Source organism: Lissotriton vulgaris, unplaced genomic scaffold, assembly GCF_964263255.1.
Source record: "Lissotriton vulgaris unplaced genomic scaffold, aLisVul1.2 SCAFFOLD_5192, whole genome shotgun sequence".
Lineage (NCBI taxonomy): Eukaryota > Metazoa > Chordata > Amphibia > Caudata > Salamandridae > Lissotriton > Lissotriton vulgaris.
Genome location: NW_028250470.1, coordinates 67,158 through 134,915, shown reverse-complemented (window position 1 = coordinate 134,915; position 67,758 = coordinate 67,158). Strand labels below are relative to the sequence as shown.

General features: G+C 46.3%; 1 protein-coding gene across 1 annotated transcript; it reads right to left on the bottom strand.

Annotated features, from left to right (window-relative positions):
• Nucleotides 1–8,017: 8,017 nt before the first annotated feature.
• On the bottom strand, nucleotides 8,018–61,350 carry LOC147663258 (uncharacterized). The gene is made up of 4 exons (XM_086950583.1): nucleotides 61,294–61,350; nucleotides 38,711–38,829; nucleotides 18,175–18,953; nucleotides 8,018–8,293 (listed from the first exon to the last, which is right to left on the bottom strand). Exons 2-3 carry the CDS (start codon nucleotides 38,793–38,795, stop codon nucleotides 18,208–18,210), a joined length of 831 nt encoding a protein of 276 aa, XP_086806709.1. The 5' UTR covers nucleotides 38,796–38,829; nucleotides 61,294–61,350; the 3' UTR covers nucleotides 8,018–8,293; nucleotides 18,175–18,207.
• Nucleotides 61,351–67,758: the final 6,408 nt, after the last annotated feature.

The following is a 67,758-nucleotide window of genomic DNA, read 5'->3' as shown; positions in this document are numbered from 1 at the left end:
CAGACAGCCGCTCGCACCGAAGGTACGGCTCGTACGCCGCAACCGCACAAACGCACCGGATCACCTACCCCGCTCCTCGAGGTCCCCCGCTCTACGTCTCGCACGGAGACATCCCAGAGCCAGGGCCCGACTCAAAGAGGAGCTGCCAGCATCGTTGCATCAATATTCGCGGACGCCGCCTGCGCGCCGGACTCTGCACCACCAGAAAGGTACTGTTCACCCAACGCGCACTACAGTGCGTAAGCCCGGGCCCCGGAGTCCGCAACGCTGTGTGTAACTTACCTCTCTGATGCATATCTAACCAGTGGGGGTCGGACAAAGTGCGCAACGCACCCTAAAGAAGAAGATACGCTCATTTAAAAGAACGCTTGTTGGCTAAACAGTATTGTGGCCTCATTGAAACGGTATTTGGTCTTGTATCTAAGCCTGCTTAAGAGATATATAAAGAAACCTTATTTTTGATACAAATACTAGACTGGTGTCCGTTTGTGGTGGGTCAATTAAGTTACTGTATGTGATCATAAATCCTTAACCAATAACGCCCTGAAGTTTAGCCTTGTCTGCTCGCGCCACACTACCTAGAGGGTGAGCAAGGGTTATTTTTAGGAGTAAGTCCCTTGCCCTGACTAGAGGAGAGGGTCCCTGTTTGTCACAAGTACTCACCTGTGCCAACCAGAGACCCCCAAATCTAACAGGGACACGGGGGTGTCAGCCACCTCACTTGTCATAGTGTGCATTGTGTGAGAGAAGGGTATTTGGTGTCCATGCCCGCCCCCCTGGTGGATCGTGAGGACTCAAGGATCACTGTGTGTCCATGTGGCATACAGGAAAACATCACATACTGTGTGGAGCACGGTTAGATAGTCTCAATTAACCATGATAACATTTGAAAACTCAGCACCCCCAAGTCAGTTGTCTTAGGAAGGCCCATCCAAAGAAACACCTCCAAACTATACACCAAGAAAAGTGTAATGGTGAAAGCAAAAAGAAAAGAAAATCCTTTAACATTGGAGTCCACTTGGGAACATTGGGGTGACGTGGCTCCGGCGTCGAAGTCAAGAGCTGTCTTTGGCCTTGGTCAGTGAAATTGTGGTGCGAGCCCTATGCACATAAGCACCCCGCAATCCCATGCGTACCGTGTCTTACCTACCGGCTGGCAGCTGGCCCAGTGAGGTGTATGCCCAGTGTAGTAACTAGGGCACAGCAGGCACTGTTTCCCAGTCACAGGTCATCAGCCGATCTAGGAGTGATTTTCGGTCCTTGTGGGTCACTGATGTCTGAAGGGGGTAATGCTGCTGAGTTCAAATTCAACGCCTATGGACGTTCATCTCGGAGGGGGGCAAAGGAATTCGAGATGCGGAGGGAGGCCTCCACCACTGCTGGGGCTTGTCTTTGGTGGCTTGATCCTTGGACGCCCATGCCCTTGGCGGTCAGCGTCCATATTGTCTCAGTTTAGGTACTATACAGTCACCTTCAATCTGTTCCCCACGGGGGGAGGGTAGCATGTCTTTTGCATGGAGCCATGTCCACACATCCTCAGGTGAGTGGAAAATGTGAGTTGTGTCAGCATCAATGACGCAAAGCCTGACAGGGTATAGGAGAGTGGATTTAAGGTCCAGCTCCCGGTGGCATTGGTTCATGCAGGAGGGCGACCCTCGGCGGTGCTGCACCTCCATGTTGAAATCAGGGTATGATATGATCAGAAAATGTTCATAGTGTCAGGAGCCCTTGGGGTGGAAACGTTGTAGGAGCAAGTCATGATTACAGTAGCTGAGGAGCTTTGCTATGATAGGGTGTGGGGAAGCCCTGGGGAAATGGGGTGAACCCTGTGTGTGATATGTGCATCCAACAGAGAAGAAGGCATGCACCTTGCCCTCTAAGACTTTCCTCACCAGCCAGTCCTCCATGAACAGCTCCACGCTAGGGTCCTCCAAGCATTCGGAATAGCCGATTCAGCAGATGTTGTTGCATCTTGATCTGCGCTCAACGCCCTCTGCTCTGCAATTCAGGGTGGCAACCTCGGTCTCCAACTATTTTAGGCATTCCTGCATGTTCTGCTTCGAGGAACCTGCAGCTGCCAATGTTGATTCAGTTTTCCCTACCCGTTCCTCCAGCTTGCAGCGGTCAGCCAGCAGCAAATTGACTTCCATGGTGATAGAGTCGATGTGGGTCTCCAAGGAGGTTTTAGTGTCCATGAAAAGATTGGAGGACACTATTGAACTGGGCATCTTCTCAAGGTGCTGCAGGCTGCCAAGGGTTTGGTCCATAGGTATATGTCCCGCTTCTGAGTCGGCGCTTCCCGGCAGTAGTGACCCGGTGTTCTTTGGTTTCACCATCTTCAGAGGTCACTAGACACAGGTTGTGGGAAAGCAGGGTTTGGCCAGCACCCTGACCCCTGAGCAGGCATCCCCAGTTATGTGCCCCCCCCCAGTCGCGCATGTAGATGCTCCTTGAGGCACCATGGCAAAGGAGGCTCGTCGTGGGCGGGACAGTAGTTGCATGGGCAGGGTGGAGGATCCACTAGCGGGTCACCCAAAGTAGGAGAAGGGCTCAGGGTTGGCCCCCCTGCAGGTACGTGTCTCCCAGTTCCATCTGGGTACCAGTGTGCGTCACGCGGTTATGAAGCAGGGGGCAATTGTTCTTCCTTAAGGGAGGAAGGAATTGAGAGTCACCAATAGTCCAGGAGCACCTCAGGGCGAGGAGGTGACACACAGTTAGTCGTGGGGGGGCCCGGCAGCATTCTGTGCTCACTGAGGAACACTTAGGTTATGGATAAACGTTGGAGACCAGTGTGGCAGTGAAGAGTACTTGAGCCGGGATGCAAGGGTCCAGGGCCCCCAAGGACGCTCTGACAGATCTGAACCACCGGGTGCATGCAGCACTAGTTCATTGTGCAGTGCAGACCATGTGTTCAGTGTGAGAGGGGAGGGCGCAGCGATGCCCCGGCTAGGGATGAGCGAGTACCACCTCAACTGTGCAGCCCCCCTACCAACTCAGAACCCAAACACAAGAGGAGCCTCCGGACATCCATGAGCAGGTGCTGCCGCCCACCTGCCAGCGATGCGAGGAGATAGCCAGGCGGGAGCTGGGTCACAAAATCCTGTCTTATAGCCAGCAGCTTGACCAGAGGTCCTTGTCCCTCGGTACCGCCTTCCAGCACAGCAGAGCTCCTGTTTGGCCATGGGGAGGCCCCGTCTCTCTCTGCAGGTCAGAGGGAGGCCTTCCCTGCTTGGTCCCCTGGCTGGCCGATGGGGAGTCGACCCACATGGAAGAGGGTAATGGCCGGCCTGGAGGAAACCAGCGCTGTCAACTTCCATCGATGTGGTGGTAGAGGGCCTACAAGCCACCAAGGGCGTCCTGTGGCAAACCCCCACAGTAAGGCCAGGGAGGGGAGGTGGGTGAGTACAGCTTGGCTCCCCACCTCTTCCCCACGATACCACTTTCAGGCTCCCTTGGAGGGGGGTTTGGAGGTTGCCCCAACACCGCCACTCCAGACTCACCGGTCAGCCGTCCCGAATCTTCTAGGACATCGGATGTCCCTGGTGCAGGGCCCCCGGCAGGACGTTGGGCAGGCCGAGCCAGCGCCGCTCTCCACATAGTCAGGAGTGGCATTCTTGCATATCTTGTATCGGCCCGAGTCATGGGTGGGGGCATTCAGAGCTCCGGTCGTCCTTTAATTCCTGGGTCCAGTCTCCGGTCCAATGCTCCAGGAGGGCCGCCTCGTGTGAGCCCGCACCCCAAGTCCACAGTCTAGACCATGCTATCCCCGTGAAAGGACCCGGCGGGCTTCTCTCGATTCCCAGGGATGGTGTAAATGTTGCCCCTAGTTGAGCACGACACACTAGTGGGTGTGGGGGTCGGAGATAGCAGGGATGCTGGGAATAGAAACAGGATTAATGCTGGGCCCGATGCGGAGCTCCGAATTACGCATCTGTAGTAGACGCCATCTTGGCCCCGCAGCACAGATTCACTTTGAAGTATCTTTTTTAGGTTAGAACACAGTTCGTACTTCTGCGCAATTGCGCACAATGTTATCCTATGGGGAAAAAATGGCAACATGGAGTACTTATATTCTCCATGCATTCACGGTGGACCCTCTTTGGTCTTGGTGAAGTAGAGGGTCAGGACCCAGTGTTCTACCCTCAGCTCACTTGGGGCTGCGCTCGGAAGTCTCTGTGCAGCTGGGAAGAGAGGCTGGTCACTGTGCACAATTTGATAATGCAGGGGCTACTTAGAGGAGCATGAAAAAAGGGGATTTGGGGATAAGTCCAGTAGCTCCCAATGGGGGGCTCGGGCAGGAGGATTGCAACAGCAAGGGTCCCCAACTGGATTCTGTTGATCTGAGCTTGGCCACTCGGAATCAGGGTTTTTGGGGTCATTGGTCACTTGTGCTTTAAAGGGCCACCGATTGTCTTCGGTCTGCTCAACAGATTGTGCGACAGCTGGGCCGTGGAATCACTCATGGGGCTACCTCTGCGATGCTGACATCCCTCGTCGGCTGGGTGGGTTGGAGTCCAGGCTGGACTCGGAACAAGTCTTGGTTGTGACAAGTCGTCGGTCCCCCGGGTATTGACACCGCTGGGCCCTTGGAGGACGCAGGATATTCAGGCTCAGCAGGATGATGCTGTGGGCCTCTTGTAGTCTGTTAGCCTCTTCCTGGGCAGCTTCTGCTCCATGTTTCCTGGGTGCAGCAGGTGCAGTGTATCAGGTCATTGCGGTTGGTGTTTGTAGTTGCAGGGGAGTCAGTCCTCAGCTCCATGGGAGATCTTTGGGGCTTCTTCGATGTGCTGGAGCACCGCCGGGGTTTGTGGAGGTGGACGGCACAGCGCAAAGTTGACTTTTGTGGAATGGTCAGTCTTCTGCTCCTTTGTTCTTCCTTTTCGCGGCTCGGAAAGGGTCCTGGGTCTTGTCTTTGTCAGATTCCAAAGTTGATCTGAGTTCATGGGCTCAGAGGGTCCCCAAAATACTGAATTTAGGGGCGTAAGGGGAGAGAAGCGCAGGAAGCATTGGGCTACTTGTCTCTGAGGTCACTGCGCCTCCTACATGACTTCCTGTGGAAAGTGGGCATGACCCTGACCCAGTGTCTTAAATCCTACCAATGCTAAAGTGGCAGATTCCTATACGTGTGGATCACATCAGGCAGGATACCTAAGGGCTGTGCCTGACCGGTGTGGTGTGGTCACCATGCCTATGTCGAATAATAATTTTCCCACCTGTTTTCGCACCAAAGGGCAGCAAGACAGGGGGGTTGGTATCTCCTAGGACTTAGGGAGAGCTTGGATTGCATTACAAAGGCGGCATACCTTGAAGCTGCTGGCCCTTGGAATGCTTATTGCCAACCATCTTTGTTTGGAGGGGATGTAAACACCCCAACCAGAACAGGCTTTGTTTACTGACCGCTGAGGGTGAGTCCTCACCTCCTAGGGGGTCAGAAGCACATCTGTGGTGGCAGGCTGGTCTGAATCCAGACAGCCAATACACTAGATGATGATGGCTTTTCAGGAAGTACCTTTAAGGTATCCTCTGAGTTCAGATTTTAATAAATCCAAAACTGTCATCAGTGTGGGTTTGTTAATACCAGATATTGATACCAAACATACTATATTTCAGTGACGTCATCCTGTACCTATGAACATTTCATAACGTTTAAAGTGGCTTCCCTGAGCACTGGTAATATCAAGGAAGGGCTCAGATATTACAGGGCACATCTGTTCACTGTAAAGATGTCCCCTCGTGTAGAATAGTGTACCCTGCTGGCGCTGTAACGCCTGCTGTAGGAGTGAAAGGCCTATACTGCATGCAGTGTCTGCTGGCATGGCACACAGGAGGTGTGTCATGTCAAGTTTTCGTTTTACTCTGCCCCAGGGCACGCAGCCTGCAGTGTCAGTCTGAGCTGGTGCTGAAGGGTCCTTTGGCCGCATAAGAAAGTGATGCAGTACTGGGGACCCTCTTTTGTTTCCGATGCCCTAGAAACCAGAGGTACCAGTTACTAGGGTCTCACAGGGGGTGCCAAAGGTTTGCTAATTGTTTGAACACTTGGACAGTTTTATGGAATGAAATCTGGCACTGGGGACCCGATCAGCAAGAACCCAGCACACTTTCAGTCAAAGTTGCACTAATTTCCAGGCAAAACGTAGGGAGTGACCATGTCAAAAGCGAAAACAACAGTTGATGGACAGAATGCAGAACTATGTCATACATTCACCCTAGTACGGAGATCTGGGGCTAAATCCATCGTCTTTTTGCTCGCCATTCTAGTTTGAACCCAGCCATATGCAAATCAGTCTTGACCCTGTGCCCCATGGGAACAGTCCAGCCCGAACTGCCAAGCCAGGTCCTCCCTGGACTGGAATCAAGCATCCAAGGACCGGTTTCAGGGTTTCACCCCTCTTCAGTCAGGATAGCTTGATTCCAGTGGCATGGAGAACACGGGACCCACATCTGGGCATACCTGTCCCACTCAGGGTGACAAATGCAAAAACAACAGTTGATGGACATAATGCAGAACAATGTCATACATTCACCCCAGTACAGAGATCTGGGCCTAAATCCATTGTTATTTTGCTCCCCTGCTGTTCTGCTTAAGGGTCGAAACGTCAACATTGTTTTTTTCTTTTGCTTAGACACTGATGACAGAGATTTATTATCTGCATCTGATATATTGTGTTATGCTTTATCATTTTTGAACATGCCAGACATCTGGCTGCATAGGCTGTAAATTGTAAATTGATACTTGTATTGCGCACTACTCACCCGCAAGGGTCTCAAGGCGCTTGTACGAATACCGCTGTGGAACCCATCCTGGCTTTCCCTGTGAGGCGTCCACTCCTGGGCAGCCCCAAGGTGGAGGCCAGGCATCCTTAGCGTTGTGGGGGGCGTTGTGGAGATTAAGCAAGCTATTGCCCAGAGTTGCAGAGTGGGACTCCATGATTGGAATAGGTACCGAGACGAGAATTATCCGGTCCGTGGAATTTTGAGCCCAAGACCCGCCGAGGCCGGGAATTGAACCCTGGTCCCGGGCTAGACCTCTGCATCAGGGTCTGCCGCTCTAACCATTGAGCCACACTCCTACACCATTGAGCCACACTTCTCCACTGTAAATATAGATTGTGATGTATATAGGCACACTACCTTCGTTCTGCACACCACCTTCACCATCCTTTTAGTGCACTCACTACCCGTCTCTTTGTGCACTTTGTTTAAAACGTTTAAACTCAAAACACTTTGTTGCTTATAATCTGGATACTATCCAACATTGTGATGAAATAAAATCACAATCCATTGACGGTCAATGATTCGAATGGTGGTGTCTAATTTTGATCAAAGTAACAATGTTTTTCTTTTGTTTTGTATAGTATGCAACAGCTTTCTACTGTGACTTTCATTTTTTGAGCCATAATTTACCCAGCTCTAGTGGCCTTTCGGGTTACCCCATTGCTATATAACTCTCACCAGACATGCTAAGCACAGGGGTAAAATGTGAACAAGCATTGGTAATTCCAGTAGGTCTGGCTTTAAAGGAATGTTATTCGGTTATGTGAAGCATTACTTGTGAATATCATGGAAATAGATATATATTTCTGTAGGAGCAAAGAACTGCAGAATAGTATTGGTGCAAGTTTAAAGGTCAGGAGACAGTTGCAGTGTCAAGCCGGATCTAAAAATCCGCAAGTTTAATCACTACCCCCCTTCCATCTGTGCTGCTGCCAGAGAAAAGCAACATATCTTATTTAGTTATTTAAGTCCCTTTAACATCATAACAGTGGCAAGTGTGTATGTCTTAAAGTTCAAGCTTAGGCGGCGGGATACATAAGAAAAATGAACACTGCTGCTTGGATGACAGGCACTTTTTTTGTGTGGAAGGACACAACTTCTGCCCAATGAAAAAAACATGTACTTCTGGTTCACAACATGTGGGCGGAGCCAAAGCCCCTCTCTGGTGATGCTCACTTAATTATCTGGTGACAGCTGCACTTTCAAGACAGAACAGAAAAGGAAAGAGTCGGGAGGACAAATGTTGACCCTTCAATCACCCTTTATTTGCAACTGAGAAAACAATAAACAGGTTATGCATAGATTGAACAACTGCGGAGTATTCATGCAAATACAGTGAGCGACAGAATGAGATGATCTTTCTCCCAGAGGGTCTCAGTCGGTTTGTAAAAACCAGTCATCCAATCAGGAACTGAATGTCTCAGTAACATGTCAGGATAGAGGGGTGTCCAGCGTTGAAATCCCTGAGGCTTGGCTTTCATCCAGACCCTTTAAACATCTGTCTTATTGTTGAGTCATTCTAGTCAAATGAATAAAAGAAACATGTGTAAGCATTAAACTAACTTTAAGCCCCCCAGTCAGTCAGCAGATAAAACAAACCAAAATACAAAAACACGTTTATATATTGTATTGACCTTCCCAGAGTCAAACATTAAACATGTATAAACTATTCAGCTGCTCCCCCTGAGCAGAGATCTCTGAGTATGAAGAAGTCTTACTTGCAGTAGTAACGAAGAAACATAAGATAAAGTCATTTTGTTGTTATGAAAAGAGTCATCCAGTGAAGAGGAAGGAAAGAGGTCTCTTTGCTCAGTCCCTCAGCTCTAACATTTACCAAGAAGAGGCATGAATGAATCTTTGTTTGGTGACATCATCTGGGATTTTGGGCTGACCTGGATAGACCCTTCCAAACAATGCAAGCTCTAACTCTGAACCATGTTTAATCCGTGACGCCAATCCTGTGACGCCTAAATAAATAAAGGGGTGACCCAGAGAATGATGTCACAATGCACCTCAAAACCGTAGCTGACATCATCATACAAAGGGACAGACTGAAGGGATAGTTTCTGACCTGTCTCTCCAGTTCTCTCGTAGGGCAATTTCCATAATAGTCATAAACACTGAGAAGTTACAGAGATGTTTTAAAGCATGGGCAAGTGGTCTCTGGCCCAGGGCCCCAGCCTTTCAGGGGCCCCCTGACAGTCAGCTCCGTTCTCCAGAGTTTTACCCTATTGACCTTGAATATTTCTTAAAACAGATTGTTTTAAAGGTGTTTTCCTTTAAGTTATTTTGTATGTATCTGGCGTGTGAGAGTCTAGTACAGCCATTTTGCAGAGAAATGTTGTGTTTATGTTTCATGCAACATACATAACAAAAGTTTCTTTTAGATCAAAGCAAGGCCTAACATATAAGAAGTGGGAGGGCGTCACAGAGATTATTTGCACTAATAATGGTGAGCTGCTGCTGTGTTACAATATTGAAAACACACATGACTATCCCTGAATATCAGATGTAAACACATTTAGGGCCTTATTTATGAGAAGTGATGCATCACTGTGTGAAAGCAGCGATGCGTCACTTCTTATTGCGACCTCCTTGCAACATGATGGATACATCATATTTACTGTATGTCGCATCCTGTCGCAAGGAGTTACAGATACGTCCAGGCCCGGACTGGCCATAGCGGGCACAGGGCAATCCCCCGGTGCGCATAGCTGCAAAATCGGCCCTGTACCAAAATCAGCCGAAAACCGGCCCGGGTAAAGAGCTCAGTGGCAGGGGGGGCAGGCCGATCACTTTGCCAGGGCCGTTTGTGGTACCCAGTCCGGCCCTGGATACGTCTGTATTCCTGACCCCCATGTGAAAGGGCCTGCATCAGTCTTACGCCTGCTGTGAGGCAGGTGTAAGACATTGACATAATGGCGTTCTAGAAGTGGCGCACTGAGTTCTAATAGATTTCAATGCGCCACTTCTACAAGGCTTTTTGCGGGGGAACACCCACCCTGCATACATTACACCTGGTGCAGGTATGATGTGGTGCAGGGGTTTACAAAGGGACGCATCTGCCTAGATGCGTCACTTTGTAAATAGGGTGCAACATGACACATTTTTTACGCTGCCTGTGCGTCACAAAAAGTGACGATCAGGCGGCATAAAAGTGAAGCAAGGCCTCATAAATAAGGCCCTTAGAATTTGGATGAGTGTTCCTTTGCACTGGTAGGGACCTAATGAAATGAAATAGTGTATTTAATAAAATAAAGCTCGAAGCTACTCAGACTAGAGTGTCCTGGCGTGTGTCAGCGGGAGGAAAACGTGTGCAAAAGACCCAGCAGGTATTAAAAAGCCAGGTTTTTAAGTTCTTCCTGAAAAGAGTAGGTATATGGTTAGTCTCAGAGACTCAGGGAGTCTATTCCACAATTTTGTGCCTAGAAAGCAGAGGGATCTGTCTCCAGTGCCAGCATATTTTAGGCACGATGGCCAGGTTGGCATTGGAAGATCTTAGGGGTCTAGATGTTGTGTAGCGATTAACACGCTTGTTTAAGTAGCCGGCTCCTAAGCACCGGGATGGATATTTTATGGAATGCCCTGTAATTAGGGATCCTCTGCCCTGCATTAGCCCGATGGGCTGTGGCAGAGTTGGGAATGACGAATTGTAATAGGAGGTGGTCAGACCAGGTAATGGGAAGAGGTAGGCCTACTGATATGTCAAAGTTTTGGAAGATTTGGCCCTTCTCAGGGTGGTCGAAGAAATAGATGGAAACATGTTGAAGGCCTGCAGCGTCTCAGACAAGGAAATTGTTTAAGGGTATTTTCCATTGTCCATATATATATTGAAATCTCCCAGAATAGGGCAGTTGTTGTATTTTAAGGCCAAGGAGGTGGTGGCTGTATTAAGCGTAGTAATAACATTTCCAATTGCAAAGGGAGGTCTGTAAATCAGAAAAACAGCTCTGCTATGATGAGGGGATAAGGTACAGCGGAAGCCTAAGGACTCTGCGCCCTTGATGTCTTCCATCGAGATGGGAGAGCAGTCTAGCTTTTGATTGTAAATTATGGCGACGCCGCCCCCCGTCCCACTCGGTTGGTCCCTCCGAAGGATTTTATAACCCGTAGGGATAGGCGAGGTGATAGTAGGGTTGGAGGCTTCAGACAGGCAGGTCTAGGTGAGAAATAAAAGATCAGGCTGTTTGTCTAAAAGTAGGTAATAAATGTGTGGTTCATGCTTTTGCATAGAGCGACAATTTAAAAGGGTGGCCTTTAGGTCCTCTGTATTCTTATTGTTTTTGCACATATTGTTGTGTGGGAGGATCTTGGGTGTGAGATTCCTGGGCTGGAGGAGAGACCAGTTGCACTTATTGCATCAAAAGTCTACCTCCAAGCTCGGATCAGCCGCTGTACACAGACATAATGGTAGCCGCCGAAGGCTAAGCAGTTTTTCCCTATTGTATGATAGGGGAAGAAACTAACCGGAGGGAAACTTGGCAGCATGGCCGGCACTGGACGCCTCCGGGACGCTGACGGGCACAGATAGGCTTACCTTTGGTGCGCCTTCCATGTGCGCCTTCCATGTGCCAGCAGCGCGCCCGCTGCCCACGTCGCCTGCGTGCGTCCGTTTGCATCAGGAATATATAGGTTTATACCTATGATGCAAACTGGATGCAAACTGGATCGCTAATGCAGCTGAGGAAGCGGAAACTGTGTGGGCGGAAGTGAGGAGCCCGATAGTTGCCCCAGCCCACCCCACAATCGGTGTATCAGGACAGGAGGAAAAGCGAAATGCGCATCGGAGCAACTAAGGAGGTGTAGGCAAGCAGAATCAAATAAAGTGCTAGTGTGCGTAGGTCAGAGAAAGTGTTAAAAAGCACAGAGTAATGCAGTCACACATATACAAATTTAAAAGTATTAAAAACCTAATACCAGTGCAGGAAACACTAAATCCTACTGCTGTCAGCTGCACGCGTCCGTTTAAATCGGGAATATATAGGCTAATGCCTATGATGCAAACTGGATCGCAGCTGAGGAAGCAGAAACTGTGTGGAAAACAGGGGCACAAATTGGATCATAAATTCAAAGCTATTCTGAACAGAGGCCCCCAAATTATTTTTGGCCCAGGGACCCCTAAATCCCTAAGATGCTCCTGAATAGTTATGCCTGCTTCCGGGGACCCTGGATCACTTTTTCACAATATTTCTTTCTAAGTTTAGATGTTCACGTTTCTTCAGGAAAGCCTGCATAGTCATTTAAAAACACAAATATTATACAGCCTGTAGGACGAGGCTACAATGGCCCAATTCTTCATCTTGTACTTAAAAAAGGAGCCAGGAGAACTATATCTGTGTATAATTTCATGATGTTTTAATATAACGGCATAAATCTCTTTCACAAACCCTTTTTAATAGAGCATAGAGATGAAGGGAAGGCGGACAGAGTAGAGCCCTAAGCTTTCATTATTTTAGTTATAATGAGAGGCTTCGAGACAGATCTGCAAGGAAGTGTCGTAGCCAGGCACCGCAAGCCCTTTGGCTGCGGCACGCTGTGGCACTTCCGAAGCACAGGGATGCAACATATTTACAAGAATATGTTGCATCTCTGTGTTTCCACTGCGCTGGGGCACAAACTACAGCCATGCGCTTGCGCAGGACCCTTGAACGTAGGTGCAAGGATGCCTGCGTCGTGGGGAGATTGTTTTTGTGCAGGAAGTGGCACTTTCCTGCGCAAAAACAATCACTACAGGCATTTTCCTCTTTCAATGCGTGCTGTAGAATGCAGCACGCATTGAAAGAGGAAATAACGAGGAGAAATGAAAACATTTCTCCTTGTTGTGCCTCGCTACGCCACCTCTAGGTTGGCATAGCATTCAGACGCATCTCCAGATTTACGATTTCTCTTAAATCTGGAGATGTGTCTTGTTCCATGAGTGTTGCGTGGGAACACCCACAGCAACACCCATGGAACACCCTTCAACGCAAAGTGCTGGTGTGAAGTGACCGTATTTACAAGGACTGGAAAAGACACAGAGGGTGAAGCTACATGGCTTTGTAAATATGGAGGAGCCCCCTGCGCCACCAGTACACCACGAAATGTGACATTCTGGTGGCGCAGGGGGCTTGTAAATCTCCTACCGGCGCCTTTAAGAACCCACAGACCCCCATTATCCCATCATGCTGAGCAGGTGGCAGTTTTTCAGTTATTTTTGAAGGCGGTGCGTGATGATTTTTAGGTCCCATGGTTACCTCTGTCGACTCCAGCGGGTCGGAGGGAGTGTTGCTTATGACTAGTATGGAAATTCCTGTATGCGAGAGCTGGAGTTACAGGGGTGTGCCGAAGGATATTGAGTAAAAATATCGAGTTGCACAAATATTGTCTCATTAATAACATGGTTCAGAAATATTGACAGCAAGAATATCGTGGTCAAGAATTTAGACTTAAGGTAAGTAATATCAATGTTAAAAATATCAAAGTGTTTAATATCGTTTGCAAAAGTATAGTTAAAAATATAATTTTTTTAATTTTGTTGTGCATTTAGGAATATATTTTATATGTATGTGATGTATGTTTTTTTGTATAAGAATTGTTTGTATTTTCAAAAAATGTTACATTTTTAATAGTTATTTTTTTAATGTTGCGTTTCTATTTCCGTAGCAGGTTGTGGGTTTAAAGGGGAATAGGATGGGAATTAAGTTGATAGTATTAAATTAATTTGATATTTTTTATTATTAATATTTGTTTGATTGTGATTTTATAGTTTTTAATGTGCAGCGTAATTTATTATTAAATAATAAATAATTGGTTGTTAATTAATTTTAATAAATTAATTGGTGATTATTTATGGTAATTGTGTGATTAATTTAAGATGTGTGTTGTGGTGTTTATAGTTGTAAAGGGTGGGAAGTAATTTATTTTTAATTGATGAATTAATAATTGGTTGTTAATTAATTTTAAATAATTAATTATTGTATTTGTGTAAATCATTTTAGGTGTGTATATTGAGGTTTATATGGATAAAGGGTTCTAAGTAGTACATTTTTTGTTAAATATTAATTTGTTGTTAGTTGATATTAATTACATGAATTAAAATGTTATTATGGTAATTGTGAAATTAATTTTAGGTGTGTGTTGTGGTGTTGACTGGAGTAAATGGTGGGAAGTAATTTGTGTTTAACTAATTAATATATAGTTGTTATTTAATGTTAATTATTTAATATTTATTTTGGGTAATTGTTTATTTTTTTAATGTGTTGTTTTTACTTTTAAAGGGGAAAATAATAGTTTTTGAGTTAATAATACATTTTAATTGTGTTTTATTATTTAATAGTTTAATTTAGGTGTGTGTTATGGATAATATACTCTTAAAGTATGTGTAGTCAATTAATGATTATTAGCTTTGTATTAATATATATTTTATTGATTATTAATTATGTTAATTATAGTAGTACATTTAATTTAAAATGTTGAAGTGTTTTGTTTTTGGGTGTGGGGTTATAGGGTTGGAAATAAAATAAATACATGTATGTATTAATACTTTTTTTGTATTTCAGTATTTTCTAGTTTAAATTTTTTTAAGTATTTATTATTTTGTTTTATATAATATTTGTAGGCTTTTGTTACATGTTATTAACATTATAATATGTTTTCATTTTTTATATTTGATTTTTCATTTTTAAAACATTGTTTATCTATTTTTGATGAATTTTTAAAATTTGTAAAATATGTTTATTTTTTTGTAACTGTTTAAGGGTGCTTAGTAATTTATGTCTCTCTGCTATCCAACACTTTCCCTAATGTTGCACTGTCTGGAGTAGGAATAGTAATTTTTATTCCCTTTGCTTTCCAAAGCTTTCCATACTGTTGCACTCACCAGAGTGGTTGTTTGCCGCTCTGCTATCCAACACTTATCTTACTGTTGCGTTCAGTGGAGTGGGAATAGTAATTTTTACCCCTTCGCTTTCAAGCACTTTCTGTACTGTTGCACTCAATGGAGTGGGGATAGTACATGTTACCCCTCTGCTATTCAACACTTATCCTACTATTGCATTCAGTGGAGTGGGAATAGTAACTTATACCCCTCTACTATCCAAAACTTTCCCTACTGTTGCACTCATTGGAGTGGGAATAGTAATTTTTGCCCCTCCTCTATCTAACACTTTCCCTACTGTTGCTCTCCCTGGAGTGGGAGTAGTAATTTTTACCCCCCCACTATTCAACACTTTCCCTACTGTTGCACTCACTGGAGATGGAATAGTAAATTTAATTTCTCCACTATCCAACACTTACCATACTGTTCCATTCACTTGAGTGGAAATAGTTATTTTTAACCCCTTTGCTATCCACACTTTCACCACTTGTGCACTTATTGTATTGTGAAATTTGAATATAAATATGTTTTAATAGTTTAATGTTTTCATTTAATATAGGTTTTTGTGTTTTTATATTTTAAATCCTTAATATATATTTTTATATTATTTTAAACTTTTAACATACGTTGAAAATAGATGTTTAATAATTGTTTAGAAGTTAATATATATGTATAAATAATTATGTTTGTGTGTTTATTTTTTTCAGGTGTTTTTGTTATATTTCTATAAAATTTGTATTGAATGTATTTTATTTTGTTAAAATTATAGTTAATATTTAATATATTCAATATATATTATTTTATATTTATATAAAAGTCAATATTTTATACATCTATATTTTTTACATCGATATTTTTAGTCAATATCTTTGTACTTACCTGTTTAATTATAGGAGTCGATATTTTTGTTTTCTATATTTTTTACTCTATATTTTTAACATCGATATTTTTTACATCGATGTGTCTGGGAACCACTTATAGGTAAGAAATTATTTCTTCCCTCATAGGGGATTTCCTTTTATAGTCATAAGCACTGAATAAAGTAGCTAGCTCAGTATGTTCTACTGGAGCGTCTGCTGCCAACACCCATAGATCTGCTGATATAATCACTGTGCTTCTGTAGAAGGAGAGGGCATTAGTCTACCCTGTCTTGTATAAAGACAGCTCCTTTTATGATTTATGGACTACTTACTATACTGACCGTATTTGTGTTAGACATTTTCTTACTCATTATGGCAAGTATACTGCATACTAGAGCACAATAGTTAAAATAAACATTTTAGACTTTTCTCCTGTCTCGGTCAGAACTTATTGTGTACTAGTGTGAGTGTGAGAGCGAAAGGGTGTGTCCTGTAACCATGATTTATGATAGGGTTGGGAGTGTTATGTTCTGGGGTGTCTAATCACTTGTTACTCCGTGAGTGAGTGGGAGGATAAGTGAGACACTATAGCTAGTTGGTCCCCGGGCTCATGGGTACTCAGGTGGTAGGATGACTCAATCCCTGCCTACTAAGGTTCTATGAGCCCAAGCATAGTTCTGTGACTCCGCGGAATCCCTGCAACATGGCGCAGCCAAGGTTCGGTCTGGAACTTATTCATGGGACCCCTGACAAGCCCTTGTCCACAATACGCTCACACCATTTCTTGGAGATATCCGGAGTTGGAGTGCTTTGCCACCTCAGTTTGTAGGGATCCACTATTGCAATATTTTTTTTTTCAAGAAGAATTTTAAAAGGTTTTTACCCATTCTACTGCATACCGTTTGAATCCTTTTCTTCTGGCTAATTGCCCAACCAATTGTGATTCCAGCTCATTGCCACATAGCGATTAATCAACATTTGTTGCCACATGGAGTCCCCAATGCGGGGTCTCTGGTTCTCTTTGTAGTCTAGGTGGATCAGACATACCGTTTCAAAGTGTTTGACAACTTGGTTGTGTTTTCCGCTGTGGATGCAAATGATAACTCTTTTCATGGTTATACTCCTGCCGCTGTTCCAGCAGCTTATTGCCCTTGTGCAGTAGTTGAAGTTCCCTTCGGCCTGGGAGCACCAGATTTGGTTTAACGGTGCCCTGCCCTATCCTATTACTACTGTTTGTATGGACCCTTTAAGTATTTATGGGGACACTTGGCCTGTGTTGGGCGGTTTTACTCCTTACCCTAATTATATGTATGCCACTTTGATGACTGTCTGGTTTTGCGAGTCGCAAATTGCAATTTTATCGACTCCCAATTTGCGAGTCGAAAAACCCTGATGTACAACAGTGTCTCAGACACTGTTTGCGATTCCCAAATGGGTTGCAAGGGACCTGCCTCATTAATATTCGGAAGGCAGGTCTTAAATTGCGACCCATTGGGAATATCAGGCACTCACGGGGATAGTGGCCTGCTGGGGTCAGCAGACCACCATGTCTGTGACTACTTTTTAAATACATTAGGTATTTTTTTGTAATGCAACCCATGTTCCATACAGGACAGCGGAATGCATTTCAAAAATAAAAATGAAATGTTTTCTTTTCATTTTTTTACAGTGCTCTGAAAAATTATTGGTCCCCCAAATCACTAAGGGGGAGGGGTTCCTTCGGCACCCCTTCTCGTTTGCGAATGTAATAACATTAATTTGAAATTGGTGTTAATCTGCAGAGAGTTTGTGACCGCATTCTCAGTTTCAAAACATTCATACATACCAGTGCGACTCGCTATTAGGAAGGGACGCCCTTTACGTGCCCCATCCTAATAGCGACTCACAAGCCCTATTTTGCGAGTGTGTAATTGGTTACTTACTCACAAAATAAGGTTGGTACATAGGAAAATGCACCGTACATCTGGCTCCAGCTGTATTTGCGGAGGACAAAGGGGGTCTGATTTATTAGAAGTGACCAAGCTGAGCAGCTGATCGGCAGAGAGAGGGGAGAACGACGCTATTGTGTCTAGCTGAGAGGGTTACTTGCTGTGCTGCGCTGTGCTGCGCTGTGATGCGCTGCGCTGTGCTGCGCTGCGCTGCGCTGCACTGCGTGATTATTTATTAAAAATACCCCTCAGTGTTTTGCTGACTGCAGCATTGTTTATGGGCAGCACTTTCGCTGGATGTTTTAACATACGGGGTTAGATGGTTCCACTCAAGACAAAGGGCTTTATTTGCAGTGGGGTGGTAACGGAAAGCCCCACTCATGGTTTCTTCACCTTGAAGGCTGCTCAGTTTCTGGCAGTGCTGCCTTAGCTGGCTCCCTTGTTGGAAATCATGTCAACATTTTCTAGCTCCTAGGCTCCTCCAAACTTAGGGAGGTGCTTCCACCAATAATTGTTCCTTATACGTCCATCTTGCAAGCCTTAGTGGTCACAAACTGGAGCCCTGTAGGTACCTCAAACAGATGCAGGAAAACCCACCCCAGACTGGGTGTGTTATTTCAGAAAATGCAAAATGAAAGACTGTGGCATTTTGAAAACTCCCAGTAGGAAAGCTGACTGAGTAACTCAAAGACAAAGTTGAAATAGCAGCTTTTGTGGAAAGTGTTAGAGATGAGCGAGGACATGACGTCATACTTACTTAGACAAGGGTGTTGGGCTCTTCTTCTCATCACTAAGTTGCAGTGCCACAGACCTTGACTTCACTTGTGAAGGCCATGAATTTAAAGAAGTAATTGTAACCCAGATTTTGGGCTCTTTTAAGCCAGTCGTCGTCCACCCTGGTTGGTGGTGGGGCCGTGTAGATCTTCCCGTCTGACTTGGAGACACACCAAAGGTTGCCGTTGGGAGTAAAAGCCATGAAGTGGCTTAAAGTGCTCCATCCGCTTCCCCTGCCGATGGCCTGGCTTTCTCCAATCCAGTTGACAGCTGCATTCGCTGGAGGGCTTCTCTTGTAAAAGGTATCCGCAGTCACACCATGCAGTATCCCCTGGGGGTCGAAGAAGAGGGCGGAAAACCAATCCCATCCGTTATAACCAACTTTGGTAGCTTGTGTCGACAACCAACTCTGGTCTTCATTGCTCGGCGGGGGGCCTGTGTAGAGCTCACCCTGAAGAGTGGTGGCATAAAGCGATCCATTGGGGTGAAAAAAAAGGTGCCTGAATCTTGCCCAGTCTGTTTTCCCCACACGCTTTGCAGTATCTTGGAACCAGTTCTTGGATGGGTCCGAAGGCTTGGGACCCCTATATATCTCAGAACCTCTCACGACATACAGAAGACCATCTGGGCTGAAGAGCACATTGCTTGCATCGCACAGCTTTCCCAGATTACGAGCTCTGGACGTGAAATCGTCATCGTAAGCTGCTGGGGGCGGGCCCTCCCTGATGACTCCCTGATTATCCACAGTGAACAAGATCACACCTGAAAAGCAACAGAGAGAGAGTTATTTGCAGCTGATATTTGTTCTCAGCAGGATAGCAAGTTGGCACTGTATACTCTCGACAGTATTGTGTCACAGATGGCAACTGCACGTCACCCGTTGTGGCAGGTTAAACCCATGCCTTACTGTTATGAATTAGACAGAGTTATTATACAGAAGATGGTAATCCTGCTGTGTGATACTAAGAATCCTCATGCATAATGAATGAGGCTAGTTTTCGAAGCAACCCACATGAGATTTATTCGGCACACAACTAGGCACAAGGTCAGCACCACCGCCATTATGTAGAGCAAGGTAGGACAAATGTAGGTAAAAGGTAGTACAGCAACCTAGGCCTATATTGGGGCACATTGGGGCCCATAACATTTCCCCTTGGTTCTCCTGAAATGGATCAACTTACAAATGTAACGTTGGGAAAGGCATATTTTTCTTTCTCAACAGAAAACAGAAAAGTCAACAGGATGCACAGGGATGCGTTGTTCATTATAGCGCAGGACTACGTTCTGTTGTTTAAACACAGCAACTCTCACACATCTTTCAGGTGTTGTTTTGGAGACAGTGCACAGCTGCAGTGGTTCAAATGCTGGAAACATGAGAGCATATTTATAAAAGCGACGTGTCGCCCTTGCGACACGCAGCGGGGTGCAAGAGTGACACAGTTTGATTATGAAGCCACTCAAGGACCCCTTCCATGGCTCTGCATCGCTTGTTAAATCTGGAACAACGCAACAGCGCAAATCGCTGTGATGCGTTACTCTGCCCCAGGGAGGCGTTCCATGGGTGGAGAGTGGCTGTTCACACGCACCTACCCTTGGATTTTGTCACATTCCCAGAGTTACCTGTGAATGCGTCAAAAAGCTCCACATCCCCAGGCAAGGTGCAACACGACATATCTTTATTTCTCCTCGTTACTTCCTCTTTCTATGTTTGCAGCATTCAGCAGCACACATAGAATGAGGAAAACGCCTCTCAGGATTGTTTTTGTGCAGGAACGTGTCCGCAGGGAAGTACCACTTCACAGCTGGCAGGAGCCAAGGAAGGAATGAGGAGTCTTGTACACTCAGCAGGGCAGCCAGCAACAACTAACTGACCACCATACATTCCAAACCCCTAAATACCAGTCAGTGCCAACCAAAGCTCAAACCACAGAATTATCCCAGCGAGCTCAGAGCAAGACCCAACCCATCTTTCTCCTATAAACCCACAACCAAAACTGGGTTAAAACTATTGTAAAGGATACATGAAAAATATAACGTAACAAAAAACAACAACAACAAATATATACAGAGTCACCATAAAATTCTTGATGATTTCCTTCCCACGGAGTTCTGGTACAAACCCACAACGTTCTGGTTCTAACCCGATCACCTCTGGTTTGTTTCTTCCCCACCATTACATCATGCGAAATGTGTGTGCACCCTACATGCCTTTGTACCACCAAATTCTCCTTGTTCCACCAATTACCATCTTCTAACTTACCCACATGCTCCTTCATAAACACCACTTTCTTGGGGTAAAAAAACTTTGAATTACCCTTGGAAATTATAGCAGGCACTCTAACTCTAACACAATACCCTTTTTCCACCTTCACTCCTGGCACACTTTCCTTGGACAAATACTTACTTTGGACATCAGACTGTGTTAACCCCATACCGTTCTTCTTCTCAACGGAGACCCCCAAACTACCCATCCAAGGTTGCACCAGTTTATTGGCAGCCTCTCTACCTTTGAGTAGAGCAAAAGGTTACATTCCAGTACTTACACAGGGAGTTGTACGCAATGCCCAAATCAATTCTTCCAATTCATTTCTCCATTCCAATCCATTCACCATAAACAATTGAATGTTATCTTTGATCACACGGTTGCACCTTTCAACCATGCCATTGATCCTGGGATGGTACAAGGAAGTTGTCACATGCTTCACACCCCAGTTACTCATGAATCTACTGAATTCTTCTAATATGAATTGCACGCCATTGTCCATGACCACTTCCGAGGGGGCACCTTACTGAATGAACAATTCATACACAAATGTCACCATTTCCCCTGTATTGTTCGACTTCACAAATTTCACTTCTGGCCATCGAGAATAATAGCCAACTAAGACTATACCATACCTTGACCATTCTCTCAACATATTCATAGCTCCAAAAATGTCCATGTCCAATTTGCCCCACGGTCTTTCTGACACTGTAATGCCTCTACAGGACTCGGCCTAGTCATTTGAAACTTGTAACTCAGAGGACATGCAACACAACCTCTCACCCAGTGTTCCACCCCCTGTCCTTTTCTGTCATACCTTGAGTTACCACAAAAAAACTGGCCACAGTCAATTCTTCAAACACCACCTTGTACACTTTAAGAGTATCATCCACCTTCTCTTTTGGCCATACCTTCCCTACCAAGAAATTAACTCTTAAAGCGCCTTATCGTGCTCCACAGCATTTGTCCATTCATCCTCCTTTACACGCTGCTTCTCATCTAACATGGTACATGCCACTGCGGGTGTCCTGGGTAAACAAGCTAAACAATCAGCAAAAATGTTTTTCACACCTGCAATATAGTCCGATTTGAAGTGAAATTCCTACAGCAGGTAATGCCATTTGGCAATCTCTGGAGTTGCTTTGCAAGCACCCTGAGTTGTTAAAAGATTTAGTAGGGGTTTATGATCCATGTGTAACGTGATCTCGACTCCTCATAAGTAGTTCACTCCCCACCAACATCCTAGAGCTTCACGTACAATAACAGAATACGTCGGTTCAGTACCACTCAGTGCACGAGACGCTAATGCCACCACTTCATCCTTGCCATTTCATGATTGCATTGATACGGCACACAAACCATACTGACTTGCGTCCTTCACCAGGATGCTGCAATCATGTGTGTCAAATGAATTTAGAGGAATAGCCTCCGCAACGTCATTCTTCATCAGATCAAACTCATTGTCCACTTCATCCGTCCATTCAAACCAAACATTGTGAGAATTTGGCCTGGCATATGCTGTCTACTATTCTAGTGGGCACCTTGCACCATTCCAAACGACCCCCATTGATGGTAGGTTAAAAACAACCTTTATAGAAAGCTATTCTAGTGGTGGCTATGGAGAGCAGCCTTCAGGCTAAGTCTTGAAGCAATGTAAAGCAGCTTGTTTAACCAGTCTATAATCTTGTGAATGACCAAATGAAAGGAGAACCACACCAGGAATATATATAAAATATATGCATTTCTTCTAAACACATCCCACTGGTCTCTTTATGAGACTAGAGGCAAAAGTACATTCAGTAAACTTAATAGTACACAGTAAATTGGCACAATATATGTTGAGCCCTAGGGGCTTACCAAACCATATATTAAGAAAGTGGTATAAGAACCACAACTTGCATAGATAAAAGGCCCAGAGCCTTTAGAACCACTGGGGCCACCAGGAACCATCCAAGGTAGTGACACAGGGGACCCAAGGGGGATACGTGCAGTATTTAAACACATCCGCGAATCACCATTAACTTCTATGGGGAAAGTCGCGGTTGCAATTTTAAAGAAAAATGACACTTAGAAGACGACTTGGAGCAAATCCCTTTAGAACTAGGAGGTTCTAGAGTCCACACATACAGGAGCACCGGAGTTCTCGAGTTACCTCACCCAGTGAAGCCAGGTGCATAGGTGTCTTTTCGTGTCGGGTTTCATCGTCGTTTTCAATGGCGATCTGCTGCTGGCATCCAAGAGGAAAGTGTCCAAAGGAGATGTGAAGATCCTGAAAGCAGAAGGGACAGAGTCTGGGTCACTAGCCAGTGAACAGGGAGACGATAGGCCGATGCCCACCGATGTAAGGTGAAGAAGGTGAAGAAGGTGAAGCTTGACTCTTCAGCCACGAGGACCCGCAGACGTCGACGATGACCAGGAGCTGGATTCGAGCTGTCCCACGAAGGATGTCGAGTGCTGTGGTGTTGGTGCCCAGATTGGACCCAACAAGCCTTTGCAACAGCAACCCACGCAGAAAGCAGAGATAGGCTTTGGTGCAGACCAGCAAGGTCACTCCTTGACCCCAAGGGAGATTCTTCCGTCCTTCTGTCTTTAGTATAGCGTTGAATTTCCTGGATTCGGTTTCAGAGTTTCGTCTAGGTGTAATCTAAAGCCCTGTTGCCGGGATTCCCTTACTTATACTAAGAAAAGGGGTTGGACATACTCTGGTAACCAACTATGGGAGGGTTTGAAAAGAGGCGAGACACCCATTTCCTTTGTCCAGTTTCGCGGCATGGCAGGGGATGGTAGCCCCTGCAACCGGTTTGAACTGTAACCGGTTTGAACTGGGCTATGCACAGGGACACCAAATGTGCCCCCAGTGCCGACATTAAAGCACTCTCAGAGTGCACCCACCCAGCCCCAATACACTAAAGCATGTCTGGGAGGTGGTCACACCTACCTGTGACAGGAAACCTATTGTCCAGGCCTCCAGTGCCGGAGTTTCGGTCATGAAGCAGGAGGCCAGACTCGTATCTGTGGCTGCAGCATCCATTTTGTGATTCTGGGGCTCGTTTAAACGATTACCGGGCAGACCAGTGTGAACATGTCTCTCCCTCTACAAGGGTGGAATTCTACCCCTGCCACCAGGACTGGTGGGGGGGGGAGTAGGATTCCAAACTGTTTGACACCAAACACAATATGTTTCCATGCAGCCATTCCAAAGTTAGCATTTACTGCAAGGGTATAATGCACTTAAGAGTATATAGTCTACTGCATCACAGAACAGCCCCAGAGAATAGGTTCCGAAAGCTGCAGAGGGGTCCTGCTCATGCATGGGCACCCTCTTACACAAAACCAAGCACTCTGCCTTCAGGATTGATAAGGCCTGCAATAGGAGTGACTGATAGGTTTATATGTGTCAGTGATTGAAGGTAGATATAGGTAACATATATCTTAGTAAGGGGTGCATGCACCACCTTACCCAGGCTGCAGTAGTCCTGTGGTGCCATTTTGGAAGGCTTCCCAGGGGTGCCATAATACATGCTTCATAGGTGCGTGTTAGGAAGGCCTGTTTACCTATGTAAGTATGTATGTATGTATGCAGGTATGTATGTATGCATGTATATATGCAAGCATGTATCTTTGCATGTAAGTATGCATGTATCTATATAAGTATGTATGTGTGTATCCATGTATGTAAATATACATAAATGTGTGTATCAATGTGAATACACATGTGTGCATGTATTTATGCATGTATTCACATATGTGTATTATGCATGTGTGTACACTAGCATGCATGTATTTATATAAATATGCATGCATGTCCATATGTAAGTATCCATGCATGTGTATGTGTATGTATGTATGTATGCATATATGTACATAATGCAAGTTGCATGTATGTATACTAGCATGCTTGTATGTTTATAAATATGCATGTATGTATCCATATATGTATGTCCATATGCAGGTAGGTATGTATGTACATTCTATAAAATGTACATTTAGCTGTGAAACTGGGATGGTAACAAGACTATATGTTTTTTTTGTACTGATGATAAATACAAACACCTGTCCAATCTCACATGTGTGCCAGTTTCAAAGGAGTGTCTTCGGAAGGCCTGTTCACCTATGTAAGTGTGTATATGTGTATGTATACATGTGTGCGCACATGTATGTGTATTTATATATGCATGCAGGTATGTATGTATGCATTTATGTATGTAAGTATACATATATGCATGTATGTATGCATGCATGTATATATGTATGAAAGTATATATATATGGGGACATGTATACAAGCCCTGTTCCGTCACCCTTACACAGCGCAATGTGGTGGAAGAACGAAACAACTTAGAAATGATATTTAGGAACCCATGCAAGGCCAGAGTTCGTGGCCCTGAGCGGCTTCATAAGTCTTGGAGCACATATATGATATTGTCGTGCAGCTCAGCAAATCACCGTGCTCTGCGGCGTTGCACTGCCTGACAGGGAAAGGGCAGATTGCACAGTTTTAAAAGAATGTGAACCATTCCTGCCTTTTCCCCTGTGCTGGTGCTATTTGGGCACCCTAGCCCCAACACAGGCACCCTTGCACCATGGTCAGAAACGAATTGCCTTAATTACTTACTGGCTTATGCCCTTAGCCCTCCGCAGCCGATTAAACGCTGCGTGGGTTCGACTAGGTTCCTTGGCGCCCGCCATCTTAGGGGGGAAATTCAGCGAGCGGTCTAGTGCTCGGCCCCTTGCGCATCAAACATTATTAAAGCCTACGATTCACTCGCACCACTGATTGAGAGTGTGTGAGTTCTGTCCTGAGGCGGAAGCCGGGACTGCTTGTGTTGACTGCAATTACGCCGCAATTTTAAACAAACTGCACGTATTAGTTATTATTTGCACTTGAACTGTAATTTTAACTTGTGACTAATCAGAAACGAATTGCCTTCATTACTTACTGGCTTATGCCCTTAGCCCTCCGCAGCCGATTAAACGCTGCATGGGTTCGACTAGGTTCCTTGGCGCCCGCCATCGTAGGGGGGAAATTCAGCGAGCGGTCTAGTGCTCGGCCCCTCGCGCATCAAACACTATAAAATGGCCTCCCCTAACAGGGAGCGCAGCGGACGGGCGCAGCGGGCGCGCCATCAGCGCGCCGAAGGCGCACCTAAGGCAAGCCCGTCTGCGCCCGTCCGTGCCAATACGGGGCATGGGGCACCATACTCTGCGCATTTTTTGAAATATACCGCAGCTGACCTATGCCATCTGCATAAAGCGTTCCAATTACCTGATAAAACCACTAGGCAACGCCTTGATAGCCTTGGTCTCCGACACAACGGGATAGATTCCCGGAAATATGATATATTCAAAGGAACAACAAGGTAATTACTCTCCATAATCATTTGAATTTTCGTGTGTCCTATTTAAATACACGCTCCTTAATTAAACACCAATTGGAGATTTTTACTCTACTCTCCTCTGACTTACCAGATATACTGTTTCTCACCGAAACATGGATAACCCCGGATTCTGCTCCTGATATACTGGCCGCTATCCCCATAGACTACTACATTCTCCACACCGACTGCCCAGCAGGAAAAGCTGGAGGAGGAGTGGCCGCTATTATTCGTCGCCAACACCAATTTACATCGATTGACTCCCTCAACCTAGCCGTTGCAGATAACTTAGTGATTAAACTTGACTCAGATCCCACATCCTTGATCTGCGTAGTCGTATACAGGCCCCCTCAGATCATGCCACTTTTCCCTATCACCCTGAGTGAACAGATAGCTAACTTAGCAATCAAATACGCCAATATTCTGCTTATCGGCGATTTCAACTACTGGTATGGTGACCAAGCCGGCGGTCCCCATTCCCTTGAATTCACCAATCTCTTATCTAATTTTAACCGTAGACAACACATTTCCACGCCTACTCACAATAAAGGCCATATACTGGACCAGGTTTGGACGACAACCCCGATTATCTCCGCCTTAAAGGTAGCCCCGTGTTTATGGTCTGATCATTTTCTAGTAACATTCCATCTCACTCTGGCTATCAGGGCCAAATCCCCCCTGGTCGAGGGTGGGTCGGTTAGATGCTGGAAATCCATTGATCTATCTGAATTCAAAAACTTTCTGGCCGGCTCAACACCTAACCCGGACCAGAACGTGGATTTATCTGACACTCAGATCTCCGGCTGGTTAAAAACAGCAAGTGACCATTTTGCCCCTCCCAAAAAAATCAAGGTAAACCGGAAGGCAGATGCCCATAAATGGTTCTCCCCCGAATTAAAGGAGATGAAACTACTACTCCGCCAAAAGGAAAGGAGATGGAGAGCTGGCTATGACCCTGGAGATAAGCTCCTCTATAAATCAGAGCAGGCAAAATATAATACAGCAATCAAAGCAGCCAAGATAGATTACTTTTCCTCCAAGATCTTAACGTCCACAAACAAATCAAGAGACATTTTCTCAATTGTGGATGAACTATCCAACCCTGATAGAGTGACATCTAAACCTACTCTCACACAGGAATTATGTGATAAATTGAATAAGTTCTTCATAGAAAAGATCACTACAATTAAAGCTAGCATTGTATGCTCTCCACTAGCCGCGATCCCACCTGATTCTTTCATGAATAACTGTACCCTGGATAGTTTTCCAACGATCGATCATGAATCACTTATCTCCTTGATGTCCAAAGTCAAATCGGGTTCTCCCCGAGACTGCTGCCCCCCACACATATGGATGGAAGTATTCTCCACCATCCCCCAACCCGCCCTATCCTTATTAAATTCATCACTCACCCAAGGCCGCGTCCCCAAATCATTCAAGGACGCTACAGTGGTCCCTTTGATTAAAAAGGTTGGTGCCGATTTATCTGATCCATCTAATTATCGCCCCATCTCCTTGCTCCCATTCTTAGCCAAGGTCCTGGAGGCACATGTTGCTAAATCCATGTCCACCTTCATAGAAGAGTCTGGACACTTGGATTCCCACCAAGCCGGCTTCCGTCCAGGTCATTCAACTGAGATGGTCATCTTGGCAGTGCTGGACGAGCTTCGCAGGGAGGCTGACATTGGAACCCCTCAGGCCTTAGTCCTCTTAGATCTGTCAGCCGCGTTCGACACGGTGGACCATAAGATCTTGGTCGACCGTGTCGGATGGGCAGGCCTGCAGGGCAGAGCCTTGAGATGGGTTACCTCATTTCTGGAAGATCGTTCACAGGCGGTTCGCCTGGCTAACTTCACAGCTCCTGAGTTAAATTCCACATGTGGGGTTCCCAGGGTTCTTCCTTGTCCCCACATCTGTTTAACATCTATCTACTCCCCCTGATTAAAGCCTTAAAACAGAGGAAAGTAAAAGCATTCAACTACGCAGACGATCTGCAGCTTTCCTTTACAATAGATAATTCCACTGAATCTATTACCAACTTTCAGGACACCATGGTGTTCATCCGTCACTGGATGGATCACAACCATCTGAAGCTGAACCCTGGAAAGACGGAGGTACTGCTGATAGGAGACAGCCGCATCTCCTGGGGCCCTCATTATTGGCCGGCCGAACTGGGGCCTTTCCCTAAACCTTCCTCCTCCGTAAAAAGCTTAGGGGTCACTATCGACGGAGATCTGTCCCTTAACACCCAAGTAGGAACAGTTGTCTCTAAATGTTTCTTCCAACTACGTAAAATCCAGAAGATACATCACCTGCTCACCCAGGCAGCACTGATACAAGCTGTGATTGGCCTAGTCCTGTCACACTTAGACTATGCGAATTCAATCTATCTAGGCCTTCCCTCCTATCAGATCAAGAGACTCCAGCTTGTGCAGAACCAGGCGGCACGACTGATATATCAACAACCTAAGTGGCAATCGGCCAGACCCCTGATAAAAAAGCTTCACTGGCTCCCACTGCTTCAACGGGCCACCTTCAAAACCGCCTGTCTTACATTTAAGTCCCTAAACTGTTACAGTCCAATGTTTATCAACAGCCTGATCGTGAGATACATTCCATCCCGTGATCTCTGCTCTAAACATCAAAACCTGCTGGTGAGCGCAAAGTTTAAACGTAAGCGGCACGGCGGAAGCCGTTTTGGCTACCTGGCGCCACAACTTTGTAACTCACTCCCATGGGAGATCCGTTCCTGTCCTCATCTGCTCCAATTCAGAAAGCAGCTTAAGACATGGCTGTTCATACAGGCACATGAGTAATACACTCCCACTGCTATCAACTCAGAACAGGCTACTCAGTACAATTTCAACAGCGCCATGAAACCTTGGTCAAAGTGCGCTTTACAAATAGGTTATAACATAACATAACATAACATGGTGTAGGGGTGCCTGTGTCGTATGCAGGATTGTTTTTGTGCAGGAAGGGGCACATGTCTGCACAAAAACAATCCTGAGAGACATATTTATCTATCTGTGTGTGCGGGAAAATACAGCACACATTGAAAGAGGAAGTAACAAGGAAAAAAAAGATATTTCTCCTTGTTAAGCCTTTCCTGAGAAGGTGTACCTTTTGGGGCATTCCCAGGTTCAGCACAGCATGTTTTCTCTGGCGGAACGCCTGCAAACCGAACAGCCAAGGTGGACACTGCTCTTGTTGAATGAGCTTTAGCAGAGTTTGCCCGCCTTGAAACAGCAAAACTGTCCTGTCACCGAAATCCGTCTTGCAATCGTGGGCTTTGTGACTGCGATGCCTTGACGACCTTGGTCATGAGCTACAAGTAGCTGGTCAGTCTTGCGAATTTGCTCAGTTCTGTTAAGGTAAAATTTGAGACACCTCTCGAGGTTGTGTTGCCTTAACACGGCCGCTCCACATAGTATGAAGAGCCTGCTTAGCTGGTGTGGCTGGGTTAGAGAAAAAAGTTCATAGGATGACAGGCTCATTGAGGTGGAATTGAGAAGACACCTTTGGGAGGAACTTTGGGTTGGTTTGGGAAACGAAGAAAAGGTTCTTGAGTGGTAAAGGTGTGTGTCTCACTAGCCTTTCTGGCAGATGTGAGAGTGGAAGAAGAGCATCCTTCCATGTGAGAAACTTTAAGTCAGCCTTATCAATGGGTTCAAAAGGCTGCTTCCTCAGTTGCGAGAGGACCACTTTGAGATGTCATTCGGAGACGCGCGCACCAATGGAAAAGATCTGTTTTAAAACCCTTGTAGACCAGAGAGATAAAGCTTGTGTTGAAATTGCAGCAAAGGGGACTTTGACTGATGAATAAACCAGGCCTGGCTAACCCAGAGAAAGAAGATAAGGTAAGATCTGTTCCGGAAAAGCGTGAAACAGGTGTAATTTGTTTTGTTGACACAATTGACAGAATCTTTTCCACTTTAACCCCTTGTATGCTCATGACGGAGCCGCTCCGTCATGAGCAACGGCTAAGCTGTGCTCATGACGGAGCGGTTCAGTCATGGCCCTGCAGCCGCGCCTGCGCGGCGCTGATTTTGCGCCTGCGCTGCGCGTTCTATTAAGCGGGCAGGGCCATGACGGAACTGCTCCATCATGAGCACAGCGCAACCGCGGCTCGTGACGGAGCGGCTCCGTCACGAGCATGCGATCGCCGCTCGGGCTCCCCCCAAGCGCTGCGGCGGAATTGCCGCCGCAGCGAAGGGGTTAACTTGCAAGTTGTTGTCGTGCCTTCCACTCTAAACTTAGAAAAAATATCTCTGCATTCTCAAGTGAAATTTAAGTTCCTAAAATCATAGAATTCAGGAGCCTTGCATGCAAGTGGAGAGAGGCTGGCTCCGGGTGGCATATCTGACCTTGGTTCAATGTCAGGATAGATGGAACTGATCGAAGGCGAATGGGCTTGGTCTCTGAGAGGAGGATGAGCTTTAAAAACCAGTGCTGCCTGGGCCACTTGGGAGCGATCAAAAGGAGACAACAGCGTCCATCTTCATCTTGGTGAGGACCTTGGGAATCGTTGGGAAGGGGACAAAAGTGAACGCATTAATACCAGACCCGCATGTCAAAAGGGCATTCCAACGAGCCTGGGAGAGAGTGTTGACTGTCGTAGACTTGGTATTCGGCATTGCTGTCCATTGCGAAGAGGTCCAGCACTGGTTCCCCCACAATGGGGATATTTTGTTCAACTGTTGTTGGTCCAGGTCCCACTCAAGGCAACTGTCCTTGGACCTGCTGAGGGTCTCCACTAGTGTGTTGTGGACTCCAGACGCATGTTTGGCCTTGAAGGATATTCCGTGGGCTGTGATCCTACCCCACAGCTCTTGGGCTTCTTGAGATAGTGTTAGAGATCGAGTTCCTCTCTGTTTGTTGATATAATACATCCTGATCATATTGTCCACATGGACCAGCCCTGAGGATTTCGCTGTCCTTGGGAGAAAAGCCTGCAGGGTGAGAAAAATGACCTTTAGCTCCAAGCTGTTGATGTGGAGAGACCTTTGACTTATCAGCCACCTTCCTTTGATCTAAAGGTTTTGTAAATGGCCTTCCCAGCCCTCCATGGAAGCATCTATGTTGATGATGGAATCCGGTATTAGTGGTAGGAAAATGAGGCCTAGAGAGAGACGTAGTTTGGGAGACCACCATGCCAGCGTGGGTACCCTTCAAGAAGTAATGGATATCAAGTCTCAGAAGCACCCTTCCTACTGCATCCATTCGAGATGCATTTCCTCTTGTAACAGCCTCATCTTGAGGTTTGCCAATGGGACCAAGTTTATTGCAGAAGAGATCATACCTAGGAGTGACTTTAACAGTCTCACAGACATGTCCTTTTTTCTAGCAATTTTTTGAGACAAGTACACTAGCCTTCTTTGTCTGTCCTGGGAGAGGAAGGCCTTGTTCTGTATTGTGTCTAGATCACCTCCGAGAAATGTCATAGTCTGACTGGGATTGGTGGAGGACTTTCTCCAATTTGCCGTAAGGTCCAGTTTGAGAAAAAGCAAGAGACAGGCTAATGTTGCTCTGGCAGCAGGCCCTGGGGTTGAAGATTTTAGCAGCCAAATGTCTAGGTAAGGGAACACCTGATGACCTTGTTACCTGAGTGCTGCTAAGGTACCTTGTCTCCTGAGTGCTGCAAAGGTATATTGTTTCCTGTGTGCTGCTAAGGTATCTTGTTTCTTGAGTGCTGTTAAGGTAAGGGAATACCTGATGACCCCGTTTCCTGAGTGCTACTACAGTACCTTGTTTCCTGGGAGCTAGTAAGGTAAGGGAATACCTGGTGACCTTGTTCCCTGAGTGCCTCTGCTAATGGGGCCATGCATTTGCTGAATATATGAGGGGCGGAGTTGAGGCCGAAAGAAAGGACTTTGGAGTGGTATTGGGCACCAGCTTCTGTGAATGGAAGATATTTGCAGTATTTGCTATGGATGGGGATATGAAAGTAAGCGTCTTCCAGGTCTACAGATGTCATGAAATCTCCACTGTTGAGACAATGAAGACTGTCAGAGAGAGTAATCGGCCAGAAGGATTGCTTGCGGAGTATTTGTTGAACTTCCTGATAGCTAGGATAGATTTCCACTCTTCTGCTTTCATGCCCATAATGAAAAAATAGGAGTTGAATCCTTTCCCTTGTTGAGTAACTAGGACTTTCTCTATTGCTCCTTTGGCAAGCAGTAAGAAAGTTTCCTTCCGTAGTAAGTGAAGACAAGGGGGGTGCGCTCCCTTTGGTAAAGTCTTTGGTGTTTTTTCCGTAAACTCCAGGGTACGGCCATAGGTGACTAGTTGCAATACCCATCTGTCTGATGTAATGGTTTGCCAAAGATGGAAGCAAATGGATATCCTCACACCTAGGGGCTTAGAAGGTGGCATAGCTAGTACATGAACACGGTCACTGTTTGCAGCCTGTGTTACGGCACTGAGGGGGTGGTCTTCTGCGAGGCCCTTGCTTAGAGAAACCCACCGAGGGCGATTGATGGTATGACTGGTACTGATTCCCGTGCTTATATTGGGGCTGGAAGGAAGGATATTGGTGGGAGCACTGGAATCCACCCCTTAGGAAGAGAAGCCAGGGCCACAAGCTCTTCGAAAGGCACATTGCGATCCTGCACGGTGCCGAGCGATTTGGCGGTATCAGTGTCTGTTTTAAAGGCAAGATAAGCATCGTCAGTATGCTTGCCACATAGCGTGTCTCCGCCATATCCAATATTTTAGATTAGCGGGGCTAAAGGAGGTTGCTCTGAGCCATCCTTGGTGCCTTAACATTACTGCTCCGATCAGTTGATGGAAGCCTGTAGAGGTGATGTCCATCGCGCAATCCATGATTTCTGATGAAGTGCGCTTGCCCTCCAGGATGATCTTCTTGGCTTCCTACCGTCCATCCTCCAGGATGAGGTCGATGATGGAGCCGACGTCAGACCACATTTGGCAGTCATAGTGGCCGAGAATCACCAGGAAGTTGACTGCACTGTAATTGTGGACATGGTGGAAAACCTTTTGCCGATATTGTCTGAACGGCGTTCCTCTTTGTCAGGTGGCGCTGAAATAGGGTAAGGAACCATGTAGGAGCTCCTAAGTTCCTTAGCATACATTTAAGTTCTCCATGACAACGGAGTAGATGGGTTCTTAGATCTATGTTGTGTGCCTGAGACATCACTGGGTCAGGCTTGGGGTTTCCTGTCAAACATGAAGGGGAATTCTCTGGGCCCTGTATTTTTTATCAATGTTAGGGAGGACGGCCGCTACTGTGGAGAGGTTCTTCATCAGCTTGACTCTTTCTTCCCAGATGTAAACAACGATCAGTATAGAGTATGCCGATTTTCTTGCCTGATCTTTAAAATCATAGAGTTAACAGTCGGACTGTTTCACTGACATCAGTGGATTAAATCTGTTTCCCACTGTAGGAGGCTGGCTCCGTATATAGTGTCCACCTATAGTGAGGCACTGTCCACGCACCCTCAGTGCTAGTGTTAATACGCACCTGGCGTAGTTCATTCTTGTGTGAAAAGCTTACTGATTGACTACAGTGCTAAATGTACTTGCTTTACACCCTCCTGAATAAGCCTTAGCTGCTCTCCACAGCCACACCTTCACCAGGAGCCCAGGGGCATAGGGATAAAGTGGTGTCAGAACCGCCGTAGGCGCCAATGGAGGTTCGTGGAAGATCAGCAGCTACAGAGTCTCATGGAGCAGGCCAGTGGAACCAGGACATGGAATCCAGATGAGAAGAACCTGAGAGCAGGGGGGACAGAGTCTAAACCACCCGGAGGACACCAGGAGGCACAGGAGCACAATACCAGCCCTAGGGCCAGATGTAGGTAGGCATTTACCGGTCGGTAACGGCCGAATTAGGCCGTTACCGACCGGTAAATGCAATTTGAGATGTAGGGCCCTGTATTTTACAGAATCGGTAAATTTACCGATCGGTAAATTTACCGATTCTGTAAAATACCGAATCGGTAAAATTGATATGTAGGTGGGACTCTTCTGAGTCCCACAAGCATTACAGAATCGGTATTTTACCATCAAATACTATTTGATGGTAAAATACCGATTCTGGTGTGCATGCACATGTGTGCATGCACACCTGTGCCATATGACAGGCAGACCTGCCCTTAGGGCAGGTATGCCTGCCACTTGGCCCCCGAACCTTTTTTGGGGGTGCTAGAGGGTGTCAAAGTGACACCCCCTGCACCCTTGTCAGAATCGGTATTTACCGATTCGGTAAATACCGACCGGTAATGCCCCATTCATTCCTATGGGCTTCAAAGCCCATAGGAATGAATGGGGCATTACCGGTCGGTATTTACCGAATCGGTAAATACAGATATTTACCGATTCGGTAAAAGGAACATCTGGATGTTCCTACATATCCACCCCTCAGATTTACCGATTTTTAATTACCGAATCGGTAAAATTCGGTAATTAAAAATCGGTAAATCTCATTTACCTACATCTGGCCCCTAGTCCTTGCTGTAGCAGGGTGAGATTGAACTAGCAGATGTGGAGATCAGGTGATGATGCAGGAGCACAGGAGCCTTCCACAAGCTGTCCCATGCCAGGCGATGAGTGCAGGAAGATTGGTGTCAGGCAGGACTACCAACAAGTCTTGGCAAAAGCAAACACTGTTTCGCAGAAGAAGATGCTGTGTTGCAGACCATCAAGGTCTGTGGAACTAAGCCAGTATGGGTAAGCCAGAACCAGCCCTCAGCACGTATGAGAGTGAGCAATAATCGATGGAGCCCCCTTGCTGACCCTCTAGCAGCAGGCACAGAAAGTCGCAGGCAAGCCTCAGCAGCACATACTAGATGGAGGCCCTGCTGCAGAGGATGCAGGCAGGACGTCGTACTTGGAGCTATGCAATTCTGGAGGCTGAAAGTTCTTGCAGCTTGAAGATCTTTTGTAAGCAGAGCCAACAAGCCTTGGCAACAGCAAACAGATGAGGTACACAGGGAGGCGGTTCATATCAGCTGGAGAGGGATTACAGCCACCCCAGTTGCACTGAAGACTGATCAAGCCTCTGGAGAGCCAACAGAGCAGAGCTGGGCAATGTCCATGGGACAACAGGATGCGCAAACTGGTCATCAACGTAGAGGTGCCTGCGGATGCAGGGAAGTGACTCATTCACTCAAAAGGAGGTCCTGGCTCGAAGAACAGCAAAGTTCCAGTGTCCACCAGCAGAAGACTCTTTGGACAGTCTTCAGATGACAGGCAGTCAGATCTTGAAGTCGTTGTTGAGACAAATCTGAGGACCTACCCTCAGGAGAGCACTTAAGTAAGCCTAAAGAGGGGCATGAACTCTTCTGTGGTGACCTGCCTATCAGAGGGGGGCAGGAATGCTACTCTTTTGTCCTAGCCAGTCATATGCTCCCAAGGGCCACGATTCAACATGGAAGAATTAAATGGCCACTTGGAGACATTCCTAGGGAGGAGCTGGACAGGGGTGTGGACACTTCTCTGTCCTTTGAGTATTTTCCCACCAGGGCAGGAACCAAGGGCTCCTAAAGTGGGCTAAACTGGTTCATGCAAGGAGGGCACTAATGTGCTCTGCAATGCAGTCTGGTGACACTCAAAAGCACCCCCACTCTACCTAATTATAAAGAGAGATGGTCACACCTTTCCTTTGCAGAAAATCCTTTTTTCAGCTCCCCCGGCCTAAATTAAGCTCATCAGTAGGGGGGCAGAACACTGCCTGGGGTCAGCAGCTGCACAGGCTGCTAGTCAGACCCTGTAAGGCTACACCAGTAGGTGTGGGGGGTCCTCTAAGGTATCATGCAACTACCACTGGAATCAGCTTAGTTGCATGATCCCAGCATGTTTGATACCAAAAATGATCAGGCTAAGGGAAGTCCTTATGTAGTTGGACATCTCGACTTGTCAGTGTCCTCTAAATACATTCTAATGGCTGCCCAGCACGTACAAAGCCCTGAGAATTGAGTCCAGGGTTTGAAGGTTTACACCTGCTCATGCAGGGGCTCCCACTCACTTATAACCATGCACCCTGCCCGTGGACTGAAGGCCCTACCTTAGGGGTGACTTATGGCTTACAAGAGCAGTGACCAGGATATAAGGGATGAATGGTGCAAGCACTACTTCACACAGGCTGCAATGGCAGCTCCGCAGACAGTTTGCATGGGCTCCCATGGGTGGCATAACACTTGCTGCAGCCCCTGGGAGACCCCTAGTGTACCTCAGTACCATATACTAGGCTCTTACAATGGTACCCTAGTATGACAATTGTGGGGTACAATGGAATTTAGAGGAGGGAGCACTGCCACTGGGGTCCTGGTTAGCGGGATCCCAGTAAACTACAGTCAAAACACACTGACGACAGGCAAAACGTTAGGGTATCTATGCCAGAAAGATCCTACTTCCCTTTATAGTCCTCCCCCCAAATGAAAGAAGATAGGAGTAACCTTGCACACTATAGAGTCTTAATTTTTTAAGTGTAAATATCTGGAAGGTACATCTGCGTCACCATGGTTACTCCCAGGCCTCCCCTATAAGGATATGGACCACCTCAAAAGTTTGGGGTTTTCACCATTCATCTGTTTTCGCTGTAAGAGGGGCTTATGATCTGTCTGAACAATGAATTGATTGTCAAACAGGTATGGCCCCAACTTCTTCAAGGCCCAGACCACACCAAAGGCCTCCCTCTCAATAGCTGACCAATGTTTCCATCTTGGGGTCAACCGTCTGCTGATAAAAGCTACTGATTGATCCTGGCCCTCTTCATTAAGATGTGACGAAATTGCTCCTAGTCATATCTCAGACGCATCTGCCTGGACCATGAATTGTTTGAATTAATTAGGACTCTGCAGAATTGGAGCTGAGCACATGACCTTCTTCGGGGCATCAAAGTCCTCTTGATTGCTAACTGTTCAATTCACCTTCATGGGCATCTTCTTAGAGATGAGAACATTAAGGGGAGTCACAATGGACCCATACCCCTTGACAAATCTTATGCAGTACCCGGTCAAGCCCAGAAAAGCCTTGACCTGATTCTGGGTAGCGGGAGCAACCCAATCTCCATTGGTTTGGAATTTGCTCTCCAATGGTTGAACTTGGCCTCCATCTACCAGGTGGTGCAAGTATACAGCCTTACTCTGCCCTATCTGGCACTTACTGGTCTTGATAGGAAGGCCTGTCTTCTGCAAGTACATTCCTGGGATGGCCAGGTAGTTTTGCTATTTGGAGCTAAAGACAGCTATGTCATCAATATATGCTGCACTAAAATCATCCAGGCCTTTCAGAACTGGATTCACCAACCTCTAAAATGCGGCAGGTGCATTCTTCTAACCAAAGGGCATTGCAATAAACTGGAGGTGGTCTCCAGGGGTTGAAAATGCTGTCCTACGCTTTCCTGCAGTCAGGTCAAAGGTTCTATGGTACTTGGCAGACGCCAGAGTGTCTATCACTTCATATGCCCTGAAGATAGGATGCTGGGCATCAGTCTTATTGACGGCAATGAGGCTTCTTGTCTACACAAAATGTAATTTCTCTGTTTCTGCCCTGGGAGTGAGGTTTTGACACACAGACCACTAGACTAGCCAGGGGCTATCCGAAGGCTCAATGACACTCAACTCCATCATCTTCTGGACTTCTGTCCGAATGCAATCCCTGACATGGTCAGGCTTCCTGTAGATTTGCCTATTGACAGGCAGACTGTCACCTGTGTACCTCATGTTCCCTCTAGGTAGTCTGACTGGGTGTCAGGGAGAAGGGTTTTGGGAACTGACTGAGAACGTGTTTGCAGTCAGCTTGTTGTTTGACAGTAAAGCTGACTGCCACGACTTACTCCATCAGCTGAGCCATCAACAAGATTTTGTGAGAGGAGATCAGGAAGAGGGTCACTCTCTTTCTCCAGTTCCTCATCAGTAGCCATGTTCAAGCTTATGTCAGCCCTGTTTAGTAAGGTAAGGCTACAGGCGATTCACATGAAGCACCCTGTGGGGGCTTCTAGGAGTACCCAGGTCCATCAGATAGGTGACCTCACCTTTCTTCTCCAGGATGTAATGAAGGCCACTCTGCTTGTCTAGTGCTCCACACTTTCTGCCCTGCCTGCTAACCTGTCCGAACAGCCTTTTGGTCATGCCAAAATTTCTGAGGTTATTGACTGGCCTATAGGTTTTTTCTGGCTTCTTTCTGATGGCCTTTGTACTTCTGGTGGTAAATGCCAATCAAGGGGTAGTCGTACTCTGTTAGTCATTCAATGAGGGCAAGTAACTCACACTAGGACTTTCACACCTATACACCAATGACACCAACTCCCTGGGACCTAAATGGCATTCTGGCTTCTTTGCAGTTACCCTCTCTGCATGGGTAACAACCTCTCAAACCCTGATACTTCTCTTTGTATACATCACTTCTTGGAGCTGTGCCCTCAGAGCATCCTGTGATGTCTATACTCTCTCCTATAGGCACCAAGATCCATTCACTGCCACCTCCTGTGGGCACTGGATTCAAGCCTGTAAAAGTTGTGCCTCATGTTATAACATTCCTTGTAACAGCGGGGGCAACTGTGCCTGCTTGGACCCCCCCCCCCTCCTCCAACCCCCCTTCACTGTTAATACTGGCTGGAACTACAGGAGTTTCAATCCATGAACCATTAGACCCTACATAATAAATGCATTCAGGGTGGCACCCTCTGGGGCATTAAGGGTGCAGGGTCCATATCTTGACATGATTGCATTTAATAGAGGGATTTAATTCGGTAAAGTCTCTTTACTCCATCCAGTACTTCTCCTGTTACGTAGGGGTTTCCTACTGCTCCCCACAGTGACACTACATTAGAAATGTGCTGATCAGACCCCCACTTTGCCCCCCCCCCGGATTATGCCTCCCTTCCCCCACCATTGGCCTCTTTACCAGGTCACTTACTGTTGACGTCACTGGGGCCGGAACAAGCGCTTTCCAAGATGGTGAACATGATGCCAAGGGTGAGAAGGAGTGTCCTGAACCCCATGATGCTCTCGGGGTGCTCCGCTATCAGCGTCTTCCTGTGGGGAAAAGAACAGAGAAATGTCTGTCATTCACTGACGTCAATACACAGGAGTTCAAAGATGGGTTTCTCTGAGGAGGTGCTTTAAGGCTCGGGTATTACTATGGCGCCCCCGTGGAGAGTGCTGATGCCACGTGTGTTGCCTTACATGACGTGAGTCACTTTCATCGAATCACATGATATTAACTAGTTTTTGTGAAACACTATGCGAATTTTGGCGTTTAATGCAAAAACTCCACATGGTCTGGCAAATATCATACACTTCTCCCTGTTCAGTTCTGGCAGGTTTTACAAAGGGTGAGATATTTAATGCACCCAGTAATTACCGGATCCGGCAAACACCCCCTGCTCAGATTTCCGATCTTTGACCAAACAAGGGTTGTCGTGAGAGTATGAACGCCACAGCTTCACCCCTACATGTCGGCACGCTCAGATCAGTCCTCCGCGGCAGCGTATAAGCCGCTCATTTAGGGCGCAGGCGACAAGCTGGGGAGAAGGGGGGCAGGGGCTCTGAGATGGCGAGGGGATCATTCCATTTATAAACAACTCTTTTTATTTTATTTCTTAATTTATCATTTGTTGTTGCGAGGTCCGGTGGGTGGTCTTCAGGTTCGGAGGCAGGTGTGAACCAAATCTAGGCACAGAAAATCAATGGTTATGGAAGGAAATAACAATCAGAAAATAAGAAAACAAGAACACTCAATGCTACCCTACAGAACACGCAAAGCTGGCTCACTAACAACCACCTCATGCTGAATACCAATAAAATAGAATTCATTCTCCTCTCTCCACCGAATCACACATCTAAGATAGACCTATGGTTGAAACACCTAACCTCCTTTGACAGTGCTCCCCTCATAATTGACTCCGCAAAATCCCTAGGAGTCACCATAGTCAAACACCTGAATATGCAAACGCACATCACTAATGCCACTAAGGGAGATAATCACAAGGTGAGTATACTAAGGAAACCCTTCGTCCCTCAGGCCGACCTAAAAAGGGCAGTGCAAGCCCTAGTGCTACCAAGATTAGACTACGAAAGCACCACTCTTTGCGGTCTCCCCAAATACAAGCTGGCTCCGCTGAGGGCATCACTTAATGCAGCGGCAAGACTGGTATCGGGAACAAAAAGAAATAGTCACATCTCTCTGACTCTGAAAGCTCTGAACTGGCTGCCCTACGAGGCAATAATGCACCTAAAGGTTGCCTGCATGACCCATAAAGCAATGCATAACAATACACACAGTTAATGAGCTCTAAAGCTAGAAATGTGGGGAGGTTGCCGAAAAGTACAAAATGCGAGTACTTTACTTCTGAAACTACAATCGTTACACAAGAAGAGAACCGGTTGCAGAGCCTTCTCAGGGATTGCACCAAAGATGTGGAACTCCTTACTTCCAGGGGTACGTGGAATCTCTTCCTTTACCGTATTAAAAGAGAAGTAAAAATACTACTAATGAAGAAATTCATGTCCTAAGTTTTAATTCTATGCTGACACTGAATCACCTATAAGCTCTGCATATCATTGCCTACCTCTGGTGGATTGAAGGAGATAGATTATTCTATGTATGTTTATTACAACAGCGACAGCCAGCAGGTAGGTCACCCCCCAGCCGCCGCACGATCCTCCTGTGGCGCTAGTAAGTCATTTGTGCTCCTGATCTCGTTTTTGCTTTGTTTTGTGCCCTGTGCCCCCCCACCCCCGCCTCCCTCCTCACCACCTTCTCCCGCCGCTGCTTCCCTATGGCCCCGCCCGCTGTCCCCATTTGCCACCCCGCTCCCACCTCTCAGCTGCTCCTCCCTTCCACCGCCCCTTCTTATGGAGGCTGCGCAGCGCTGAAGGGAGCGACCTCTGACCCTGCCAGCAGGTAGTTCACCCCCCATCCGCCGCATGGTCCTCCTGTTGAGCTAGTAAGTCCTGTGTGCTCCTGATCTCGTTTTTGCTTCATTTTGTGCCCTGTGCCCCTCTCTCCCCGTTTTTCTTCTGGCCCCCACCGCACCCAGAGCCCCTGACTGAGATACGACTCCGCTGCCCTCACCGCACTCAACACCGGACGAACACCCGCCTGCTACCGAGCCACCCCGAAGCGAACCCACGGACCCTTCACCTGCCAAGCCTGAAAATACACCTGCCTCCGAACCTGAAGACCACCCACCGGACCTCGCAACAACAACAACCACCTCAAATGCATCCTCCACAACACATGCTCCATCCACAAGCACGCCGTCGAACTCTGGGACCTCCTCGACACAACAGCACCAGACGTCGCCTTCCTCACGGAAACCTGGATGAACGCCTCCTCGGCCCCCGATATCGCCATAGCCATCCCGAAAGGCTACAAAATCACCCAGAAGGACAGCGTCAACCAAACCGGGGGAGGAATAGCCATTGTCTACAGGAACACCATCAACATCACGACCATCACCGAAGACACACTCTCCGCCGCCAAACACCTACACTTCCAGATTCACACCGACCCCAAGACCACCCTTAGAGGAACACTCATCTACAGACCCCCGGGCCCACGCACGCAATTTAGTGAAACCATCGCCGACTTCATCAGCCCGCACGCCCTAGCCTCACCAGAATGCATACTCCTAGGAAACCTTAACTTCCACCAGAAAAACTGCGAAAACAACGCCACCACCCTACTCGACAACCTCGGACTCAAACAACTGGTGAACACCCCAACCCACATCGCTGGCCACACGCTCAACCCCATCTTCTCCGCCAGCAACCACGTCTCCTTCAGCTACTCCCCTGGACTACACTGGACCGACCACAGATGCATCCACTTCACCTTCAAAAAGAATACATCCCACCACCGCACGCAACAAAACCCCACAGACACTGGAGCAAAATCACCACAGACCCGCTCCTCTCATTGCTGAGCCAGAACCCGACAACAAACACCGCTGAAACCAACGACGCAGCCCACAACCACGCACAGTGGATCACCAACTGCGCCGACGACCTCGCACCTTTGAAGAACCCCCCAGGCATGACCGGCTACAGGAAAACTCCATGGTTCACAGATGCCCTCAAAGAATCAAAGAAGTTCTGCCGAACCCTTGAAAAAACCTGGCACTATGAACAAACTACAGAAAACATGACAGCTCTCAAGACCATCACCCGCAAACACCACCAGCTGATCCGCACCTCCAAAAGGACATCATTCAAAGAGCGACTAGACAACAACACCCACAACAGCAAGGAACTCTTCAACATCGTCAAAGAACTCTCCAACCCCAGCGCCAGCAAAAACGACATCACACCATCGCAAGAACTCTGAAACTCCCTTGCCACGTTCCTCCACCAAAAGATCGCAATATACACAACAGCTTCGGACCCCAGACTCCGCCTCTAGTCACCGAACAAACGACCCCACCACAACCCTGAGTGCCTGGACCCCCATCAGCACTGAAGAAACCACCAACGTCATGAACTCCATCCAATCCGGCTCCCCCTCGGACCCATACCCCCATCATATCTTCTACAAAGCCGACACCATCATTGCACCCCATCTCCCGAACGTCAGAAACATCTCGTTCGCGTCAGCTACCTTCCCCGAGAGCTGGAAGCACGCAAAACCAACGCCCTTCTGAAGAAACCCACAGCAGACCCCAAAGACCTCAACAACTTCCGCCCCATCTCTCTTCTTCCCTTTCCGGCCAAGGTCATCGAGAAGACTGTCAATAAACAGCTGACTGCTTTTCTTGAAACAAACAACTCGCTCAACCCTTCCCAGTCCGGTTTTCGAGCCAACCACAGCACGAAGACCGCCGTCATCGCAGCCACCGATGACATCAGGACCCTGATGGACAACGGAGAAACAACCGCCCTCATCCTCCTGGACCTCTCGACAGCCTTCGACACTGTATGCTATCACACCCTAATAACACGCCTCTTCAGCACTGGGATCCAAGGAAAGGCATCTGGACTGGATCACCTCATTCCTTTCCGACAGAACCCAGAGAGTCCGCCTCCCTCCCTTCCGCTCAGATGCCACAAAAATCATCTGCGGCGTACCCCAAGGATCCTCGCTCAGCCCAACGCTCTTCAATATCTGCATGAGCCCCCTCGCCGCCATTGCAGGCAAACACAACATCAACATCATCTACCTACGCCGACGACACCCAGCTGATACTCTCCCTCACCAAAGACCCAGCCACCGCCAAAACCAACCTACAGGAAGGAATGAAAGATGTTACAGAATGGATGAAGCTAAGCCACCTGAAGCTGATCTCAAACAAGAAGAAGGTTCTCATCCTCGGACAATCCCCCTCCACCTGGGACGACTCCTGGTGGCCCTCAGCACTAGGCTCCGCACCAACACCCTCGGACCATGCCCGCAACCTGGGATTCATCCTGGACTCCACCCTCACGATGACCAAGCAAGTCAACGCTGTCTCGTCATCATGCTTCAACACCCTGTGCATGCTCCGAAAGATATTCCGGTGGATCGCCACCGAAACCAGAATGACAGTCACCCAGGCCCTCGTCACTAGCTGACTGGATACGGAAACGCCATATACGCAGGAACCACCGCCAAACTCCAGAAACGACTCCAACGCATACAGAACGCCTCCACACGACTCATCCTCGACATCCCTCGCCATAGCCACATATCCGCCCACCTGAGAGACCTGCACTGGCTCCCCGTCAACAAGAGGGTCACGCTCCTCACCCACGCACACAAATCTCTCCACAACAGGGGCCCGAATACCTCAATAACCGCCTCACGTTTTACACTCCCACCCACCGGCTCAGCTCTGCCAGCCTCACCTTCGCCATCGTCCCAGGGATCTGCAGAACCACAACCAGAGGAAGATAGTTCTCCTACCTTGCCGCTAAAACATGGAACTCCCTCCCCGCACACCTACGACTGATCCAGGACCATCTCACCTTCAGGAGGCACCTCAAGACCTGGCTATTCGAGCAGTAGCAGCACCCCCCTCCCTTCAGCGCCTTGAGAACCTCATGGGTGAGTAGCACGCTCTATAAATGTTTTGATTGATTAATTGATTAATGCTCAATTACGGCATTTAGTGTAAATATCAGCTGGCCACGGGTCTACTATACTATCCAGATACCTCATGCCCATGGTGAATTGAAGGAGAATATTATATGTATGTTTATTATCACAACCACCTAATGCTCAATAACTGTATATAGTGCAATGGCCAGCTGGATACGGGTCTCGTATGTTATCCATATACTATATACCTCTTTTGTACCTATTGACAAATATCAAATGCTTGTATACTTTTATACCTTTTATGTTTCATACCCACCCTTCTAAAGAAACCCACAGCCCTCCCGAAGACCTCAACAACTTCCACCCCATCTCTCTTCTTCCCTTTCCGGCCAAGGTCATCGAGAAGGCCGTCAATAAACAGCTGACTGCTTTTCTCGAGACAAACAACTCGCTCAACCCTTCCCAGTCCGGTTTTCGAGCCAACCACAGCACGGAGACCGCCCTCATCGCAACCACCGATGACATCAGGACCCTGATGGACAATGGAGAAACAACCGCCCTCATCCTCCTGGACCTCTCGACAGCCTTCGACACCATATGCCATCACACCCTAATAACACGCCTCTTCAGCACTGGGATCCGAGGAAAGGCCCTGGACTGGATCACCTCGTTCCTCTCCTGAGGAAATAGAAATTTTTAGGTAGTCAGTGTGACCCCCACTCGCACCCTATCCATGCTCCCGTGTCCCATGTATGTCATGTAATTTCCTTCCCGTGTCCGCCATGATAATACAAATGTATTTCCGTCTAATGTTAGTATGTCAGTTAGTGAGCCCTTCATGTATAAAGTACCAATTCCGCATTAGGGCCCACGTTTCCAATGCATTTACATGGTGCACTTTTAAATAACGCGAAGCACACGTTTTCCACGTTTTTCTGGCTCAGTCGAGCCAGGCCCTTAATTGAGGCTCCGAGCCTCTTCTGTTTCTGAAAGCTGCAGTTTAGGTATGCATCCCTGACCTCTACCTTACTTCCTGCCCAGCGAGCGGTGCCCGACCCAAGCAGAGAGAGCAAGGTCCGAGGTATCTGGAGGCCCACCTGTTCCGAAGCGCATGCGTAGTAGCAGCCAGACGCCGTAGCAGTCCAGTCCAGTGTCCAGTGTCGAGTTGTCGAGTTTCCGAGGCCTTCAGTTTTGCTTCCCGGTGAGTACCGTTGTTGGGAACGCATCTAGACGGGTTCATTAATTTATGCCCGGTCAAGACGGGTCTGGGTACACAGACCCGGTCCAGACGTGTTCACTTAGGTGGATACGGTATGACGTGTCTCTTTATGGGACCGGTATGTCTGTACTGTTTTAGCAGTGCATCCAGTGATCCAGTATTCTAGTATTGTTTTCGAGATTTTCAGAATTTATGTTTTTCTGTGTACCAGGGAGTATCAGTCTGAAATGTTTTAATGTGTTTAATGTCGTGGTATGAATGATTGTTTGCTATACATTATTGTGTTTATTGTGTTCACGCTCAAGTAAGTCCAAATATGCCGCTGTTTTCAAAATTACGTCAGATAGGAACCAGGAAAGGGATACTCGAAGAAGCAGTTCCCGTCCCGCCTAGGGACACTCCCGGACATTTTATGTACCACAAACATGGCTTAGATGCCATACTGTACTTAGACTTATGGGTTGACTATACCAAGGATCTGGAAGAGAAATATAGATGGCCTGTCTCAGGGACATGGGATGCTGATTGCATCATGAGAGTAGAAGAAGCATTGTGGAAAAAGAAAGCCAGACAATCCCAGAAAGATGCCATAGAATTGTGGCGTAAAGAAGCGCATAGAAGAACAGAGAAAGAAATTAGGAAAACAGAGAAAAGTAGGGAATCATCAGAAAAAGCCCAAGAAAAGGAACTACTAGAAGAAGGTGAACGAGTTAGAGCAGAACAATTAGACCGACAAAGAAATGCCCTTATTACAGGCATGTATCCTGTTCTCGCCGAGGGCCTGCCCAGGGCGACCCCGGAAGTACCTAGTAATTTACCGCCTCCACTGGTTCCAACTAAACTCCGTCATAAACAGACCGCAGCGGATATTTTCCTTTCTTCTTACTTAGATGACACTGTCCCAGAATATGCAAATACTAATCCTCCTCCAATTATTCATCCCCACAACCCTGTTCAAGACACGATTCCCCCCACTGTCTCTCCTGCCACTGGTCCTGGCAATCCTTTTAATCCACATGTAACCCAGGGCCAACCTACATCACCTACACCTACTTTACCAGCTACATTACCACCAGAGACAGCACAGCCACTAATAGTTGACGATCACACCTCAGGAGGAGCAGTAGGAGGTATCCCTGTCACCCCGCCTCAAGTAAAATGAACAACATTAAGAGAAGCAGCATCACAACGCACACCAAAAGTAACTACATACGCAGCCCTTAAACAGTACCTTACTGATTGCAGATATGATCCAGTACCAGGCGAAGACCAGATGATATTATATTCAATACGTATACGACGTGTTACAAATTATTTGACTATTTTACCAGACATGAGGGAACATTTAGACAACATATATCATTTTATTAGAACAGGGGAGAGACCAGAAAGTATTCACGAGGCCATGGCACACAGGAAGGTGGAGACTCAAAATATGATCTTACAGTTTTTGATAAATTGTTTGATAAGGGAACAAGACCAGCCAGGTAAAGACAAAGAAGAGATGAAAGTCCTGATAAAATGGAGTGACAACATAGCTGATGGAAAACATAGTAAACAAGGTTGTATAGAATCCATGTATAGAAAGATTCGTAAAGAAATTCTAGACATACACGAAAGGGAAAAAGCAGCGAGAGAAGCCGAGAAAGCGGATGATGAAGTCTCAGAAGACGATGATATAGAAACTGCGGGTGCAGGTAGAATAGCGTACGTAGGTAGGGCGAGACCCTTTGACAAACCCATACGCCTAGAATGCAAGAAACGTTTTCTTTCTCCCATACCAGAACAATGTTCTCTTGAACATCTATTCCAAGCCACTGATAAGTATTGAAACAACGAATAGGTTACAGTGAACTTAGTACCATGCATGAACAGGAACAAGCCCGGTCAGCAGTCCAATGGGCTGGCAATACTAGCGTATATAAAGATGACATAGTAGCGCAAACATTTTTGAATCTTACCCCAGACGAACAGCGACTAGCTGGTATGTACATGATTCAACATCTCATTACATTGTATGAAAGTCAGCATTCTGATCCAGGTCCCTTATATAATATATTGGAAGAGTTACTGCTAGGCAGATGGAGAGGCCTAGGTACCGATTTAATTAATGTCATTCTAGAACAGCGACACAAATACAGGACTTTCCTGACTCCACATTTCGTTCCTGTTCCACCCCCAGTAAGAAAAACATTTTACATAGACAGACAGAATCCTTTACGAGAAGTTCATCTCATCCGGACAGAAGGGGTTGAACTTGAACGAGTATTTGTATACACACCTTTGACGAAAATGGAATTATTGGAAATGAAAAAATTAGTGCCGTGTCATGATAAAGATCCAGCAGGGTTTCACCGTAAACTAAAAGACATGCTCCGCATGGGGGAGTATACGTATCCCGATATCATTAAAATGTTAAAGGTACTGTTGCCAGCCGGCATTTACGAAAAACTTAAGGAAAAAGAATGGGAAGTGGGAGAAAAAAAGATTGATTGGGCAGTATTGGAAAACGAAGAAAATTCGCGAATCCCTGGTACTGGTCTTGGGGAAAAAGCTAAAGCATTACCAGAATTATTAGTACAGGTCCTGCCGAGGTTATTGACAACTAAAAAGGAAGACTGGGATGCTATCTCATAAATAAAAATAAATTTTTATTCCAGATTCGAGAAATGTTTCATTATTAATAGCGGCCTGAAAACAAGTAGTGAATCATATCCACATCTTTTTGTGACCAAATTAGTAGAGAATTCCTTACCACAGGTTAAAAATAGAGTACTGAAAGTTGAGAGTACATGGCAAGCTAATACCCCTTCCCAAATGTTACAAATGTTACAGTACCATCAAAACCGAATTAGAGAAGAACACGAACACGAACAGAGACGTATGAAAGACACGAAAATGAAAGTACTAGTTGCCCAGTCTGTCCCAGCTGACGGTCAGAAGAGGGGTACGGCATCGTCCAGTCATCCTGCAGCTCCTGTTAAAGGGAACTGCAACTACTGTAAACAGCCAGGTCATTATATAAACAAATGTGCCGTTCTAAGACACAATATTGCTACCGGCAAAACGAAAGAAAGACCGCGTCCACCTAGACAAGAACATGTTCCACAAAATATTCAGCAGAACACGCAACCTCCTCAGAACACACAACAGACAGTAGCTGTACCCCAACCCCAACCCATCGCTGCCACACAACATGTCACGCAACAAATGTACCAGTATGCTCAGTCAGATTACCCCGATTATCAGCAGTATTCATGAAACAGCCTGGAGAGGGTGGTTGGCTTGCCTCTTATCGAGGTTCCTGTAGATCAAGAGGGTCCCTATGTACATAGTCAGGTATTAGGGAAAGACAGAACATTTTTGATTGACACAGGGGCGAGCAGAACTACCATCAGTCATGACGAGGTTCCAGGGGCACCCCTCTCAGGCTCACAGAATGTTTCCCTGGGATTTTCAGGAAAGCCTATTGTTAACGAAGTGTCAAAGCCAGTTTCCCTAGAGGTTGGTCCATTGTCCCGTAATACAGACTTGTTACTTACGAAATCATGTCCAGAAAACTTGCTTGGTATAAAAACATTGAAAGCGCTAGGAGCAGTGATTTGTTGTTCTCCGGAAGGAGTGAGATTGTTTTTACGTGATTTTAAAGGACATTATGTGTTGAGAGATTTTGATCCAAGATTGCAGAATGTACCGCAGCATTTATGGGCACAAGGTCCAACTGATGTAGGCTGTATGCATATTACACCATATCGTGTTACTCTCAAACAAGGAGTTGTACTGCCCCGAATCCGAAAATACAAGTTACCACCCGAGGCTGTAGTGGCCTTACTGAAAATAATTGACAAGCTCATTGCTCAAGGAGTGGTTGTAGAAACTGACTCCAATGTGTGTAATTATCCAATCATCCCGATTCTTAAACGAACTGACCCGAATGCACCACCGGTCTACAGACTGGTGATTGACCTTCGAGAATTAAACAAATGCATAATACCCCAGTACCCAGTGGTCCCAGACATTACTTCTCTATTGACTGCCATTGATTCCGAAGCTGGGTTCTTCACTGTAATCGATCTCAAGAACGCCTTCTTTAGTGTCCCCATTCATCCAGAAAGCCAGTATCTCTTCGGATTCTGTTTAAATTGCAGAAGCTTCAAATTTGCACGTGCTCCTCAAGGGTTCACAGAGAGCCCTAGTATTTACAGCCAAGCACTGAAACGACAACTAGACTGTATTCACATGCCTACTGACACTGCCCTGCTCCAGTATGTTGATGATCTATTGATCACAGCCCGAACTGAACGAGATTGCGAACGTGCATCACTGACAGTCTTGTATTTTCTGGCTGAAAAGGGGCATAAAGTGTCCCCTTCGAAGCTACAATTCTGTGCCCAACAAGTGGTTTACCTTGGACACTTGCTGTCTAAGAGGGGTAGACAGTTGACACCTGACCGCATTCAGTTAATTGCACATCTTCCACAGCCCAAGACACAAAAGGAAGTACGGGCCTTCATTGGCCTCACTTCTTACTGCAGACAATGGATTCCTCAGTATGCATATCTAGCCAAACCACTCATACAGTTGACAACACAGGAGGCAGCGACTTCGACTGTCCTACCTTGGGCTCAGGAACATACACAGGCTTTTGATGAATTGAAGAAAGCTTTATGTCAAGCACCTGTTTTAGCGACACCATGTTACAGCAAACCTTTTACACTTTTTGTCACTGAACGCGATGGCACAGCATTATCTGTTCTCACACAAGATCAAGCAGGAAAACACAAGCCTTGTGCTTATTTTTCTAGTACATTGGATCCAGTAGCCCAGGCTCTGCCTGCGTGCCTAAAATCAGTTGCAGCAACAGCTCTAGCTATCAGACAATGCGATTCCATAGTATTAGGACATCCCCTGACAGTACAGGTTCCACACTCCGTGGAAGTTCTCCTAAACAGGACACAGACTCAGCACTTGACCATGGCACGACTGACAGGATATGAACTGACACTGTTTCAACCACACATAGAGATCAGACGTTGCAACATACTAAACCCTGCTACACTTTTACCCTCAATCACAGCAGATCCTGCGCCACATGACTGTGTGGACGTCATTAATACCGTAACAAAGCCAAGACAAGACTTGACAGACATTGCATTACCTGACCCAGACTTGACACTTTATGTGGATGGTTCATGTATGAGAACAAGTACAGGAGAGTTAGTAGCTGCATATGCAGTGACTACTGAAACTGAAGTCATAGAAACACATCGTATTGACACACTGTCTGCTCAAGCAGCAGAGCTCATCGCTCTGACCCAAGCCTGCATACGAGCCAAGAACATGAAAGTAAACATATACACGGATTCACAGTACGCATTCGGAGTCGTTCACGACTTCGGCGTTCTCTGGCAAGAGAGAGGTTTTTTGACCTCCCATGGAGCCAAGATACAACATGGTCCCCTCATTCAAGCTCTGTTAGAAGCAATACATTTGCCTACAGCCATTGCCATCATGAAGTGCAAAGCACATACGAAAGTCACTGACACTATTTCCCAGGGTAACGACCTGGCAGATCGAACAGCCAAGCTTACAGCTCAGACTCAAACAGACATACCGACTGACACGACAAAGACTGAAGTAACTCCACTGACACATTGCATGACAGTCAGGGATCCCACACAAGATGTACTCGACATACAGTCACATGCCACTTCAGACGAAATCAAGAAATGGACAGAACAAGGAGGGGTCCAGACAGATCAGGGATGGATGACGAAGGGAAAAGCCACATGGTTTCTCCCCGACTCTATGGTTCAAGTTATCATTAATACAGCACATAGTCCAGCACACTTAGGAGAGAAAGCCATGCTAGACAGCATCCAGAATATTTGGTTCAACAAGCATTTACGTGCAGCAGCAAAACAGAAAGTACGTACCTGTATGATCTGTTGTCAGTTCAATCCAGGCAAAGGCATTCCCGTGGAACAAGGCGGATTTCATCCTCCTGACCATCCTTTTGAAGTCCTCCAGATGGATTATATTCAGATGGATAGATGCCGAGGATTTAAGTATGTCCTCGTAGTTGTATGTGCCCTTTCCAGATGGACAGAAGCTTACCCAGTCCCAGATTACACTGCTGTAACCACTGCCAAACAGTTGGTCCGTGAATTTTTCCCGCGATACGGCTTGCCCCATGTCGTGTACTCAGATAATGGACAGCCATTCTCGTCCGAACTCATGAAACAGGTATCACTCCTGTTAGGATATCAGTGGAAATTCCACTGTGTACGACACCCCGAAGCAGCTGGTCTCGTCGAGAGACATAATCAGACTCTGAAAACACGGCTAGCGAAGGTCTGTGCAGAAAAAGGTGTAGATTGGATGGTAGCCCTGCCGGTTGCCCTCTCTTACATGCGTATGGTAGCTCATTCCAGAACCGGACTATCTCCTTATGAGGTAGTCTTCGGCAGACCACCCAACATGTGGGGTACGCCTATACCGCGCAAAATAACAGATGTTGATAGTAATATGCTGACAGATTACCTGGCTTCCTTGATGTCTGCACTACTCTCTTGTCGTTCACAGGTCGCGGCTGCCTTCCCGGACAACACCCAAGTGAAACCGCATGAAATCGTTCCGGGGGACCTGGTATGCATACGAAATTTTGACCGCTCAAGCCCTCTGGAGCCCAGGTGGAGGGAACCGAAACTGGTGTTGATGACCACGAGGACCGCAGTGAAGGTTGAGGGAAGAAAAGGGTGGCTCCATTCCAGCCACATCAAGCGTTTTCATGGACTGTGTCCAAAGACATTTCCCAAGGACTGCCCCGATACTGATACCGACACTAAACTCCCCTTGTTAGAGAAAACTCCGCAACAGGAGTATAAAACAAAGTTAAGGTCTAGTAAGTCAGACAGCGTTTAATTGTTTAAGTCCCCCTCGGGTGAAGCGGTTAGACAGGTTTCTGACATGTATGAGATAGACCCAAATAGTGAGAGAGATAGACAGAAAGTCAAGAAAATGAAATACTGTAAAAATCTCCACAGCAGATGTATTATCACTTTGATTTTTATGTTTTTTCTGAGTATTACGATCATATGTATAAGCTGGACGTTACATGTTTTCTTTCCTCCTCTTGGTTCACATGTACATTCTTCTTTCAATGACACCATAGAGCACACTTTCAGTGACCTGCCCCCTCACGAACTATCCTATCGATTGGCGCTGCGCAACAATACTTTTATCCGTATGTTACACCATTCTCACCAGACCAGCAATGTCACGAATTGCTGGGTATGTGGCCGACTCCCACCTTACCAGAAATACAAGGGAGCTCTGCCCCTCTTTCCTTATCCGTTTACACATAATGGTTCGTGCGGAGCATGGTTTCCTTTAATGTCCTTCTTAGACAGTAAGTCCGAAGTTTCCCAAGGCACTTGGATATGGGGGAACTTGAATACAGTTATGAATCAAGCATGTTTCCCAGACAAGGACGGTCTTCCCCAAAGGACAGGGACCGATCTAGAAAACGAAGTGTATGGATTAGGAAATTTTACCCTTAGCCTCATGATTCTGAACGTTCAGTCCGAGACTAATTCGGACTTGCCGTTTATAACAGTTTTACCAGTGAAAGGTGAATTATGCGTCAGAAAGAATGGTTCAGTACATCTATAACACAGTGATTGTAATACTGTGGTCGAATTTAGCGATAAAGGAAAGTCTACTTTCAAAGCTTCCCGCCATTCTTATTTTATATGTGGTCAGACAGCTTATGTACGTCTGCCATTAGATTGGGATGGAACATGTTATATTGCATTCCTATTACCACCTGTTTTTCTAGCCCCATCCGATTATCATCGAAATTCACATCTTGTGCATGTAAGACATAAGAGAAACCTTCCTCCTGTTATCGATTATTCTGAGTCAGCATGGGACCAGTATAAGGATTATATTAAAGGATACTTCTGGTTCATAGGTCCCGTCCAAAACAGCAAGATAATACGCAGGTTAACACGAACTCTTGAAGCAGTAGTGAATGAGACTACTTTCGCTTTAGGTAACCTGACCGAAGAGCAGTCTGCTATGAGACTTGTTGTTCTTCAAAACCGCCTTGTACTTGACGTCATCCTGGCCGATAGGGGCGGAGCTTGTAGAGTGATCGGACCTAGTTGTTGTGTGTTTATTCCTAATAACGCACCATCAGTATATAAAGCAATAACAAGGCTTCATAAAAAAGCTCACCAGATACACCAGAGTCCTGACTCCTGGACTTGGTCTGGTTGGCTCTGGAATGTGATATCCGCCTGGGGATGGAAAGTACTGTCATTCCTGGGAATAATACTGCTTATAGTAATCAGTTGTTGTCTCTGTCTGCAATGTGGGCCAGCGATTTGCGGCTTGTGCGCCACGTCTTGTATTCCCCATCCACGTTCACGTTCCCGTTCCCGAATGAAAAAAGATGAGCAAATGATGTTATACGAACAGCTAGATGGTCCCATGAAAATAGATATATCCTGAGAGGCGCAGTAGGGGCCAAGGAGGGAATGAGGAAATAGAAATTTTTAGGTAGTCAGTGTGACCCCCACTCGCACCCTATCCATGCTCCCGTGTCCCATGTATGTCATGTAATTTCCTTCCCGTGTCTGCCATGATAATACAAATGTATTTCCGTCTAATGTTAGTATGTCAGTTAGTGAGCCCTTCATGTATAAAGTACCAATTCCGCATTAGGGCCCACGTTTCCAATGCATGTACATGGTGCACTTTTAAATAACGCGAAGCACACGTTTTCCACGTTTTTCTGGCTCAGTCGAGCCAGGCCCTTAATTGAGGCTCCAAGCCTCTTCTGTTTCTGAAAGCTGCAGTTTAGGTATGCATCCCTGACCTCTACCTTACTTCCTGCCCAGCGAGCGGTGCCCGGCTCGGCCTGGCCTGCCTGCCAAGACAGTGTTTTGCCTACAGTTATCTGCTCAGCCTCCGCAAAAACACATTCCAGTCTAGTGAAATAGGTAAACATGTTTCCGGCTGCAGAGCAAAGGGCCCGGTCTTCCTGTCTCCTTGCAAGTGATTTACCGAACCCGTTACCATGGTAGGCCCATGGCCCCCGCGCATTGCACCAAGACACGTATGCACCCACTAGCATTCAGTATTGAACGGCCTCTGCCCAAGAGACCTTTTACTTCAGACAACACATCCTCCAAACATAAGATACCAGATATGCTATAGGTGCAGGTCGTTCTGACATCCCAGACACCAAGACTCCTCTACTAGTGCTAAAAGTCAAGCCCCCCAGCTCTCCCCAGTTACACGTCAATACCACGTCATGCTCAGTTGCGCACACACCCATGTTAAAGGTTTCTGCTGACCCTGCAGAATCCCTCTATGCATCCACCCACCTATGACACTTCTCTGACGTTTCTGGCACACACCTCCGTGTACGCCCCTGTACACACCCTCTTTTACGCCCATGTGTTCTTATCACTCTCTTTTTCACTTGTTACGCCTATTGTATTCATTTCAATTATACTGTTTTACTATATATAATGTGAGATGTTAATAAAATGTTGAATATCCCTTCCTGAACCTTAGTGGTGATGGAACCTGATGTCCAGTGTCTCGAGCCACTTAATTAAAGCCCGTATGACTCAGATATCACGGACTCTGCCTCTCATTTTACTGAGCTATCCTTATTGTCATTTAATGTATAGAAAAATAGTCCCGGTAATTTTATTTACCACACTCCGACAGAACCCAGAGAGTCCGCCTCCCTCCCTTCCGCTCAGAAGCCACCAAAATCATCTGCGCGTACCCCAAGGATCCTCGCTCAGCCCAACGCTCTTCAATATCTACATGAGCCCCCTCGCCGCCATTGCAGGCAAACACAACATCAACATCATCTCCTACGCCGACGACACCCAGCTGATACTCTCCCTCACCAAAGAACCAGCCACCCCCAAAACCAACCTGCAGGAAGGAATGAAAGATGTTGCAGAATGGATGAAGCTCAGCCGCCTGAAGCTGATCTCAGACAAGACAGAGGTCCTCATCCTCGGACAATCCCAATCCGCCTGTGACGACTCCTGGTGGCCCTCAGCACTAGGCTCCGCACCAAACCCCTCGGACCATGCCCGCAACCTGGGATTCATCCTGGACTCCACCCTTACGATGACTAAGGAAGTCAACGCTGTCTCGTCACCATGCTTCAACACCCTGTGCATGCTCCGAAAGATATTCCGGTGGATCCCCACCGAAACCAGAAAGACGGTCACCCAGACCCTCGTCACTAGCTGACTGGACTACGGAAATGCCCTATACGCAGGAACCACCGCCAAACTCCAGAAACGACTACAATGCATACAGAACGCCTCTGCATGACTCATCCTCGACCTCCCTCACCATAGCCACATATCCGCCCACCTGAGAGACCTGCACTGGCTCCCGTCAACAGGAGGATCACACTCAGGCTCCTCACCCACGCACACAAAGCTCTGCATGACAGGGGCCCTGAATACCTCAACAACCGCCTCACGTTCTACACTCCCACCCGCCGGCTCCGCTCCGCCAGCCTCGCCCTCGCCATCGTCCCATGGATCCTTAGAACTACAACCGGACTAAGATCGTTCTCCTACCTTTCCGCCAAAACATGGAACTCCCTCCCCGCACACCTACGACTGATCCAGGACCATCTCACCTTCAGGAGGCACCTCAAGACCTGGCTATTCAAGCAGCAGCAACACCCCCCCTCTCTTCAGCGCCTTGAGAACCTCACGGGTGAGTAGTGCTCTCTATAAATGTTTTGATTGATTGATTGATTAATGCTCAATTACGGTATTTAGTGTAAAGATAAGATGGCCACAGGTCTACTATACTATTCAGATACCTCATGCCCATGGTGAATTGAAGGAGAATATTATATGTATGTTTATTATGACAACCACCTAATGCTCAATAACTGTATATAGTGCAATGATCCGCTGGATACGGGTCTTGTATGTTATCCATATACTATATACCTCTTTTGTACCTATTGACAAATATCAAATGCTTGTACACTTTTATACCTTGTATGTTTTATACAGTATACAGTATACTGTAAAGCGCTCTGATACCCTTGTGGGTCACGTTCGCGCTAAATAAAACTTTACAATAATGAAAAAATAAAATAAATAAGCATTGGCAAAGCTAATCGGTCCGACCTTTGCTAGTGTGTTATAGATTTTTAATTCAAGAATATTCCACAAAATCAAACAATGAAAAAAATCTGTGTCCACTTTAACCTGACTGTTGTAGGCTTATAAATTTTATTTACAAATTAAGTAACGTTCACTGAGGTAGCCACTTTAGGAGTGACATTTTTTCGGTAATACCAATCCTTTCAGTTATGCCAAGCAGTTTATTATTAATATTTGTGAAGGAGACACGAGTAAATCACCACCAATTATGACCCTCTAATTGCAAGCAGTTAAACTCCTTAGTTCAGTAGTTTTAAGCAGAAATGGAAAATAGCTCCTCCTCTACCTGGGCTCCCAACGTGCAGACTAAATAAATAACCAGATTTTTAAAAAGAAGAATGCTTTGAACCAGCTTTGTCGCTGAAGAGAAATAAACTATTTTAGAGAGGTGTAAACAAGTGCAGTGTCTTTGTGCAATCACTCACAGGGAAGGGAGCCCGCGGGTAAAGTGCGCGGACCCGTTGCACCATAAAGCAAGCTGCAGGTGGGACTCAGAGTGAAGGGAGCCAGCGGGTAAAGAGCGCTGACCCATTGCACAATAAAGCAAGCTGCAGGTGGGTCTCAAAGGCAAGATTTAAAAAGAGGGTGTGATCAAAGCAACCAGGCTTCTAGGGGCCCATTGATCAAAAAGGCATGCAGTGCTGAGCGCGGCGTGGCAGGGAAAGGGCAGCAATGCACTGTCTTTAGCAATATATGCTGCATTTCCCCTGTTTTCCCAGCACTGGCGCACAATGTGCCGCGTAGCACCAACTCAGGCACCCTCGCACCTTGGTATAAGCGTGCCTGCTTTGGAAGTAGGATTGTTTTTCTGCAGAAAGGGCAACCTTCCTGCACAACAGCAATCCCTGAGGCCTTTTCCGCTTTCCATGTGTGCCACAGATTGCAGCGCACATAGAAGGAGAAAGAATTGAGGAGAAAAAAACATAGTTCTGCTCGCTACGCCTCACCTGGGAGCGGTAGCAGTTTGGGCCCCTTCCCAGGTCTACTAATTCTGGTAAATGTGGGAGTGCATTAAAACCCGTGGGTGTCACGTGGGAGCACCCACGCCCCACCCATGGAACGCTTCACTGGGGCAGAATAACGCAATACAGCTATTTGTGCTGTGTAGTGTAACTCAGATGTATCAAGTCACTCTGGCCACACAAGGTGGCTTTGTGTGGCTGGATAAATCGCATTTAGTAGTTGTGTTGCACATGCACTCTGTTACGTGGTGCGAATGCGATGCACCGACATGACAAATGGGGCCCTCAATGGTTTGTAGAAAACGGATCCTAGATCCTTCGAAGTGATCTGTGTCTCGCTGAACTGGTGTAATGACCAGTGCTCTTCACTCTTGAATGTTGTGAAGGTACTTGCCAAAGCTTATTAGTAGAAACGGTCCAATAGAAAGGTAAACCATATGAAATTTGGTGCTTGAATTACCATGCCAAGGTATGGCTCATTTCCACGTTTGGAATAGGAGGCATTTATGCCAGGAAATATCTCACCTCAGGGTACCTTATTTTCTGGTTGTGGTGATATCCCACTCTGAGACTCGTATGTGAAAGACCTTTTCAACGACAGTGAGTAGTTAGTCTGTGCTCGATGGAAAGCGACTGATCGGGGAGAGGGTTCATGGAATGGATCGATCATTCCTGGTCACACAGGACCAGAGGTGGGGTGACTGGTACGGTAGGTTCAGGGATGGAAGAACACTTTCTGAGGAAGGTTTCAGGGGTTCCAGGGATGGTGGTTAGGGTTGAGAATTGGTGGAGGGGAGAAAGAAAGTCTGCTGCCTTCTGGCAAAGGTCTGGATCCACTGGCGGAAGATGGAATAATCCATGAGCAGGGCATTAAGACTGGTATTTGTTGCACCTTAAACTGTAGGGCTGGGATTAGATCAGTGGAGCTTACCATGGTGTTTCCGAGGGGTAGTTAGGAGGATAAAGTAGAGAGGGGGTATGAGAAGAGTTGAGGTGAACGTTGAGGACCTGGGGTGGTCGTGGAGTCCAGCGACTAAGGAGTGGCCAGTTTTGGAAACGCGTTCTACAGGGGAAAGCTGATCACTCAAAGATTGGAGTTTCCAGGGTGCATGGGCTACGGGTCACTTAAAGGGTGGAGTCCTACGGTGGGGGGGCATGGGGCTCTTGAGGAGTAAAGTTCTGAGGCTCAGGGGGACACCAATCAGTAAATGATGGAAGCTATCGAGGTACAGAGGACGTGGATCAATTAAAGTGTCTGAATATTAAGCTGTGTAGGACACACACACTAGAAGGGTGATGTCCCTACGGTCTGTGGTGACAAAGCACTGAATGAAGGAAATCTGTTTGCTATATTTGCCATCAATTCAGAAAAGGGGGTGGTGATGGACAGAGTATCTGAATAAAGCAGACCACTCCTACCCAGTCCAAAGATCAGGGCTTGATCCATAACCGTTTTTTAGCTCACTACACCATCCCAGCTAAGAACCTGGCTATATGCAAATTAGTCTGTCCCTGGCGGTGAAGAATTGGCTTGGTAGTTTGGTCTGCCCTGTTCCCATGAGGCACTGGGTCAGACTAATTTGCATATAGCCAGGTTCTGAACTGGGGTGATGCAGTGAGCTAAATAACGGTGATGGATTCAGCCCTGATCTCTTGACTGGGTAAGAGTGGTCTGCTTAATTCAGACACTCTGTTCATCACCACACCCTTTCTGAATCATATTTGCCATCAGTCACTTCTAGGCGCTGTTCCAAGCTTTGGTAGGATTCCACTGAATCGAAGGGTGATGCTGTTATAATGTGAGGGTACGAGACACCCTAGAGTGCAAAGTTTATCAACCCCTCAAACGGTCAACCTCTACTTCTCCACCTTTCCACCTGGACTGGGCTGGGCGCTTTTGACTGCTCATGGAGCTGTGGGGGGAGGAAACTGGGAGGGTTTCTAAGAGCTCTTGCAAGTGGAATGAACAGACTTCTCTCCTGGTCCAGAATGTTTACTCAGAAGTGTATGAGTTGAGTCAGATGTTTGCTACCTTAGTGGACAAATGATTCGGTTTGATTTATCAATGGATTCTTTTTTCCTTTGCAGCAGCTGTCTCTGCTCCTCTCCCAATCCCAGGTGCTCTCTTTTCTGTATCTTAATTTATTAATTAAAATGAATAAATAAAAATAAACATTGGAAATGATGCACAGGCCCTGGCCTCAGCCTCATCTGAGGGGAGCAGGATGAGACAGGCCCAGGATGCACATCAGGAAGGGCCAGAAGGGTTCTGGGGTCACTATGGGGTGGTGAGTTTGGACAGCTAATGATTCTAGTGCCAGGGCCTTCCAGTGAGGGGGAGGACACCCTGCAACACATGTTTTCATATGTATTTTATCCTTGGGACAGGAATACACCGTATTTAACAATATAAAGCACATGGCTTGGCAGTTCGGGCTGGACTGTTCCCATGAGGCACAGGGCAAGACTGATTTGCATATGGCCATGTCTGAACTGGGGTGGCTTGGTGAGCAAAATAACGATGGATTAAACCCAGATCTGTGACTGGGATTGAATGTTTGCCATTGTGCAACATTCCGTCCATCATCTTGTGTGTTTTGCATAAAAAAATGAAAGCGGGGAAAAAACACATTTTGATAAACTACTGTAAAATTTCAGGTACCATTTCTTTGCAGCATCATTTAGAGATACGTGCAGATGCGAGCTAATGTTTCCCAAAAATATTCATAATAGAAAATCAGTGTAACCAGTTTAAATAAGATTATGGGCAACAAAAACGAACAAGCATTGGCAAAGCCAGTAGGTCTCAAATTGGTGGTCAGCTTTGCAGTTTTGCCAATAGGTGACTTGTTTTGGCATGGCTTTTGTAAAGCCTTAATGGTGCTGAAGCTGCCGGGCCCTCACCATTATAACAAACATTGGCAAAAGCAAAAAATAATGTTTCCAAAAGCAGACACTTCCACAGTAGTTACTGGCACAGAACAAAACTACTCTGTGTGCAGATACACTCTTTGTGAAAGAGCAGAATATACTGTGACTCACAGTGAAGCCAGCCGAAACAGAGAGTGAGACAGAGATTTTAATAAACACAAAAGATCATGGTCAACGCCAGACCAAATTAGGGGCCCAATTATTAAAGAAAGTCTCAAAAGTGCACCAAAGGTTTATGTCCTTACATTAAGTGCAGCTATACTGCTTTCGTGAAATCCCAAGAATTTTCAGAAGTAGGACAAGAATTAATACGCCTAGAAAATATTTGTAAACTTCATGTTAGCATGCGCAAATATGCATGTGTAGATATGTAGAGTTGCTCATGTGAGCATCTGAGTGTTTTAAAGTTCACTTTTTCTCCAACCACTTTTTTCCCAACCCTGGAAGAAGGTTTACATCTGCTATGGTCAGGAGTAAATTTCCAACATTTCTCAGTATGGGAAAAGATTGGAGAAGAGTTGTTGAAAACCCTTAAAACATGCAAGTTACTTGTTGTCACCGACTCAAAAGGGCATTCTAACCCTGGAACTATTGTTTACTACTACCTTCAGCCCAAGTATGTTGATCTGCGGAAACATTGCAGCATAAGGGGATTGCAAGTCTTCAAACACTGCTGTGGTATGAGCCTTGGCATAATCAAAGAGGCTATACCAGAGCTCTCATATCATGAGATTGCTGCCATAAGTTGTCGTTCCACTACATGGCACCATAGGGTCAAGTGGATTTTGTTTCAGGACAAGAAGATTTATGAAGGAACCTGCCCCATGGACAAGTAGATATTTTATTAAATTTCATACCCCTGCTCAAGTACCAGGGCCTTCCACTGAGGGGGAGGACGTGAGGAATCCCAGCCATGCACATGAAGTGTTGGCCTTGGCAAAATATGCCAAGGGTCCAAGGGTCGGAGAGGAAGGTGACATTGACCAATCACGGTGCCAAGTCAAGGACCAGTCATCTGGCCATACAGAGCCTATTATGGGCCTCAACGCTGCAGCCAATTACCCTCAGGAATGAGAACCGCCGATTGGCTGGACCTCCCACAACACTGCTCCCCAGAGAGGGGTGAGTTCAGACGCTTACCTTCTGTCTGATGTCAGGGGGTGAGTCTCACTGCTGCCAGTTGTCTCTTCAGGGATCTCCCAGTCTGAGTGAGTGTTAGTGAGAGGAGAATCTCTGTAGATATAGAGCCAAAAATGCAAATTATAAGGAGGATCCGGGACAAAGAATTCATGACGTCACTCACCAGCAGCAGCTTCCTGCCCTGCAGCTTTAAATCAGATAAACAAGAAATATCACAGCCCCCACAAATGTTTTCAGGCAAAACAGGCTTCACATGGCTCACATCCTATGTTTTATACTGTAACATTCAGCGCCGTAAAGACTAAACCAATGTTACGCAATATCAAAATATCAAAATAAGGTGAGCATTTTTATTAGCTTTGAGAGGGACACTCGGGACTTTATTAGTTAATTGAACCTGAACTTAATTGACCACCTCAGAAACCATATGCCACTCACCCCTAAAAAAAGGGACAAGACTCAACAGATATATCTTCAATTTTTTATTATTAAATTTTTTCAGTATTAAATTAAGCAGTCATGACAGAGGCCAGGACACCTCCAGGAAAAGCTAACTTTCATCTTTACTCTTATCGGCTCAATAATATTCAGGGATTACAAGCCCCTTGCGCCACCGGTGCGTCACTTTTTCCCATATTAAAAGCCCCTGAATGTCATTACCGTTTTGTTTCCAGTTTGTTATGAAGTATCAGTGAGTTGCAGATGGTCTTTCCTTGTCTGCATTACTCCAAGACAAGCTGCAATCTCTGATATTTCATAGCGCCAAGCCACCAGTGAAATGAGCAAAGCGGGTTTGAGCGGCAGAAAATGCACAAGTGCCTCGAGGACTCTATGCAAAGTAAGAACCAAAGTCACGCAAAGCGCCTCAACCCGGCTCCCAAAAATTAGCAAAAAAGGGGGGGTAGGGTCATAAATTGTCCTATGCAATATGTTAAATTTCCATGAAATACCACAAATTACACTTTGATGAGTTTTTAAAGTTTAAAGTGAAATATAGCATCTACAAGATCAAAGTGTCAACCGTGGATATCCGGTCACACAGACTGGGGTAAAGTCGAAACTTAAGGCCGGCCACTGTGGAGTGCGGTTTGGGTGCACAGAATGGATTGGGCCTGGTCTTGGCTTGTCTCCGTACTTTGAAAAATTTGGGAAGAAAAATGTCTCTGAAGGTAAAGTTCAGTGGGGCAAGACACCTGGCGGTGTATGAGGAGGAGGGCAGAGGCATCGGTCATCTGCTGGACAAAGTTGTAGACTTAGTCTATTTATTGGGAGTCAAAAATCTCCAGTGGGACGAAATTGCAGGTTGTTTCCAACGAGGGCTCAAGGACGCTAGATATCCTTCTAGAGAGGGGTGCTGAACAGGATTTGCTGCTGTGAAGAAGATAGCAGGACATACCACAAAGTCAGTCTGAACGATGATACACTTAAGCGGATCAGGGAGCAGGTAGGTCCCGGTTTCCTCTCGGTTCTCAGGGCACTTTTCAGCAAAGAATTGTTCAAAGTCCCAAGATTCAGATTTGGGTCATCTAGTCACCCAGGAGAACCATTTAGAGGGTCAGAGCTCACTCAGGCTGGGTCCAGGTGAGCAGTCAAGATGGTTGGAGCCTGTCCCTGATGCTCTGATCAAGATGTCAGCCAGCTAGCCCTGGGAGTCACCCTGGAAGGACTGCGTTCGATCAGAAGCGCATGTCTCACACAGCTGGGCAGTCCTTAGAGGCCACAGGGCAGGCTTCAGCCAGCAAAGCACTGCTCTTGGAGCAGCAAAGCTGTCGTCTGAAGCCCACAGCAGGCCACAGGCAGCAGGGCAGCGCTCTGACAGTCTTTCCGCAGGTCAAGAAGTAAACTGAAGAGTGAATCTGAGGGTCCTATTTTCATACCTGATTCCCACTTTCAGGTGGAAGAAACCTCTGGAGTCTTCCAAATAAATAAATATTTTGAGCTCAAAACAACAAAAATCCAACTAGTAGAACCAGAGATATGCGTTTTTAAAGAGTTGAGTGAAAATAGTGCCTAAAACCACAAAGTGCTAACCGTAGTTATCTGGTCGCACCGTACTGGGACAATCTCACAAATTCAGGCCGACCACAATGGAGCACAGGCTAGCTAGAAAGAACCAGTTGGGCCTGCTTAACAAGAGTACTTAAAATCCTGATTGCGAAGTGTTGTGAGGTCTGGCTTCGAGGATGTGTCGCACAGCTGAGGAGATTTGGATCCTGGGGTGAGGATGCGCAGCGCCGTGCAGTGTCAGTTCCGAGGATCTGCGAAGTTGCGAGGTCCTGCATCGTTATCAAAGAGCCATTTGCTATGGTACTTCTGATGGAAATTTCTGCATCGAAGATGAGTCAAGCACCGGCGGGTTGCGGGGCTTGCCATAGACGGAGAGCTTGCAATGCGAAAACCTGCGTAAAGAATGAGTCATGCATCAGCGGTTCTGAGGAGGCTCAAGCTGGCAATGTGGAAATCTGCTCTGGGGACGGTTCACGCAGCAGTCTCGATGTGGAGTTAGGTGAAGTGGTGCACCAGTCAGTGGCTCCGATGCATTGGTTGTGCGGGGACCACAGATGGGCTGGCACAGCACCTTAAGGTCCACCTTCAAGGGTCCAGGATGGGGGTAGCACCACTTGGGAGGGTAGGACTCAGAGAAGACACAGTCTAGGTGCTGGGTTCAACTTGGTTCTGTCCCTGAGGCTCTGGTCAGGAGGCCAGCCACCTAGCCCTTGGAGTCACTCTAGTAGTCCTGGGTTCAAGATGGATGTCCAGTGCTTGACTCAGGCAGCAGGGCAGCAGAGTAGCAGTCCTTCTTGCAGAGCAGCACGGCAGTCCTCCTTCGGAGTCATCCACAAGTCCAGATGTGTACCAAGAGTTGGCTCTTAGGGTTCAATATTTATACCTGATGGCCACTTTGAAGTAGGAGAAGCTTCCAGAGATTTCCACCGCCAGAGGTGACTTGAATTTCCTGCTTCTCTGTCCTGGCCCTAGATTGTCTGGGGTTACAATAGACTAGTTGTCAAACCCCTTTGTGAGTCTGCGCAGGCAGAGCCTTAGTGATGTGAAAGTGTGGTAGGTGACAGTTTCTCCACCTCGTTAACTCAGAGCGGTCCATCCTGCCAACACATAGCTCCTCTTTTTCTCAATGTCTGGGAGCTAATACACAAAGACCAACTGCCAGCAACACCTAGTGAATTGACCCAGGGACAGGCTGCAGGCACCAACTGTTTAGAACAGGAAATTGTCAACTTTTCAAAAGTCCAAATTGTCACAAAATCCACAGTATTACTCTTAGTATGTTGATCCTGTAAGTGATCAATAAAGGAGGGGAAAAGGAAAGAGAAAGAAAAATGATAAAACAACAGAGCCAAGAGAAATGCAAACACGTAAAAATATATTGACGATTCACATGATATACATATAGTTCAAAATGTAACAGTTAATCCTTTATATTTAAAAAGGGTGCTGGAAAAGGTTCTTATGCAAAGGTGACAGGTGGCTGATACTTATACAATTTGCCGTACACAGAGGCAACTGCATGTAGCCTGTCTGCAGTAATAATAAATAACCTAATGAATATCTATAGAGTAGAGGTGTGCACTTGAATCAACCAACTCCCTCTATGAGGATTCTAGTTCAGTCCAGGCTAAGCTAGTGAGTTTGTCGACGTTACGACCAAAGGAGAAGAGGTAATTCAAAATCTTTTATGTGGGTCTTCATCAGGACAGAAGGACATTCTCACTATCTAGACAGGTAGGGGGGTTGAACTGTGTAGATTCCATTCTTGGCTCAATGACAGATCCCAAGTTAGAAAATGTACCCTTGAACAAAACAATAGTGCAATTAATTTCCTTGATATCTACATAATAGCTGAGGGTTGGTCAACTCTACACCACACTGTTTAAGAAGTGAAGTTAGAGGAACACCCTCTTACAATATTCAAGTCACCACCCAAGAAATCTCTGGGACAATTTGCCTTAAGATCAGTTCCTTAGAATATGTAGGAGCTGTTGACATTTGGCTGACTAGTTTCAAAAGATGATCTACTGGCACAATTAATATCTTGCGGTTACCCCAAGGGACTACTTAAGAAAGCATGAAAGAGAGCTTGGTACTGCCGTAGGGAGGTCATTCTAGAACCTAAACAATATTCAGATAGCTCTAAAGTAAGATTGATCTGTGTAACAACCTTCTGTATCATTTACCAACACTGGAGCCTGTTGGCAGATGCAGTTGACACTAGTGAATTACCCATGCGTGCTTTTAGGAAGGGCAATAGTGCAAAGGATCACGCAGTGAGCGCCCTCCTGGGTGAACCAACTAAATCAAACCTCCTCACCCAGTAGAAACCACCCCAGATTATTTGGCACTTCATATGTGGCATCTGCAAAGAATGTGCACCGACCACCGAGACTAAGATCTTCAGACATAATGACTGCCCCTATACCCTGAAGGGCCACACTAACTGCAACAGCACTGAAGTCATCTATGTGATCAAATGTCCCAGGGATTTTTGCTGTGTGAGTCAAACGCGCCAGAGGTCAAGGGTCGTATCGTCCACTTTTGCAGCAGGATTAGGTGCCAGGTAGAAGGAGAACCTTTGGAGGAGCATTTCACCACTTTTGATCACCCAGTGGGAAGGTTATAATGGCTGGTGTTTGAAAAGGCTACAGTCAACCCCAGGGATGGCTATTTTGCTAACATATTAAGACTACGCAAGTGTAAGTGGATACACAATCTGGACACAGTGTCCCGGGGTTTAAATGAGTTCAAGGAGAAAGCAGTGTCTACTTTGAGTAATGGCTGATGTTTCCTTTGCGTCACAGGTCCACCCTTTACAATAAGGAATTCCTCAATGAGTTTTTAGTTACTTTGTTTGAATTACATGTGGGCTGATTGTCACTGTTATTGTGACAGTATTTATGACCAATACATTATATATACACTCAACCTTCTCTGCACCAGTGGTTTAATGTATCTAAATAATGGGACTAAACCAATGCGATTCATTCCCACTTTTGTGTGAAATATTAAATTGAGTGGTAGGTAACAATCATGAGGAAGACTGGGAATTTTCTCCGCTAAGTTTACACTATCCCCCCGGTGTTGTATCTGAAGGCTGGAAATGTGTGACCTCCAATACGTGACAAGTATACATTTGTGGAATCAACAATCACCTCCTATCTGTAAGAGTGACAAGCTGAGCCTCTGCTTTTAAGTCATGCCTAATTACGATTTTATTCAAACATATGTGATCTCTGTAATGCTAATAATGTTTTATTCAAAAACTGATATCTCCATTATGTGACATGTACATGCTCAGATGATTGACATACACCTCTATTCGGTGTAAACGATCAGTTTTGTCGTCTTGATTAACATTTTCAGGAAAGCTTTTATTTGCAAACATTTGTATATATTGGAGTAATTGTGTGTTTTATTTCGCCTTTTTTTCACATTTCAGTGCAACCAAAATACGTGTACAAGATACTGCGTAACAACCTTTCAAGCTACGTTCTTTGCCATTCCTCCCCCAGGGCCGCGACGTTTCTTACCCAAGAACGCGCTTCGGCCTACTGCAGTCTGTTGGCCATATAGGTAGGCGCGCCGCTCTTTACCTTCTCCCCCAGACACCACGGGACCACTCCCTGTCATTCGACCAAGAGGGAGAATGTGATACTTTGTATCCTGAGCAGTAAAAGAAGCGCCCTAACACTCCATTTGCCTTTTCTAAAGTTTAAACTCCTGCTTCTCATTGAATTAATACTGTTTGGTAACCTTTTTTTGTGATATTATTCCCTGCAGATACTTTTGAATGAAGGGCTCTCCCACCCTCAATACCTTGATTAAGATTGCAGTCTAGGGGGCCGAGTCACAGAGCTAATCTGAGATAAAATCCTAAACTTACTACTTTTGGTGTTCACAGAAGGCATTTAGTAGTAGGAAAGTTAGGACTCCTAACTTTACTACTACTAAATGCCTTCTGTAAATACCAAAAGTAGTACGTTTAGGATTTTATCTCACATTAGTTCTGTGAATCAGCCCCATTGTGAGTACTTTATTTTCCACTAAGCACTGAGACCCCGTTTACAGGGTTTCTTTTACCTTCTAAAATTGCGTCCTTAAGATAGGCAACAATCTATATATCGTCCTCCTTAAAATCCCTTAATCCTCCATTTGGGAGGGTGTTTAATATTGAGATGCAGCATTCATGGACCAACTGATTCCATTTTTGGGGTGAGTGAACTACCACATTAAGGGCCATATGTAGGTAATGCAAATTTACCAATTCTAAAATACCGAATTTTACCGATTCGGTATTTCAGAATCGGTAAATTGTATGTAGGTATTGATTCCATAAATTTTACCGATTCGGTTAAATTTACGTAATCAATACCTACACTCCTTCGGTCCTTATGAAGACTCACGAAAAGGATTTGAATTATCTCTTCTCCTTGGGTCGAAACATTGACAACA

What these genes read in the sequence shown, in the direction of transcription:
- LOC147663258 (XM_086950583.1), bottom strand. Translation starts at nt 38,795, where the DNA reads ATGGGGTTCAGGACACTCCTTCTCACCCTTGGCATCATGTTCACCATC. An exon ending in CGGCCCCAGTGACGTCAACA is followed by an intron (nt 18,954 to 38,710) that starts GTAAGTGACCTG and finishes GTTGCTTTTCAG; the next exon opens with GTGTGATCTTGTTCACTGTG.